The sequence below is a fragment of the Pleurodeles waltl genome, chromosome 5 (assembly GCF_031143425.1).
Source record: "Pleurodeles waltl isolate 20211129_DDA chromosome 5, aPleWal1.hap1.20221129, whole genome shotgun sequence".
Taxonomy (NCBI): domain Eukaryota; kingdom Metazoa; phylum Chordata; class Amphibia; order Caudata; family Salamandridae; genus Pleurodeles; species Pleurodeles waltl.
This window is the reverse complement of record NC_090444.1, coordinates 451,552,677-451,624,765: the sequence shown is the minus strand read 5'-3', so window position 1 is coordinate 451,624,765 and position 72,089 is coordinate 451,552,677.

The following is a 72,089-nucleotide window of genomic DNA, read 5'->3' as shown; positions in this document are numbered from 1 at the left end:
CTATGGAAAGATGAGTCAAGGCTTCTTCAGGAGCTAAACCAGTTTTGAAGTAAATGTTAAAATATAAAATATATCTGGTGTGATCGGAGATGCACTGAAAGATACTTCCTTTTAACACTTAGCATGATTCTAAATGTGAGGAGGGATTTTTAATAAAAATGAACAACCACTATATCTTTGTTCCGCAGACATTTATTTAAAGTCAAATCTTGGGCAATAAGATTTAGGGGGTATAAGCTTCAGATTTCCCAACAATCAAGCTGGCAGAAAAGCCTAAGAAATCATTATATGAGAAGCCAGACAGGAGAGGGACTTGGGCAGTAGAAAAACAGAGACGTGTAGATTGTTAGGGGTACTTAAAGCACAATAGTTTTCAAACTAACACGTTTTATATCAGAGACAAGAGCTAGTGTGTGTGTGTGTTTTGTCAGTGTAGGCATGTCCAACAGACACCTTTCCATATCTGACTGAAAGCACCTGCACTCAACTATTTACTACAGAATACAATATGTGGAGGGTATAATAAAGCAAACCCCTCCTCCCCGAAGCTACGCCCTTGAAGAACATGGGGCCTCATGTACAAAGCATTTTCCAGTCAAAAATGGCCCTTCGGGTCATTTGCAACCGTAAAAGTGCTTGTTCCAAAGCACAAAAGGTCAAATGCATTTTATTGAATCACGTTTTACAACTCGGTATTTGGAAGGGGCGTTTTTAGAGAATCCTTTTCAAATACCGAATCGGTTACTGTGTTTTAATGTCTTGTGACCAAATTCCGGTCGTAAAACAGTAATACTTTACCACCAGTTTCAAACTGGTGGTAACCCATTCACAAAGGGGAAGGGGTCCCTAGGGGACCCATTCACATTCAAGAATGTAAATAATAACATTTGTATGAGCAGGGAGTGGTCCTAGGGACCAATCCCTGCGCTTAAAAAATGAAACTGGAAAGTTTCATTTGTTTCTTTTTAAACACCTCATGTTTTCGTCTAAGGAAAATGGGCTGCATTAAAAAAAAAGATTGCTTTATTAAAAAGCAATCACAGACGTGGTGGTCTACTGAACCCGGCAGGCCAACATCCCGGTGATGGCTGCGATACCTAATGGGTCACAAATTGCAACCTAGCTCGTTAATATGCATGAATTAGGTCTATTTGCAACCCACTAAGAATCATTATTGAAACTCGAAGGAGTTTCATGCATTAGGAATACTGATTTTTTAATTGCAATTCAGAGAGAATCACAATTAGGAAATTGGTATTCCTAATGTTAGTACATCTAGCTGATTATTCTTAAGTAGGATAACAGAGGCAAAAAAGTGTGTGTCCATTGAGTAAAATTGAAAGCATATAACTGAGTTACCTTTTGAGTCCTCCCCTTGAAAATGTATGAGAAATGGGAGAGCATGAAAGAATGACAATGAAATGGCACCACAAAAAGTATATTTGACAACTGAAACACAAAATGGCTGGATCTTCACTCTGATGGCAAGGTCTGTGTTCCTAACCGACTTGACAAATATGTCATAGTCCTCAGAAAACTAGTACGTTATGAACTTTTCTTGCTATTGTGTGTGAAATACAAGTTTAAGAAATAAACAGCCTGGCACCCTTCTCCCCTAAGGCCCACAGACACATCTGTGGAGTGCCTCAGGTTCATCGTTCAGCCCCTCCCTTTTTGATGCATACATGATTCCTCTGGCAAACATAATCCGCGCACAAGCCATCAACATCCTCTCCAATGCTTAGGATACACAGCTCATAGTCTCCCTTTGGAAAAAACCCAAACAAAAAAAAATTAATCCATCGCACGACAGATGCCACTGACTGGATGAAAGCCAACCTTCTCCAGATCAATGCTAACAAGGTAGAAGTAGTGTTCTTTGGAAAGAACATTTCACAATGGAACTTCAACTCATGGCCAGCCAAACTCAGACCCACACCCAGCACGGAAGCCTGAAACCTCAGAATAGTCATCAACAGCAAATTGGACATGACAGAACAAGTCAATGCCATCAACTCATCCTGCTTCTAAACCCTGAAGATGCTGAGGAAGATCTTTGAATCACTCCCAAGCAACACTAGTAAAACCATCACTCATGCCATGGTCACCAGCAGGATGGACTACAGTAACACCTTCTATGCCAAGATGTCCAACAACTCACTAGAAGACTACAAACCATCCAGAACTTAGCTGCCAGACTAATCCTCAGCCCCTCACACAGAATTCACATCACACCACACCTCAGGAAGCTACACTGGCTTCTGTCACACAAATACACTTATTACAAACACATCACACACAATTCAAGGCAATGCACAACTTAGGCCTCAGCTACGTGAACAGTTGCATCTCCTTCCACCACGACTCATACACCTCTCCTATTCGCACACATCCTGGCATACACAGACCCCGATCAGGAAGATGAGTGTGCTTTTAAAATACCCTCATAAAAGCATTCTCCTCTCTTCTTGATTTCTGCAAGAATATGAAGACCTGTCTTTTCAGTTAACCAACGTACCATCATCAGCAGGGCTAGACACACACCTGCCCAGCACCAGAATCAAAACACAGGTGATAATGCGCTATACAAGTACATGTTACAAGTTAGCATGGTATGTGGAAGCTGAAGTCAACTTTGTAAATTCATACTGAAAAAGGCACATTGTTGGCCTGATTCACAAGAATTCAAAAATGTGTTACTTACAGTTATTTACCCCTATTGATAGAGACAAGTTTTGACTGTTAAGAAATTCAAAAACATATCCAATGACACCTATTTTGCACGTGTAGGACTGGCAACAATGTGAAACTTCACTGAAAAAAAAATAAAGAACAGTTATTCACATCTATAGAGACTACTTTGCCTTGCAATTTCACCATGTTGACTTAACCTTAGGCCCTATTCCAGCCACACACTTTTTGCAACATCAAGCAAGCATGGTTTGATCAGATGAGATTTCTTTCATCACCACCTTACTTAATGGCAGGAGTGCCAGCTCCTGTTGTTTAACCCGTCTCCCCTCTGGCCACTGTAACATCATTGTTGTCCGACTACCTTCCCAAGGGTTGGAATTTACGTTTTTGCAAGTCTTGCCTTCTCTGAGTGAAATTGTGATATGCATAAGACCTCAGTCATCCCAAACTGCTTGGCAGAAGAATTCACACAACTCCAGACCCACACTGAGCTTTACTGATCCCATAGAGAGCGGATGCTAACAAGCAATTTCTGATCGTCTGTCTGTTTTGGAATAGTGACAAAACAGATTTGTATATGGTTGACCCCAGTCCATAGGTGCACAGTCATCAAAAAATAATACAACGTGATGTGGCCCACGGCACAGGAGTTCAAATGAATATATGCCTGTCAAAAACTGGGATACACACAAGAGATCAGCATCACCTTCACAGGCACAATAATTCATTCAGCTGCTGCACTATCTGATGCAGAGTAATGCGAGCCAGTCACAACGTGATGCTTTTTGGTGTTAATAAATAAAACGCTAGAATTTTGAATGTAAACACCTCTAGCTTAATTTTTAAAATGTAGCATTTGTAACTCAAACACTAAGGTATACTACGAAAGCTTCAAGTAGATACCCTTTTGACAGAGTCTGTCTTTCCTTGGTTACCATTGACTTTGCTAACAATATCAATAGCATTGATAATGCTGACATTTAGGTGAGTGACAACTATTGTAGACATCACATAGATGACTAATGTTTTTATTATATAAAGTGTGCACATTTTTACAGTTTTTAATGTATTAAATTGGATGTCTCTGACTTAATCATCGTTTTCACTAAACATTTGCAGATAGTAAAACATGCTCTCTCGGGGTGCCCAGAGTGTGACCTCAGATATACTGATGTAAACAACAGGATGCAAAAAAGTTAACATTTACAAATTAGTAGATTTCCTTTACACTTTCGCCTCTCTGAGGACTTTAAAAAACAAAATACTGTGAATAATTGTTAAACGGCTATTGATCGTATTGCTTGGGGCAAACATTTTAATCAAACTATGATGAAGGTGCATAACTTAATGGTCTCTTGTGAATGTACATGATATGGTATAAACATATATGTGAAATCTTTTTTTAGTTTCAATAGTAACTTGCTATTGGACAATAATGTGATGGACGTGTGCAGTGTCTGGAAAAATACTTGACATAGAACAAAGCATAGTCTAAGGTTTTGATGGAAGGCATATCATATTTCGCCGCAATAATAACGTCGAATAATTTCTTTCCATTTGAAGATTGCAGATGTTTTTCGAATAATCGTTTAGTAAGGTTACAAAGTAATACCGGTAAAGGCAAACATGAATCCATTACATTTTAAAAATAATTTAACTCTTGAAAAAGATTTGTAAAATTAATGGTTTTAAGAAAGAGTAAAGCTATTCCCTGGTTATGGATTGAAGGATTTTTTTTTTTATTCTCACAATGTTGATATTGTGAAAGGAAAATGGTGCAAAAGGAAAACGAGTTCCTTACAGGAAAGCAAGTTTGGTTAAGAGACAATTGGTGTGACTCATCTAATGTAAGATCATTAAAAGAGAAAAATGTATGGAAAGTATCATAATAACATAGGCACTCGGGTTTCCCTAATCTGGTTCCGCCTCCCTTAACAAATATAAGTACCTGATATCCCTACCTCATTCTAGTCTGAATATAAATGTATTAAGTGAACACCGGCAAAAAAACTCAGCATTCTGATCATGCACAGTACATACGCACGATACATTATCAGAGTAATATGTGATGACACTAAACGTCAAAACGGCATGGCAAGTGTGGAAGCAATAAAGAAAGCAGAGCGTAAATGCATTTTCCCTGAATAAAACACGCTGCATTAGGCAAGCTTTGCAAAGCATAAGCATAGTTTGCAGTAGCCTTATGTAACCATGATTTCTCAAAATGGCTTCTATCTACATGCTACCCTTAGTAATGAAATCATATTTGCAGCTCAGAAGTGACAATTAAATTGAAACCTAATTCTCAAACCCCCAAAAGCAAGCTAAACAGAAGCAAACGTAATAACTTCCTTATTTATTTCTCTGCTTTCATTGCCCTGCTACTGAGTCTAATGAAGTTTCTATTTATGTGACAGGTAAATCATTTTTTACAATTGGGTTTTCTGACTAAATATGAATACTACTAGCAGGAGAGTAGGAAGAAAGAAGGCGCTATCCACCATAGACATATATAAAATAATAAATCTGAATTATGCTATAAGATGCTGGTGCTTATATGCAACTACTAAATTTAATAGGAATTCTGCCTGTATATGATCCTAGTGCTGCAGCATCACGAGGAACGTAACCAATCTCCCCTGCCTATTTGAAAATATTTAGCTTGAGTGACACGAAGATTTGAACAGATCTGTGAAAGGATCAAAGACTATAAATTATTTAACAGTGGTTCTACTTTTGTGGAATTATTTAAAGTATCATAATTGCAGCTCGGCTTCCCAGCCTTAATTTTCGAGTCTGGAATTCTGTTGGGACCGATCACAATCACCGACGGGTATAATGTTTCAAGAAGGGTATAAAAATATCTTTCTAATGACTAGCAAATTAGCAAAATGTCTTGACCTGAATCGAAACCAAACAGGAGGCGGTGTTTTCACTAACCGGGAAAAAAGAACCAAATTGTCACCACATTGTTACAGGCTGTGGATTTTCCTCCTGCTTATAAATGTCACTTGATTAGATACAATTTACTACTATGTGAATTATTATAAGCCTTAAAGGGTGGTTCTCCATACCTGGGTCCAATGCATGTTTTTGTGTTAATCTCAACGAACTCTAAATGCACAAGAATAAGATGTTTGATGCTGCCTATAGAAAAGAAAATGCCACTTCTGTCCATTCAGAAACTCCAGTTGTAAGCTACTCTGTTAATTCTAGGATGCACACATCCAAACTAACAGTTATTTCACTATTAGTTGGCGAACATTTTTCATTTTGTGTGGAGGTATAATGCGTCCCTATAAACATTTTATCAGGGTCACTGTCAACATATCAAGCAAGAATTTATCTGTTGTCCAGTACACATGATTTTTTTTGTAATAAAGAGCCTGAGATAATATTATTCTGCTTGCAAAAATTGGTCATATTTTACACCTTGAATTTTTAAGCATGGAATACTATTTAGCAAATCAGCCTATGTACTAATGGGTCGGCTCACACAATTCTGACTTGCAGGTGGTTGCAGAACGATCTGCATAATTAATATTCATTAGGCAAGTCGTAATTTGCAATACTCTTTGATACGCTGTAGTCACAGCGATGGTGGCCTGAATGGGACAACAGGCTCCATCCCTGTGATTGCATTCCAGAACCAATGCTGCTTTAAAAATATAGTTTCCAGTTTTGTAAAACTTCAGGTGGAGCAGGAAGTGATCGCCTGGAACCATGTACATTTTACCCAAGACTGCCAGCACAATTCCCAAAGGGAAAGGTGTGCCAAGGGGACCCCGTCCCTTTTCTGAATCAGTTACCACTCCAGCTCAGTGATCAGTAAATTATCAGTGGTTTGTCATCACAATTGCGGTTGTAAACCATTGATACATCTCATAGTAGGGTAATGCCCTTTTCATGCCCCCTCCTATTTGCGATTTGGAAAGGATCACAAAAGTCCTTTAAACATTAAAAATAATTTCCCTGCTCTTGAAAGGACTTTTGTACACAAAGAAAAGCCCTTTTTGCAGTTGTACACCATGTGATTTTTCAATTCACAAAGCTTGCACTAGTAAAGGGCTTTGTACAACAGGCCCTAAATTAGGTAATCCAATTAGTATTCATTAATAACTTGCTACTGCCATGTTCACTGCAAATGATATGTCGGTTTTTATACTGCAATTTTTACCACATAGTGTTATTCTTAGTAGGTGTTGCTATTACTGAACATAACAATAATCACGTTTTGTCCTAAAAAAGATGAAATTGTGAATCAAGCTTACCAGGACACAAACTGGTACCTTACAGATTTCGTACACCAGTCAGCCATGGGTTTTTAATACGCTGAGCTGTAAGTACTTCTCGTTTTTAAATAACCTTCAGAGTGCTCTATTTGTAGGGGTTTCTGAAAGATGAATCCGCATAAAAGACATAAATAGAGATTTCCAAATATGCCTCATGCCGTTTTGGTTTTAGTAGCGTGAAGCAGTTGCCTTTGAAGATCAACGGCAACAGCAATACTGAACAATATTTAATATTATTGCCAGATACATTAACAAACCTGCAAACTTTAGGGGTGATTAGGAGTATGGCAGTCTATAGACCATCACCCTTGTGGTGGAGGTTTTAGATCGCCGCCAATGCGGCGGTCTGACCAACACATTACAACTCTGACAGTCTGACCACCAGGGAAATGACAGCTCCACCAGGATCTTTCATACTGGTGGTCTGGAGGTAGTGGCAAGCAGCACTGCCTTGGGGATTACGACCCCCTTCTCTGCCAGGGTTTTGAAAAGGCTGGCAGAGAACAGGTGCAGTGGGCCCCAGGTGGAGCCCGCACTGCCCATGCCAGCACCATTGCAGTGTTCACTGTCTGCTGGTTCGATTATGAGCTGTTGACAATGCTGTAGCCTGTTTCCTGCTAGGCCAGCAAGCAGAAATGTAGGTTTCAGACTGCTGTTCTAGCGGGAAACCCATAAAAGCTCTGACAGGGAGGTCACCGCATTGGTGACAGCCACCCTGTCGGAGTTTGGCAGATGCAATTCCCCGTCTGCCAAATTCAAAATGACCCCCTTAGTGTTTAATACGCCATTTGCATACAAATTATAAAATCGGACACCTTGGATATATAACCAGGGTGTTCTAGTCAGACACGTTATAGGTGCTGTTGTACTATTTAAAATGAATAATAAAAATTAACTTAAGGGTTTGAGCTGTAGGCTATTAGATATTTCTACTCAGCTAGCTTTTACATTTTGAGCAACGATAAAAAACTTCATTCAAACGGACAAATCAGAGAGAGGCCCATCTGCAAAATTATCAGAAAGTTCGACAGGCTAGAACATAACGGAAGACAAAGCAAAATGATTTGAACTAATTTAAAAATAAACGATGGAAAAGACAGGGAAAGGCCGTGTAGCACAATATGCAAATGAGGTAAACACAGAAATAAGAACAAACTGAAAGGAGATGAAAACAAGTGCCCTCCAAAGTTTTCAATTTGAACAAGAAACACACTCACGCACAAACACATGCACTACATAAATCAAGTTACTCTTAGTCAGAATGTGTACCATTTGAGTGACAGATACAACCGTGAAAATACAAAGCCTGCAAAGAAAATTTTTACTACATTACACCTTTATGCACATTAAATTCCAGCAAACACAGGTCTTGCCACACAAAATGAACATGTGAATCCTATTCATATAAAAAGGAATTGTGAAGATATATGACAAAGGTGGGGTTAACAGAAATTGTGCAGCTACAAATCGCACAGACAAGGTAACAGTAAAACAAATCACAAAAATAAATTACAAAAAACGTAATAAAAACGGGCACATGCTACAATCAACACAACAGTATACATACCCAACTGTGAGCTCTCTTTTTGTGTAAGTTTACTATCTTTTTGGTATTCATATACTACAAATTACATTTTAATAACAGTAATTTTATGACGGAGGAGACTCTGAAGATAGGTTGTAGAGCACAGCACATGAAAAGATAGAACAGGTTTATCTCTGTATGTGCAAAGTCTCTGTCACAAGTGTAGAGTCTGCATTCATAAAATTACTATTACTAAAGTTAAACTCGTAGTGTGTGAATACCAAATAAAGTAAACTTACACAACAGTGCAAGTTAACTTTCATGAATTAGGCCCCATAGGTTATATTTTCATGAACTACACAGTGCACATCTGGTGGATGCGAGAGTTTAAAGAAGAGATGATTATATCTTCTGAAAATCATACAAACATGCAAAAGGGCTGAAAGTCACAGAACATATTTACATTTATTGTACTTGTATGGGGGTATTGCGTGGCATCCATGTATGAAAACTATTTTAAAATGTGATTCTAGGACTATCAAACAGGGCCCCTAATATTTAACAAATAATGTAACAAATTATTATCCAGTGTGTTTTATAGTATGTCCAGAATTATGAGCATTTTGTAACACTGCAGGGATCAGCAAATCCTCCAGGATTATGGAAATCCCACCTTTGCCCACATGCATGAAGGGTTCCTGGCCAATTAAGCAATCCCAATAAAAAGATCTCTATCAGTTTTGTGCGGGTAGTTTTGACAAAAACAATGCCAGCCAGCAGCCAATTCATGGTGACTGGTTGGGGAAACAAGCCCCTAAATGGCGATACAGGGGGTCATTACTATCTCGGTGGGGAAACCCACAGGGATCGGCACTGACGGTCAACAGAAGACGGTCAGTGCACAGAACCCCCTGCCGGTCACATGAAAAACATCCAACTGGGCCGGCGGGTGGAATCAGTGTCTCCGCCAGCCGGCCCAGCTGGATGCAGGGCCTGAACATTGACGCCGGCTCCAAATGGAGCCAGCGGCAATGTAGCAGTGCGGCTGGTGCAGCAGCACCCGTCGCGCATTTCATTGCCCGTAAATCTTCTACAAAATGGATTGATCCCGTATGACGCTATGGACACATCTAAATTGGGCACCACATGCACTAAAATCGAATAAATTGACATTGGAGCTAATAAACGAGAGTGCTATGTTTAGAACATATTTGACCGCTACACAAAAAACATGGCTTAAAAAGAAGCCACCTATACTCTGTAGGTATAGAAGAATAAGCAAATGCCTCATTCTCTTTAGCAGAAGACTCATATATCACATGGCTCCCATATAGAGTAGTCTCTCTGTCTATCACCACCTTTCACTTTCATGATTGTCAGCAGTATAAGTCCTTAGAAAGACAATAAAAAATGCACAAAACATTCCTTTGTCACATATGAGGGTTACCTTTGAATTTTTGTGCTACACCCACGACAATCCTGCATTCATCTATACAGCTGGATGTTCCAATCCTCTAGGTCACAAGCATTGATGTGATTCCATCACTCTGCAAGGAGCATTGTAATCTTCTGAATCCTTGTTTAAGCTGTGAAGTATTAGTCACACCTGTTTTTATCTATTCCAGCAACTACACGCTCCTGAATAATAGTTCCTATTTGTTAATCACAAATAAAACATGCTGTGAGATGGCTAGTGGCTAACCATATTTGTTAACTGTGTCAGAAACTCTAACATGTTATGAGATAACCTTATATCCACCCCTGCAGAAGAAAACATTCCTTGGGCCAAAATAGATATGAATAATACACTCCTTGATAATTTAAATAAGGTTGTTGTGATATTAATGCCAAAAGAGGTCCTCTTATCCTCAGTGCCAAAAACCTTTGACTTACATACAACTCGCCATGCACCAGCGATTCAAAAATGACTGCAAATTCAGCACCCTACTCATTTTGCAGATTTTACACACTGTGCCTTCTATTCGTAAAACATAACTACCATAGGGCACTTCTTCAAAAGTATTGGGCCTGACATATTGACTGATTTAAACATGTTTGATTGTTTCCATAATCTAAAATGCATCAGGTATGCTGACAAACACAACCATTTCATCTCATGTGACATCCATTGAGGTAGGCTGCTTGGATGCTTTGGGTAACCACAATACACCACACTTCTATGTGCCAGACAGAGGCTGCTGCTGGTGCTTACGCTAAGGGCCACAGAGATGATTCTCCTGACAACAACCTCTTCTTCATATGAATCACCTACTTCTATCAGTTCAGGGTCTTTCATCTTTAGTGCCTCAATCATTTTAGATGCTCTTCTCATATGATTTGATGTAGAGTTAGTGCACCAACTGACCCTGATATCAATATGTCCTCCTCACCTCCCACAGCACACCGTTTGTAGTAAACTGTGCAGTCTGTAGTGTATTTCCGATTCACCCAAAATGAAGGAAAGAACCAGATCCTGAGGATAACTTCCTTATGAAGCCAAGACCATAGGAACCTTTTATGGACCTAGGTTGTCTTTGAATTCGCTTATACCAGGCTGAGACTATGGTGAGAGTTATTGGTGCTTATTTTGGGGATTTTGAGAAGATAGGAGCCTATCGTGGTGGCACAGGGTCAGGCAGAATAGGAAAGTTTTCACTTCCTCTGTACCACTCTTGATGTTAACAATGAATGATTCATCTTCCTCATTGCCATTTATGTTTTCAGTAACCTTCTTTTTGCACTGTTTTCCATGGCAGGGTTCGGGGTTCTGCTTCATGTCCTCTTCATCTGAAGTGCGCTTGGAGAAGGTAGGGGAGTTTCCCTTCTTTTTCTCATAGGAGATAATCATGAATCCAATGTATCTGGTGTCAAAAGAGGCAACAATCTTGCTGTGTTGTTAACTTTATTTTGGGCTCCTACCTCAATAGGACAATGATTAACTGATTCTTGTTTCAGTTTGGTTTGCTGGGACAATTCCATTTTAGACTCACTGATCTTAGCCATGACTGCTTCATGGCAGCACTAAAAAGCATATGGTGCAGGTTTTACAGTGATGGCACTGTTGTTGTTTTACTGGTGTCTCATACCCAGAAGAGGGTAAAGTAGGTATACCACTTTTAAAAACTTTGTGGAAAAAGGAAGAGGACATGATCCCAGTGCTCTCTCCAACAGTGGTGACAGACTTATTCACCAATTGCCTCTTCTTGTGTGGGAAGCTGTATCTTTAGGTCATCTTCTTCAGTTCTCATTGGTTTGCAATAGCATTTAACAGACGGGTTTCTGGACGGATGCATCAGCTAATGTTTTCTGTCTCAGTTCTTGCACACCTGCTGACCATTAAAAATTAGAAGGAAGACAGTCTTTGCCATGCTAGAGAATGCAACATAGGTCACCAAAACATATAACAATAACACATATGTGTGTACCAACTGTTACAAAGGACTGTAATTAGACAACAATTACAGAAAAAAATACAGAAATATTAAAAACATTTTTAAAATTTTAAAAGCTGATTCAGTACTGCAAGTTGTTACAATTTAATTCAAGTGGGTTTTTCTGTAGTGCACGGCTACCCTACTGGGCCTCTCAGCAGTTATTGACAGCCCCTCCAAACTGCCAGAATTGACTCCAAACAAAATCAGGCTTCAAACAGATGAGTTTTAAGAAGTTTTCAGACTGCTGATTTCTGATGGAGGTGGGGAGGGTGTTCCATAGCCCGGGGTCCAAGAATGCAGAGGACCGGCCACTGCTTCTTGCTTTTTTGACCTTGTGCACTGACAAAAGCCACTGATTGCTCGACGGAATGGGCCTTCCTGAGACATAGGAGGTCAGTAGGTTCTGAAAGATAATCGGAGCTTTCCCATGAATGGCCTGGTGAGCAATACACATGGCTTTGAAATAGATTCTGTTTTCCACTGGGAGTCAATGAAGGACTCATTGGGAATGTCAAGTTGAATGGTGCTTTGGTATTTTGTAAAGGGTTCTAGCTTTGGACTACTTGGGGGTGATTTGACAAATATATTGGGCTCCCCAGATCAAAGGAGTTTCTGTAGTCCAGGCAAGAGTTTCTGCACCACGATTTTTCTATTAGGGTGTGGTAACATATGTAGAAACTTTCTAAGGATTCTACAGACCTGAAAGCAAGATCCCACAAACTTTTTAGATTGCATTTCCACAGCTTGTTTCTCATCAATCCAAAACCCTAGACTCTTGACTGTCGGATTGAGTGATTGTCCTAATTGTTTAGGCCATCCCAGTTCCCACCATCCAGATTTGCTGTTCACGATCACCAATACCTCAGTTTTGTCACCATTGAGTTTTAGACAACTCCTAGACATCCATTCTGTATCCTCCTGAGGCAAGAATCCAGGTGCAGGGATGTGCGACTGGTCCCTGGGGTCAAAGCCAAAAAAATTTGAGGGGCATCTGCATATGACACTAAGGCCATGAGATTGTACAATCTCTGCTAAAAGCCGTGCATGCAAATGAAAAATATTTGAGGTCTGCGATGAGCACTGAGGGACCCCATGATGTAGAAGATAAGTGGAAGAGTAACATGAACCTTCACACATCTGGGAGCTCCTGTTCCCAATAAAGGTTTTCAGCAACATAATCGTGCCCCCTGAGATTCCTACTTCCTGCATTCTCTGGTTGAGAAGCGAGTTTGACACCACCTCACAGGCAGTGGTAAGATCCAGCATTATCATAGCTTCCAATTCTTCGATCTAGCACAGCACACATTTCCTCTATTTCAACCAGTAAGGCTCTCTCTGTGATGCTGCCCATTCTAAAGCCTGTCTGTGTAGGGTGAAGAATACCATGACTTCCTAGGAAGCTAGACAGGTGTTTAAACTTTTTAATAATCTTGCTATCTGGTGAGAGCAAGGAAATAGTTATCTGCCAAGCAAGGGTTTGCTGTAGGCTTTTTTAACAGTGGCTTTATTATCACGTTTCGAAGCTTGAGAAATACAGCCAGTTATCAGAGAATGATTGAGAATTTCCATGAGGCTGGCTAGATGTATTTTCCCACCTTTCCCTCTCAAGAGATCTGGTGGGGCAGGATCCAACCGGATCATGATTTGATTGATTTTATTATTGCTTCCATCTCTTCTATGATCAGCAATGGAAATGCAGATAGTGTTGAACCCTGCCATTACTTTCATGGGGCCATACTTTTCTGGGGGCCAATGATGGGTGCTGGCATAATATTTTGTTGACTTTATTAATGAAAAATGGGGCCATCCAGTCACACCATTCCACTGACTAAGTGGAGCCAGAAGAGCACGAGGGGAGGTTCTTCAGTTCATTGACTATTTTAAGTAGTTCCCAGAGGTGTTCAGGCCTTCTCTGTCTTTTCCTCAAAATCTGCAATTCTTGCTGCCTTTATCACTCTTTTATGGTTTTCAGGGGTATTCTATAGCTATTTTTGCTATGAAACTGACATACCACAATCACAGAGAATTTCTTAAAGAGAAATAAATAACACATATCTGGTGCTGCTTCCGAGCTCCCAGGACCCCAATAAGAGCAAAGCTGAAGCTGGAAAAAATCAATTAAATTATTTGCCAATAATAATTGTAGTCCAGCAGGATCAATCACGACAGCAGTGTTGAAACAAGTTCTAAAATTAATAGGTGCACCACCAGTGGGAGTCCATAGGGCCCATACAAAAGCTAGACAGTGGATGAGAAAGATCGAATTAATTAATTAAAACTAATAACCATTGACTATGCATTCTACAACCAGCCCATCAGTACAACAATGAGCACACGGACCACTATCAAATAACAGTGAACCAGGGGAAAAATCTGAATCCCAAAGGATAGAATGTGTCACAAAGCAATGTAATGTTCAAGAATGTACAAGAAAGAAGTAACTCAAACAAATGGACTCACCAAAGAACAAATGGATATTGCCACTGCAACATTTTGGCTTCGGCATTCCTCTGATAGTACAAAACTGTTTGCTCAGTGACTTCACCTGACACTGCTGTATTTTCAAAAGCATCATAAGTTAAGATTCCATTTTGAATGGGGAATTAATGCAGGACTGAGATCTTGTGATATATGTAGTGCTTTTAGACCCTTAAAAATGCATTCTGCCTCAAATTATTTAACAATCACATCTCCCCACACGTTTTAACTCTCTGTTTCATGGCTGTACGAAGATCTCAATACTCATTTACTTCAGAAATGAAAGGCTTTTAATCCAACAGCTCCTCTTCCATGAAAATACTGCTCATGAAGGCCGCTCTTTTGTCTCAAATAGATGTGGGCATAGCTTGTATATTTTGCTATAGTGTAATTATGCACAATTACGGCAAAATTATGTGAGTTTTGAGGAATTGTGCGAGGAGTGTGACCCAGCATTTAGTGCTATTTTCTTAGTGCAAAATGTACATTTGCAAGCAAAATGGACCCAAGGATGAAATTTGTGCTAAGGAAATAGTGCTACATGCAACACAGTACTAACAGAAGCAGCTAGCAACATGTTTGACCTCAGTTCTTGTGCTCTTGAATAATGCATTTGTGCCCCAAATTATGCAAGTGGGGATAATCACGTAATTTTTAATAGTTTCATGTGACAAGAGTAATGCAGAATTACCTAAATCACTGATTGTTCTTCTGTCATTAAAATTCCACCAAGGCCTAGTCATAAAGACAAAATATTACTGCTCAAGCTGTTCATTAGAACTCTGTGTTGATGCCACAACTGAATACTCAGGAGTTACCTTGCAGGCTGCTGCTGGCGATTGAAGTACATGTTGACTCTGCATGACATAGGGCCTCATTATGACCCTGGCGGTAAAGAACCGCCAGGGCCAACGGGGGCGGGAGCACCGCCGACAGGCCGGCGGTGCTCCCTTGGGCATTCTGACCGCGGCGCTTTGGCCGCGGTCAGAACGGGAAAACCGGCGGTCTCCCGCCGGTTTTCCACTGCCCGTAAGAATCCTCCAAGGCGGCGCAGCTCGCTGCGCCGCCGAGGGGATTCTGACAATCCCTACCGCCATCCTGTTCCTGGCGGCTCGCCCGCCAGGAACAGGATGGCGGTAGGGATTGTCGTGGGGCCCCTGGGGGCCCCTGCAGTGCCCATGCCAATGGCATGGGCACTGCAGGGGCCCCCGTAAGAGGGCCCCGCTAGTATTTCACTGTCTGCATAGCAGACAGTGAAATACGCGACGGGTGCAGTAGCACCCGTCGCACCTTCCCACTCCGCCGGCTCGATTACGAGCCGGCATCCTCGTGGGAAGGGAGTTTTTCCCTGGGCTGGCGGGCGGTCTTTTGGAGACCGCCCGCCAGCCCAGGGAAAAACTCATAATACCCTCCGCGGTCTTCTGACCGCGGAGCGGTATTATGGAGGGCGGCATCCTGGCGGGCGGCCTCCGCCGCCCGCCAGGGTCATAATGAGGCCCATAATGTTTTACTGAAATAGACAAAGAAGATATTTGAGAACTCATTTAAACTGTAGCCTAATTTGAGTTTTCTGGAGAATCACCTATAATTTTCATAACAAAGGAAACTCCCTCATTTAGTTTAATTTCAATGACTAAACTAATCCCCACATTTGTTTCATTTGCTGCAGTATGCTCCCAGAAAATGCTTTTAGTTTTGCAGCTTCCATTTCATCAATATGGCATTCAAGTGTGACACATTTTTGTCATAGATATAGAATGGTAGCACTCTAGTTGCACTTTAAAAATGTGTAGTAAAGCTGCAATTTATCACAAGGGAGTTATCTGACAGACTGCTTCTGGAAGTGTTGGAAATACTTGTTTGACTGTGCATGTCAGAATGTTTTAGTGAAATCGATGAGGAAGATATTTGAGAACTCATAGAAAATTTTACCTCATTTTAGCTTTCTAGAGCACCACACATAATTTATATGACAAAGAGAACCAGCCCATGTTTTGATTTGTGAAGAAAATGCTTTAGGTTTACACTTTTAATTCCATTAAGAAGGCTTCAGCTGCGCCATACCTTTGTCATAAGTACAGAATGTTAACGATCTAGTTGCACATTGTTACACTAAGGAAAACTGTAATAGATCACCAGAGAATCACCTGACAAGCTGTTGCAAGCAAATGTTTTATTCAGAATATCAGAATTTGTTCTCACATGGCTGAGGAAAACATTCTAGATTTAGAGAAAATATACTCTTATTCTATCTTCTTGGCTCCCTCTGTCACCTCTTTTAGAAAATCAGGAGAGAAATGTTTTGGGAAGAGGTGTACTGGAGGACCCTCTCCAAAGTCTTACCTGCCCCCAGTTCCCCCATCTTCCCAGGGGCACCAATGTTTAAAGGGGGTCCTGGGACCCCACCCCTGGTCTCCTGAGGCACATATAAATATATTTGGGGAAGATGCTTGTGTGGAGCCCCCTCCCTCAAGTCTTTCCTCTCTTCAGGAGCCCCCATCTTCCTGGTGCAGTGATCCCATTCCCAGAACCCCGAAACACATAGACGAAAAGGGCCCATCTTCACAAACCCCACATTGTGGTATGCCTCTCCCACTTCCCATAGCCTGGGAAGCAGGGCACATATCAAACTCACTCTACCCACATTGAGCAAACAGATAGCAGGAAGCTGCCTGCCCCTACCACCAGCAATTTAGGTGCTAGCAGGTGGGGAGCCAACTTGGCAGCTTAGCAGCATGGGATTGAGCTCCCAGTGCTGTATTTAGTTAAAATAAACAAAGAAAACTCTGGGTACCCCAGGCCCTGCGACCAAACCCATATTGCGCATGAGCTAAAGCTATGCTTAGCATGGGTGTTAGTTGATTATGATAAAAAAAAGTCCATGGAAATTGACTGAAAAAAATAAAGGTTGAAGTGACATTTTAATTAGGCATCTTAAGAAAATATGACGTTATGTTATAAAAAAATCAGAAATCCCTGAAAAAAACAGAGGTTAAAATGAAGTTATTGTTAGGTAAGTGTAGGAGGCTGGCCTGGCTTGTAGTGGGTACCAGAGGTACTTACACCTTGTGCCAGGTCCAGTTATCCCTGATTAGTGTAGAAGAGGTGTGTCTAGCAGCTTAGGCTGATAGAGGGTAGCTTTGGCAAAGCAGCTTAGGCTGAACTAGGAGACATGTAAAGCTCCTGCTATACCATTGGTGTAATATGCACAATATCATAAGAAAACACAATACACAGAAGTACTAAAAATAAAGGTACTTTATTTTTATGACAATATGCCAAAAGTATCTCAGTGAGTACCCTCAGTATGAGAATAAGATATATACACTAGATATATGTACACAAACCAAAATTATGCAGGTAATAGCAAGAAAAGTAATGCAAGCAGTGTAAAGTTACAGTAGATTGCAATAGGATCACATAGGTATAGGGGCAACACAAACCATATACTCCAAAAATGGAATGCGAACCACGAATGGACCCCAAACCTATGTGAGCTTATAGAGGGTCACTGGGACTGTAAGAAAACAGTGAGGGTTAGAAAAATAGCCCACCCCAAGACCCTGAAAGGTAGGTGTAAAGTGCACCTACTACCCCCAGAGAGCACAGAAGTCGTGATAGGGGGATTCTGCAGGAAGAACAAACACCAGCAATGCAACAACACTGGATTTCTGGACCTGAGTACCTGTAAGACAAGGGGACCAAGTCCAATAGTCGCGACAGTGTTGAGAGTGGGCAGGAGCCCAGGAAATGCCAGCTGAGGGTGCAAGGAAGCTGTCACTTGTTGGAAGAAGCTTAAAGTTCTACAAGAAAGAAGAGAGCTAGGAACTTCTTCTTTGGAGGATGGATGTCCCACATCGCGATGAAGCTTGCAGAGGTGTTCCCACACAGAAAGACCGCAAACAAGCCTTGCTAGCTGCAAGGGTTGTGGTAGAGGTTTTTGGGTGCTGCTGTGGCCAAGGAGGGATCAGGATGTCGCTACTTGGAGGAGGAGACAGAAGGGGGCACCCAGCAAGTCAGGGTACCCTCACAGAAGCAGGCAGCACCCGCAGAAGTACCTGAACAGGCACTTGGAAGAAAAGTGAACCTGAGTCCACGCGAAGTCACAAAAGGGAGTCCCACGACACTGGAGGATAACTCTGAAGGTTGTGCACTGCAGGTTAGAGTGTCGGGGACCCAGGCTTGGCTGTGCATGAAGGAAATCCTGGAAGAGTGCACAGAAGCCGGAGCATCTGCAAATCATGCGGTACCCAGCAATGCAGTCTAGCGTGCGGAGGCAAGGACTTATCTCCACCAAACTTGGACTGAAGAGTCACTGGACTGTGGGAGTCACTTGGACAGAGTTTCTGAGTTCCAGGGACCATGCTCGTCGTGCTGAGAGTGTAGTGTGGTCAGTTTTACGTATTCATTGCGCTTTAGCTTCAGGCTTTAGGCCTTTATGCACTTTGCCCTGAATATATTTTATTCATTTGCTGACAGCTTAGAGCCTCTGTGCACTTTGCTCTACATGCTTTTTATTAGGCTTCGTTCTTTTATTTTTCGAATAGCCAGTTCTACGGTGTTGTTTTGTTATTCATATCACGCTGTTTTGCCTACTTCAGCACTGGAGTTCTCCATAACATTTACTCTGTGCTTCAGTCAAGGATACAGTCTGGTACATTGCCGATAGACGTGGTAGGAGTTTAGACTTGGCATTCCTGCTTAATCAGGAGCGGGAACTTCCGAGAATAATAGCGGAAACATATTCTAGTATTGGTCGAGATAGCCTAGGTGCTAGACCACAGAAACCCCAGTTACAGGGTAAAAATAATAAAGAGAATGCTAAACAGCAACAACCTGAGGGTTCAAAAAAGCTCTGGGACAAGAAACAGCAGACACCTAAAAAAGATGGTGGGCAGTCTCCACAACCGGAGACCCCACAGAATAAGTATAATCTCCGGAATAGGGATACTTTGAAGACGCCTGATAGATATCAATATACTGATACACGCCAATCTCGTTCCTTTCAGGACTCCTCGGAAAAGAGAAGTGAGAGAGGTGGGCGGTCAGAGCGGAGGACGGAGTACGTGAAACCGAGACAGGATTCACAACGCTCGACGGATGTTTCTATTAAACAAGAAGAGAAACCGCTGCAAAAAAAACAGCAATTTAAAAAAAAGAAAGTGGCAGCAGTCTCAGTTAGACATGCCGCTCAAGAAGAGAGTTCTCTTGACAAACAAGACATGGGCGTTAGCACTGTTAGACAGCGCGGCAGAGGTCACAATAGTTCGCCGGAATCTTCTAGAGCATCTGGAGGTGAAAGCAACTGATGACTTCATACACGTCGAGACGGCGGATATGCGGGTCTCTGATCCTGATAGAGTATATGAAGTGACTCTGCGATTGGAAGGGGACATTGACCGTATTATAAACGCCATTTTTTGGGACCATGTGGTAAAATCATATGATGTTCTGCTGGCTGAACAGGATTGGCCACCTGACTTTGTTCGCGACTGTCCGGTGGGGGAGGAGGTTATTACACCTTCCTTCTCACCACTTGTTCCGAGAGAACTAGCGGAGTCCTATAGTAAATCATGGGCTCTAGCACAGGCTCCCGCCCTATATAGAAATAACGTGGGGTGGGACAGACAATCACCTTATCATGTAAACCCAATAAATTCTTACACAATTGGAGTACCAGGGTGTAATTGAGCCCTGTGTCTCGCCGATGAATAATCCCTTATTTCCGGTTGCTAAACCGGACCATTCATATAGGATAGTGGTGGATTATAGACATTTGAATAGTCATACACGCACATATGCAATACAGAATTCACACAGCGCAGCGCTTATGAATAATATAGTGCGTAAAAAATACAAAACTACATTAGATATCTCGAATGGATTTTTCTGCCAGAATATAGCGCCCGAAAGCTGGGACTATACCAGTTTCAGTGCGTTTGGCTCTCAGAATTTTTTTTGTCGTTTGCCTCAGGGGTATAAGAATAGCCCAGGACTGTTTTTGGCTCGTGTAACTGAAATGCTGCACGAGTTAGACCCTGAAGCGTTATCATATGTTGATGATATATATCTGACAGACGATGAGATTCTGCAACATCTAAAGCGTGTATCGCGCATTGTTGTGGGGTTTGCTGATATTGGCTATAAGTTTAATTTTAAGAAATCAAAGATTGCCTTCCTCAGCGTCATTTTCCTGGGATATGAGTTGTCAAGTGAGGGCAAGAGCTTAGCGCCACATTTTTTGGAGAAATGTGCTTTATTGCAGCCTCCTAATACGGTTCGGAAGCTCCAGTCATTGTTGGGGTTTCTGAATTTTGGCAGAACTTACATTCCTGATTATGCTACGCGTATAAAACCCTTATACGAATTGATTCGCCTGAATTTTTCAAGTAAATTTTGGACGATTGAACATACACACATACTACGAGAGTTACAGACTGATCTCTTGGCAGTTAAACACTTACACACACGGGACAATAAGACACATTTAGTCATCACGGTGATACCTGGGGCTGTTGGGTTTACGTATGTCACCTTTAATGAGGGTGAGACAGTCCCGATTGCATACAAGTCCCACTTGTATTCTGCTGCAGAACAACGATTTGCACAGACTGAGAAAATACTCACTGCAGTACAGATGGCTGTGATTAAAGAAAGACCGCTTGCCCAGGGCCAACGCATTATTGTCGTTTCCCCGATTCCGGCCTTAGAGGCTGTTACAAAAGCGAGTGTTCCTAATTCGAAAGCTTTACACCCGCGATGGATACAATGGGCTACGTCTTTAACAGCCACTGATGTAGATTATGTATTTGACCCCAAACTGCAGACTCAAGAATTTCTTCAATATGAGATGGAATATCCTGTTCCTGCTGGTACGTTGCCTATTGACCAATATCAAGTGGTCATGTATACCGATGGCTCTGCGCAACCAGCGGTTGGGACTAAACAACAGTATTCTGCTGCATGTGCGGTGGTGAGCGGCACTATGGAGGGGGAAGTGTTCTGCCCCCGACATACTTATACTAAAACCTTGGGAGATTGCACGGCACAGTTGGCTGAGCTCAAAGCTCTATTGTTAGCGCTGGAGCACGCGGATCCGGCGATTTTAACCTTGCTGGTCTGTGACTCCTACTACTGTGTACAGTCTTTCAATGAATATTTGCACTATTGGAAGATGAAAGTTTGGGGGAAGATGAATGGGTTCAGAGATTCTAAAGGCAACACCATTAAACATAAACTGTTGTGGGGTAAGGTTGCGGATCTGAAGGAAACGCTTCCTAACGTCCATGTTGTGCATACACTTGGACACCAGCGCGTTGGGATACACGTTGCTGGGAATACTTTGGCTGATGAAGCTGCGAAATCGGCAGTGGCTGTCGCCACTGTGGCCGCAGTGACTCGTTCGAGTTCCAAACCAGACACAGAAATTTTGGCTGCCATAAAGGCTACGGCTGATGGCACGCCCTTTCCTAAAGGATTTCCTTCTAAATATAGTTACTGCTTGAATGGTGTGCTGAATGCTACTGTTACAATTACAGGCATTGGTGTACGTGAAATTCCCAATAAAATTGAGAGACCTCGATTAATTTCTGCAGCACATGAGGAGGTGGTTTCTGCTCATGCTGGGGTGGCTGCCACGATTTCACTTTTACAGGCTCGTTACTGGTGGCCTGGTCTCTATAAAGAGACGAAGCAGTATGTCCTTTGTTGTGACATCTGTCAACAATTAAAGCATCGTCGGCTAGACGCCCGCAGCAGACGCCCCTTCTGATTTCAAATAAACCTTTACAGTGTGTGTACTTGGATCATTGTGGTCCGCTGACACCAGATAGTGCATACAAATATATGTTGGTTGCTGTAGATTCGTGCTCCAGATTTGTGTGGGTATGGCCACAACGCTCGGCTGACGCTCGAACTGTTTGCGCATCTTTGTCGATACATTTGCAGTTGCGGCTTTTCATTCGGACCAGGGCCCTGCTTTTGCCTCTAAGGCATTCAGGGACACCATGGCTTCGTTGGGGGTCCAACTCCAATTCTCGTCTCCATTTCATCCCGAGGGAAATTCTGTTGTGGAGCGCTTAAATCGTGATTTAAAGCAATCCTTAACAGCCAGGGTTATAGGTACGGGTCATGGTTGGCTAGCCCACCTATATGGAGTACAGAGAGCACTTAATAACTTGCCTAGAAGGTCACTGGGGGGTCGTACTTCATATAAGTGCCTGTTTGGAACACAAATGTATGCTTCTGATCTAGATGGTCCTGGTGTGGAGGCGGCAGATACGCCCTTTGACATAAATGATCGTGTCACTGTTTTGCAGGATTTACAACAGTTCTGTGAAGGTAACTCTTCTGCCTGGGCTGCCTCCTCAGGAATTAAGGATGAGCCAGTAACACCTACTGGCTGGATACCCAGGATTGGGGATCTAGTGCGTGAAAAGGTTGCAGTTAAAAAATAATTTGGTCCTTCTTATCGAGCACCTGTCCCTGTGTTGGGAGTTAGCGGCACAAGAACTGTGATTTTACCGCCACTGCGAGGGGCCAAAGGAAATCGCTTTGTTTCCATTGATAATGTCAAGTTACAACATGTGGCCGATTCTGCACAGCAGACCAAGAGGGACACCCAGTAGTTCCGGAATCCCTCTCACTACTGGGGAAGAAGTCCCGCTGCAGGTGATTTACACCGAAACTGTTTCCTCTCCGAGCTTGGGGAGGGTGGATGATGATCTTGCGATTGTTCCACCGACGACGATTAATATGGAATCTTTTGATCAACTTGCTGTACGTTCTACTGACGTTTCTGAACATGTGGTCTATAGCGTGCCACGGCGAGAGCCTCCATCTGCTTCTATGTTCACAGTTGCGCCTTTTGCTAGAACTGCCTCTGGCTGCTTCAACAACGCTGATGCTGATGTGTCCGGCTCCTCGTCCTCGATGTCTTCTATCCACGGTCCACGTCGGATGCTGGATTGGCTTAAACGCACATATTTTGTTTTTCCTTGGAACTATTTGTGGCTGTTTTTGGCCGTGATGACTCTTTTATTGTAGTTGGGATTTGTGGTTACTTTTTTTCTGATAATACATGGTCATTTTCTTCCTGATCGATCTGACATTGAGCACGTGGAGACTGTGTTAAAACCGCATTTTTCGTCTCATATGGTTGGAAGAGACTTGTCCACAGTAAACATTTCTGCTATACCAATTCCGGATGGGATTGTGTGGGATAAAGTAATGTTTGATATATATGGTCCCACTGAATTGATTCAAATACCGTATGTCCTCAAATTATCAATGAATGATATTGTTATACCTGGCATTGTTTCTAAAGATTGGGATGTGATGACAGTAGATTCTATGCTAATGGATTTGCAATATTATACTGTCTATGACGATGAAGATGCTTACCAATTTAGAGATAATCATGGTGACATGTTTTGCTACAACTATTATGGACACCACTTTATTCATAAAGCTAGTAGCCCTAAGTCCATATTTAATTATGTGCAATGGGAACATTGCTCAACTCCTCCACAAGGGAGTTCGAAAACGTATTATGATAAATTTGCATATTTTTCTGGGCATGATCAACGAAATGCTAAGTCTTACTATTTTAAAGTTGCACCGTATTCCAATAAGCAAATGTTATTGACCGATACTAAATTACTGTATTCAAATTTGTTTGTATCTAAACTTTCGGTCGAGGAGTATGAATACTGGTTTAAAACTGTTGATTTGAAAAGTGTTTGGGGTTCGAAAAATTGGCAAATTCGAGGCAGGGACACGTTATTTAGAGCATGTATTATCCCTGTGCAGATGATTTTCCTCAATGACACAGTACAACAGACTAGCTGTTTGGGCTTAGCGACAATTAGAGAGTTGACTTTGCCTAGTATCCCTGTCCCTTCTAAATTGAGAGATTGGCAACATTATGTGAATGCTACCTTTAGTGAATTTACACATTGGGTCCAGAATGGTACGCTTAACATTTCATCGTTACATCCAGGCGGGTGGTTATTATGGCCTGTAGACACTAATGTGTGTCATCAATGTTTTGTCACCTCTTCAGGGGGGTTCAGGACTAGTAGGGCAGACCCTCGTTACATTTCACCAGAACATGCTGATATTATAACTACATACAGTGTGGGGAAGCTTTGACAGCAATGGTTGAAGTCATCCACGCTGGATGCAGTTAAGTCAAATCTCACGTTACTGTCTAATGATACTGATTTACAAGATTTTTTGTCGGGTCCCAAAGTACCACGGAAGAAAAGGTTCTTATACGAAGTTTATAATGAGATTTGGAAGCTTTCACAACAAGAGGCTGCAGCCCGGTTGAGGCAGATTGATCAGGAAAACCTGATGCAGACTTTGTCTGTTGTTGATAATGGCATGCATATCCTTTCTGACCGTGTTTACACAATTGACAGCATTGTTTCCTCTGCCATTGACATTATTAAATCGGACATGTCTTCTTTATATCATGGGCAGAGTCAGACGCGGTCCATCATGCAGCTGGGTTGGACTCTTCAGACCTTGAATGCGGGTCGCGTTCCATGGCAGCACATTCGTGCCAGAGAGATCTTTATCTCTTTTAATTTGACTCGTCAGCAACAACTGATGGCTATAAAGGAAGCGACATATGTTATGTTGAATATTGAGAAATTAGAGAAACTGCCTTTCACGGTAGCTGAGATTCCGTCAGCTGAGTGGTTGATTCATGGGGTTATTAATTTGCCTATCTCCACTTTGCAATTTACTTCGTGTTTGAAGCACATTCCGGTGGGTAGATATGAACTATTGGGAGATAGTTACATACACGAGGTGTGGGAGCTACCCTTTCAGTACAGATGTGTTAATGGTTTGGGGGAGGTTTTTCTTAGCGGCAGCGAATGCGAAGCTTCTGTCAGCCATTCAATGGTTTGTAAACAGCTGTCCTTGCACGGGGCGTGTAACGCTTCGATTGCTAACTTAGCTTGTTATCTGAATCGAGTTCCAGTCCCAGTTATTAAAAACACTTTGCAGGTGCTTTCTAACGGCAGTTAAGTTGTTCTTAACAGCGAACGTTGCTGTGGCATGCGTGCCGGAATAGTTTACATCGTTGTTGTCAACAAGGCCGTTACGTGCTGCGGGAATGTGTTGTTTCCCTCCACTCAAATTAGGGAGGTAGCAGACATCTGGCCTCATATTGCTACTTCCAAGGTTGATTTCGACAAGTTGAGTCGGCTAAAAGCTTTATTGTTTCAAAAGCATGTGGCCCTTACATCTGCTAGCGAGACCTACGCACTTCAAGTGGCAAGGTCATCGGCGGAGATACAGTCCCTTTTGAATACTAACTTTCGAAGTCACTTCGGTGAACTTGTGGGACATATATTTAATGCATCCAGCACTGCTGGTATTGCACATTTTGTCAAAGCCGTTGGTGTTGGTTTTACTAACACCTTCTCTTCCATATTCGGTTTGATACCTTCGGCTATACATTCTATTTTCAGAAGCATTTTTGGGGGTTTCCCGATTACTTTAGCTTTATTGGCTGGAGTTTTGCTGATGTTGCTATTTTTTCGCAATGGCTGTCCCGTCACGACAAGATCCTGTATTACTGCTCCCGTCAGTGCAGCTGTGTCGTGAACGCATGATGCAGCATTTTGGAGCAACACTCCTGGGACATTTGGAGTGTGACTGGTCTCTGTCATTTAGACCGGTTTTGGATTGTGTGCAACTCGTGTTTCAATGCCTTTGGTGCTCGTTTGAACATGCACTGGCTTTCTGTCTCTCACTGCAGCGCTCTCCAATGGTCGATACTGATCTGTTGATGTTCCCGATTAGGGCTCATTCCCAGACTTGTACGCTACGGACGCGCTTGCTTCGTGAGGCAGTTTATGAGATTCCCTTCCTGGAGGAAGATGGTATTGTCTTTTTCATAGGCTCTGCACGGGGTGCCGCCCTGAATGGTTTTGGGGCTTTGGACCACACCTGCTCCATGGTACTTTGTGGCATGGATCTTTTGGTATTAACATATATCGAAGTGGAGGAACTCCTGCGTTCTGTTGCTTCTGTTTGACGATTGGATTTCTTTTTCCTTTTTACGAAATTGCCACAATATTGAATTTGGTTTTATGGTCACATGTTGCCTAAATTTATGACTTTGTTGTCTTCTCACCTTGTCGAAATATATGATTTTTATATTGTTTATTTCTGGGGCATCGTTTTATATTATTGGAACCACTTGCTACCGACAAGGGGAGGGTGTAGTGTGGTCAGTTTTACGTATTCGTTGCACTTTAGCTTCAGGCTTTAGGCCTTTATGCACTTTGCCCTGAATATATTTTATTCATTTGCTGACAGCTTAGAGCCTCTGTGCACTTTGCTCTACATGCTTTTTATTAGGCTTCGTGCTGTTATTTTTCGAATAGCCAGTTCTACGGTGTTGTTTTGTTATTCATATCACGCTGTTTTGCCTACTTCAGCACTGGAGTTCTCCATAACATTTACTCTGTGCTTCAGTCAAGGATACAGTCTGGTACATTGCCGATAGACGTGGTAGGAGTTTAGACTTGGCATTCCTGCGTAGGGACATTTTGTGATCACGATGACATGTTAGTTATAAAATCACTTCCTTGTCCCAATACACGCAAGAGGGAGATTCCGACCAGGGAACCACAACTAGACGCTGACTGCCTCGTTGCAGATACTGAACCAAGATCACAGGTCTTTGCTCAGGTATGAGGGCTGATGTCTCCACAGTGATTCTAATAGGCAAGCTAGAAGCTTAACATGCTGTGCTCTAAATAGAACAAGCAGAGGGAGAGTAGAAACTGTTAGACAATATGATAGCTTTGTTCTTATGTTTTACTCTCCTGGTGACTTTTTCAATCCTACTGTGTTGTATCGTTCTGGTTATTTTGGCTCACGCCTTAATATCTAAAATACAGTCATTTTATTAAAACATTATATAAAACTTAGACTGTCTTTGTCATTTGTATATGAGATCATATTGTAAATAAGAGAGTTGGTTTGGATCTGAGTAACCACGACTTCCCTGAGAAGTTCCAAAGATGTCATGCGCTCGGCTGCCAAATTATTCCTTCCACATGGGAGAAATAAGGCACTGCTAGTTAGCCGGAGCAAAAACTGGATTTAGGGTGACAGAGTTCTTTACACGTGGGTCAGACTCAGTCCCCCACACCGTTATCGATCCTGCTGCCTAGAAATCCAGTAGTCTCATTTAGAATAATGAGAGCCCACGCGACAAGAGGGGACCCAGAAGACCAGTGATGCAGTCTTTTGGTGCCTGCGGTTGCAGGGGGAAGATTCCGTCGACCCACGGGAGATTTCTTCAGAGCTCCTGGTGCAGAGAGGAGGCAGGCTACCCCCAGAGCATGCACCACCTGGAAACAGTTGAGAAAGCCGGCAGGATGAAGCGATACAAGGTTGCTAGTAGTCGTCTTGCTACTTTGTTGCGGTTTTGCAGGCATCCTGAGCAGTCAGCGGTCGATCCTTTGGTAGAAGGTGAAGAGGGAGATGCATAGGATCTCTGATGAGCTTGTGCATTCGTTATCTGGTGAGATCCCCAAAGCAGACACCCTAAATAGCCAGAAAAGGAGGTTTGGCTACCTAGGAAGGAGGATTGGCTACCAAGAGTGGTAAGAGCCTATCAGAAGGAGCCTCTGACATCACCTGCTGCCACTGGCCACTCAGAGCAGCCCGGTGTTCCACAGACACCTCTGTTTCCAAGATGGCAGAGGTCTGGGACACACTGGAGGAGCTCTGGGCACCTCCCCTGGGAGGTGCAGGTCAGGGGAGTGGTCACTCCCCTTTCCTTTGTCCAGTTTCGCGCCAGAGCAGGGCTGGAGGATCCCTAAACTGGTGTAGACTGGCTTATGCAGAGATGGGCACCATCTGTGCCCATCAAAGCATTTCCAGAGGCTGGGGGAGGGTACTCCTCCCCAGCCCTGACACCTATTTCCAAAGGGAGAGGGTGTTACCCCCTCTCTCAGAGGAAATCCTTTGTTCTGCCTTCCTGGGCCAGGGCTGCCTGGACCCCAGGAAGGCAGAAACCTGTCTGAGGGGTTGGCAGCAGCTGCAGTGGAGACCCCGGAAAGGCAGTTTGGCAGTACCCGGGTACTATGCTAGAGACCCGGGGATCATGGAATTGTCTCCCCAATGCCAGAATGGCATTGGGGTGACAATTCCATGATCTTAGACATGTTACATGGCCATGTTCGGAGTTACCATTGTGACGCTGTACATAGGATGTGACCTATGTACACTGCACACGTGTAATGGTGTCCCCGCACTCACAAGATCTGGGGAATTTGCCCTGAACGATGTGGGGGCACCTTGGCTAGTGCCAGGGTGCCTACACACTAAGTTACTTTGCACCCAACCTTCACCAGGTGAAGGTTAGACATATATTTGACTTATAAGTTACTTAAGTGCAGTGGTAAATGGCTGTGAAATAACGTGGACGTTATTTCATGCAGGCTGCAATGGCAGGCCTGTGTAAGAATTGTCAGAGCTCCCTATGGGTGGCAAAAGAAATGCTGCAGCCCATAGGGATCTCCTGGAACCCCAATACCCTTGGTACCTCAGTACCATATACTAGGGAATTATATGGGTGTACCAGTATGCCAATGTGAATTGGTAAATTTAGTCACTAGCCTGTTAGTGACAAATTTGGAAAGCAGAGAGAGCATAACCACTGAGGTTCTGGTTAGCAGAGCCTCAGTGAGACAGTTGAGCATCACACAGGGAACACACATAGGCCACAAACTTATGAGCACTGGGTTCCTGGCTAGCAGGTTCCCAGTGACACATAACAAACATACTGACAACATAGGATCTTCACTATGAGCACTGGGCCCTGGCTAGCAGGATCCCAGTGATACAGTGAAAACACCCTGACATATACTCACAAACATGCCAAAAGTGGGGGTAACAAGGCTAGAAAGAGGCTACTTTCTCACAGTAAGGGAATATGATTTTAGCTTATGTTTAAAGAAAAACCTGGATATTCACTGACAAAACAAAAGGTTAATGTGGCATTAATTTTAGGTCTTGTACTAATACCAAAACTAATGTTTAAAAATCACTAAATCACTAAAGTTCACCAGTTAAACTTTACAGACTAAATAAGCACTGTTCATGACCTCACACATTACATCACTCATGGCATGTTAAGTGACATCATTGACGACATCACTAAGGACATCTCACATCACATTACTGATTACTTTACCAATTACTGAAAAAGGACTCTTGTTTGCACCTCTGCATTTTATGCTCCCGGTCAGTTCCTGGGAGTCACTGGTGTTGGAACTCATCCCCTGAACTTGAGGTAATCCTGTCTATTATGCCACCAACTTCCCCAAGGGTGTCTTGGGTAAATCATGTGTGGGTTGTTTCATAGAACTGTGCCTCATGGTGTGGCTATTGCCAAGGCTTGTTAATCCAATCATTGTTTATCATGTACAGTTGTTGGGTTTGCCAAAGCTTGTTTCATCTCTTGATTTATCATATTATGGCTCTTGCCATTGCTTGTTAATTCAATATTTGTTTGTCATGTATACTTGTTGGTTTTGCCACAGCTTGGTTGATCCTTTGAGTTACTACTACCAATGCTTGTTTGGAGAGCAGTCCGTGCTTCTGCACATTTTTGGCTGGTTGCTTCCTCCTGTTGCTAGCCAACCTCCACATGGTGGTTGTGGTTCCTGACAGGCTATAAAAGCCAAGCTTCTCACCAGGCAGTGCTTGGCTTTCTTCCGATTCTTGCCTCAATGAACAGTTGTTTCCTAGGTTACATGCTCAAAGGGAATTCCTTCACCTCAGCGCCAAATTCCTTTAAGCCTCGTTTCCAAGAAAAGCCTCCAGAAGGATATCCTGGCTGTACTCCTGGCAGCTTTTTGAGTGGACAAGGCCTCCCTGGCCAACAGCTAAGTGATGCATTCACTGAGACGTGTGTGTGAGCAATGCGCTCAGAGACATGTGGTTACTCGTGAATCGTGCTCAGGGAGTCTATTTTGTGTGTTTGGAGTGTGTGCAAACACTTCCAGGAAAGAAGCTCTGACTACTGTGTGAAATGTTGTGTTTCACATAGCTGAGACCTTTTGGAAATTTGGTTTAGTACAATTTCTGCACTGTTGTATTTTGAAGCACCTTTGGCATGCTCTGGTGCTGTGAAGCAGAGCTGGCATACTCTTTTGGTTTATTATAGTTTAGTTTTTTTCCTTTTGACAGCAATCAACCTCTCATGTCATGTCTGTTGTTTTAAAAAAACAATTTTGTACTGTGTGATGAATCGCTACGAGTCGCTGTGATAAATTACTATCTTGATGGCACAAGGACGGTTTTGAAAATCTCCGAAGACACCTATGGTTTATATAGGAAATACTTATTATATCTGAAAGACAGTCCATTCCAGTGAAAAGAGAGTACATTTAAAAGTGTTGAGTGACAGGTGATTATTTAATGAATGTATGGTACATGGTGGTCACTCTGCAAGTGTTTATGCATCACTGATATCTCTTCCTTCCCCTCACAGAACAGACCCTCCCCAACGGCAATATTGATGGCACCCAACTGCACCCCTTGAGCATCGGGTGCCTGGCTGGACCTGGAGGCAGAGTCTTTCTTTCTCTCTTTTTTCCAATCCCCTTTCCCTTTTGGAACACCCGACAGAGCTCCTGAAACACACCAGCAGTGCAAAGAGGTGTCCTGGGAGGATGGGGGGGCATTCATCGCCCCCTACAGACCACCTGTTTTTCTGGTGAGTGGCTGAGCGCCAACATGAAATCAGGCCACAAAATTATAGGGCTGGCTTGGCAATGGTCTCCCTAGGAAGGTCTTTTGAGGGGTTAGAGCAGGCCCTATAGGCTCACAAGGAGTACCCCTCTTTACTTGACATTACTAGACAATAGCAGAGTTACAGTGAGAACTAGCCTCCCTTCAGCAGGAAAACCAGTCCTTGCTGTATGAGATACAAAAATATAAGCCTTGAGACAATCTAGGGAATAATGTTATACCTAAGTTCAATGTTCTGTCATGCAGCCAGCCCAGTTTGATTTTACTTCAACAAGTCAAACGACCACGTCTAGTTAAACTTCTACCACAACCACTGCCCCTCAGCCCTTGCAGCTTTCCATCACCACTCCCACTCTTGTTCCATTAGCCTTTTCAGAATGCCTTTTTGGAGTCAGCACTTATTACACTACCTTCATGATCAAATGTCAGTTGCAATTTTTGTGTCGCCCCACAGCCTTCCCAAACAATGCCACTAAGGTTGCATTCATAATTTCATATCTGTGTGGGAATGCTACCTCATAGTCCATACCTTTGGTCGAGCGCAATGACCCTCTGCTTTACAACTTTGATTAGTTTAAAGAAGTTATGCTTGCCAGGCATTTCTTTGTACAAGCCAGCGACAATGAGTTGCTCAACTTGTGTCAGGGAAACAAGGATTAGTTCATCGACAATATGTCTTTTAATCATATTGTGGCCTTTGGGATGTCCTGAAGGATGCTTTAGCCCAATTGTAGATGCACCAACTAATTGTTCAGAATATATCAACTTGGTGATTCAGTTAGACTACTGATTGGGAGAACGAAAGGGTGAGGAATCAGTAGGAAAGACATGCATAGCAGTAATGAAATCTGAAAAGAAAGACATCCCCAGTCTTCCACATGATATGACTGAACCATGCAAATAGTTGGAGTTTGGGGGCCCTTTTGCAAGGAAGGGAAGGAGCATAGGTGGAGGTTAAACCTGTGCCTGTACTGTGATAAGGCAGGGCCCTTTGCAATGTCTGCACCAATGAACTTAGCACACTCAAAAGGGCAGTAGGAACAGTGGTTGGTATTGAAACCTGCGATGCTGAGCAGATAGAAAACTGCCAGGCTCGATTAAATCAGAGGCCATTTTATCGAGCTGCTCCTCACGTATGGTCTCACACCAATTAGCCAACACTATAACCCCTGTTTCTCGACATCTTACAGTCATCATCACTTTGGTATTGTCCCCTCAAGCTTGTAAGGTTCTCCCTATCTTCTGCAATTCAGGGGCTAATTTATTGAACCTAAGCCTTGCTAGAACTTTAGGCATCACTATGCTTCAAAATATAACACCTGAACCAGTTTGATGTCCAGTCCAGAATTGTCATCTGGGCTGGACATCAGTTATCAGACATGTCCTTTGACCATGATTTGTGCAAATAGTCACACCAAACAGATTCAGTTTGACATGATTGACACACCAGTATTTGGGGCTATTTTAGGCAACTGCTGGAAACAGCTACACAATCCAAAGATAGATTGGATAGCCAGGAAGGTAACACTGAACTCCAAACACTGTTTGATGCACCTGTTATCAGGAGACCTCACCTCATTAATCCTTTTCGCTGTGCCTCCACTCATACACATACTATGACTGACGCACATCCACTTCCAGCATCTTATCATGATTTTCATTATGTTTTTAATGAGCATAAGGCCACCCAGTTGCTACGCCACAGGTCATACAATTGCTGCATAGATTTCCTTCCAGGAGCAACATTACCATGCATCAGGATCTATGCCCCATTGCAGACAGAGACCCAGCACCTCTGTGAGTACCTTGATGATCTACTAGCCAAGGGCTTCATTCACTACACCATGTGCCCGGTCTTGTCGCCTCTGTTTTTCATTCCATTAAATATACGCTTGCATTGAATACCAAATAATAAACAAGGCAACCATATAAAACCACTATCCGCTCTGTCTATCACCTGTATTGTTGGAATATGCAACTCCACCATTTATACCAAACTGGATCTGCGTGGTGCCTGTCACTTGATCCACGTGCAAGAGGGAGACAAATGGAAGACGGCCTTCTGGAATAAAATTGAACTTCACACATGTACAGTAATGCCCTTTGGTCTCTGCAATGTCTCTGGAGCTTTACAATTCTTCATCAATGAAGTACTGCATGAGTTTCTTGCCATTTGGGTAATTGTTTGCATAGATGATATCTTGATCTATTTCTCCTCCACTAAGGAACATATTGGACACATAAGAGCAGTCCTACAGAGGTTTGGTGAGCACCAACATTTTGCTAAACCTGAAAAATCTGTCTAGCATGCCCGGACAATTGACTTTCCTGACTACATCATTTTTCCTAAGGGTATTTCTATGGACCAGTCCAAGGTGCAAGCCATCCTTAACTGGGAGGCACCGAAATTGGTCAGAGAAATCCAATGGTTTCTATGATTTGCAAACTTCTATCAACAATGTATTTTCCAATTCTCCACAGTATTATACCCAATCAGACGGTTACTCCGGAAGGGAGTTTCCTTCCATTGTGACCAAAGAGCAGAAGGTGCCTTCCGGCATCTCAAAAATGCCTTCACAGAAGCCCCATCCCTTTTTCACACTGATCCATCTCAATCCTTCTTTGTGGAAACAGATGCTTCCCAGGTGGCAGTGGAAGGTGTCCTTTCCCAGTGGGATCCAGACACCGTCTGTTTCCATCCAGTAGCATACTTTTCAAAGAAGCTGCTTCCCGCAGAACAGAACTACACTGTGGCAGAAAGAGAGCTACTGACAATTAAGCTTGCCTTTCAAGAATGGTGACACCACCTTCTAGCGATTAGGCACACCATAACCATTTACACTGAACATCATGCTCTTCAATTATTTCAAGCCACCAAAGCGTTAACACCACGTCAGCTTTGTAGGTTACTTTTTTAGTGAATTTGATTTCATGATAACCTACAGACCAGGTAGCACCAAACAGAAAGTGGACACCCTATCTAGATTAGGTTTTTCCTCAGCTGACCCTGACACAGAAGAAGTATGATCTATCATATCTTCAAAGAAAATCGTAGCATTATGCTCCTTGTAACATTTCCTTGACAAATTACAAATTACACAACAGACTGATCAATGCCCCACTGATGTCACAATGAAGGACAGGCTCCTTTATCACTCAGACAGATTATGGGCCTGATTCCGACCCTGGCGGTAAAAACCGCCAGGGCCGTGGTCCGCGGGAGCACCGCCAACAGGCTGGCGGTGCTCCTTTGGGCATTCTGACCGCGGCGGTACAGCCGCGGCCAGAAACGGAAAGTTGGCGGTGTACCGCCGACTTTCCGCTGCCCAGGGGAATCCTCCATGGCGGCGCAGCTTGCTGCGCCACCATGGGGATTCTGACCCCCATACCGCCATCCTGTTCCTGGCGGTTTCGGCCGCCAGGAACAGGATGGCGGTATGGGGTGTCATGGGGCCCCTGCAGTGCCCATGCCAATGGCATGGGCACTGCAGGGGCCCCCGTAAGAGAGCCCCACTTTGAATTTCAGTGTCTGCTTAGCAGACACTCAAATTTGCGACGGGTGCTACTGCACCCGTCGCACCCCTTCCACTCCACCGGCTCCATTCGGAGCCGGCTTCCTCGTGGAAGGGTGTTTCCCGCTGGGCTGGCGGGCGGCCTTTTGGCGGTCGCCCGCCAGCCCAGCGGGAAACCCAGAATAACCGCAGCGGTCTTTTGACCGCGCAGCGGTATTCTGGCAGTTTCCGTTTGGCCGTTCGGAATCACCCCCTATATGTTCACACTTTGGACCTGCAGGATACCTTTTTACACTGGGGGCACAATTCTGTTCTGGCTGGACATGTAAGTGAAAGAAAGACATTAGAACTCTGCCAGCATTGGTTCTGGTGGCCCACACTGACACAGGACATCAAAACATATATAGAGAAATGTCCTATCTGTGTCAAAGCCACAACCCCTCATGCCCCACCTGTGGGTTTTTTGCAACCTTTTCCCATTCCACTGACTCCATGGCACACTATAAGCATTGACTTTATTGGGGACTTTTCTATTTCCGGTGGGTACTCTTTTACCTGGGTTGTAGTGGATTATTTAATTAAAATGAGTCACTTCATTCCCTTGAAGTGCCTTCCCACCGCATCTGACCTTTCTGGTTACTTCATTCAGCATATAGTGAGTCTACATGGATTGCCTTCTGCAATCGTCTCCCATCACGGGCCCGAGTTCTTATCCCGCCTCTGGTATAGCTTCTGCTCTTCAATGGGAATAGACATTTGTTTGTCCTCCGCTTGTCACCCCCAAACAGATGGCCAAATGGAAAGGACAAACCAATCATTAGAGCAGATCCCCTCATGTTCCTCGTGGATTTGTGTTGAACAATAGCATCCATACAGCCACAGGAGTATTGCCTTTCTACTGTATATCCGGTCAGATTCCCAGAATGCTTCCCATACTGAATTCCTAAACAGCCTCTAAGGTTCCTTCAGTGCAAGACCCTCATGCCAGGTTACAGACAATCCAACAAGCGCAGAAACACATATAGTAATACAAACAACAGATGAAAACCCAAGCCAACAAACATAGGCAATATGCCCCCCGTCAACCACGTAGGATTCCAAGTGTGGTTATCTACTAGGAACCTTCAACTTGCACGGTCCAGGAAACTCAATCCTCACTTTCTTGGTCCATTCACCATCACAAGAATCATTAATCCCTGTCGTAGTTGGACTCTTGTTCTAGGCAAGACTGCTGGTTTAGGGCTGACGGCACTTTTGTTAAAAGGTGACTAGGCCAATCCTACAACAAGTCGCAACTGTCGGCCCAACCCTCCTGTCTCACAAGCAGTACCTCACCAAAAACTCAAACAGTAAAAGGTGATTTGTGGCAGCCTTTATGCATGGACTCAAGAGTGTGACATCTCAGGGGAGTCATGGTTAAACGGAGATTTCCCTTTTCTCACATGAGCAACATGTCTCAGTCATACGCAGGCATTGAAGGTGATGCAGTAATGTTTTCAATAGGTTTCATTAACAAGACTGCACTCTACTGTAAATTGCATGGGCTGGAATGATTAGGATAATGAACAATGCAAGAACCAGAATTGTAAAAACAAGAGTCATGAATACAAAGACCTCCACCATCTTGCAATAACATAAGATGTAAAGTAGGTATGAAAGAAAACCTAAGACCCTAACATGATGAACCTAATCTCTAACCTAAAGAGAACAAGGTGTGTTAAACCTAATCTGCCAGTACCATGTCCATGAGAAGAGCCCCCAAACCTGTGTTAGCTTCGAATGATGTCTCTAGATCAGACACAGTTGTGACACAAAGGTTAGGTCTGCATCAAGGCGACATGTGGCATAAATAGTGTCTATGGCATCTGGTAGGAATCCCTCTGATAATCTTGCCTGTGTGAGATGTATTTATACAGATCTTGTAGGACCCCTGACAAAGGTATATTCCCAAACAATAGACAAGAAGGCATGCTTGAGATGGCAATTATATAAACTATTCCCTGAAAAGGTACATTATGTTGCTGTCACAAGAGGGAAAGTACATGATGTGAATGCCTACATATCTCATTTATCTTTGACGCTGATAGTGACAGCTTTATAGAATGGCACTGATAATGTAAAACTAAAACATCTTCCTAACTATAAACATAGCAGCATAAATGTGCTAAAGCAGAGCAAGCTAAGTAGGTTAAAAGTCACTAGGTGATGGGGGCACAGGCCTGCACGCCAGAAGGCTAAGCTAAACTCCTGATTACCATTAAACCTAAATAGGATTCAATATACCCTCCCCATTGCCGTAACAAGTATGACGCCATAATGATGACTTCAGAGAAAGTGAATGAACCCAAGATAAAATACTCTGGACTAAAACAAGCTAAAATCATATTATTAAAAATCTAACTAAAATCTAATTAAAAACGTATTCAAAAATATCTAAAACATACATAGAGACACAATGTCGACCATGACAAGCACAGCAGGCCAAAGTTAAAGGCAATGTTGACAGACTTTAAAACTTTGAAATAGGCTGATGGTCAAATGTATTCAACAGTTGTCATGATCTCGAAGAATGTCTTTGAAGACATCAAAAGGAAAGGCATTCAGGAAAGAAGCCCCATCGTCAGTTGTTAGCTCAGTGAGAGGATTGGCAGAGGGATCCATGGAGCATTAGTGTGCAGCAGTCTCAAGCGCAGGATCTCCCACAAAGGTAGCACCATCCAAAGTGCCCAAAGGAGCCAGACAGTCCACAAGGGAGGCTCGTAAGTGGCCTCGCGAATCAGCCTCAGTCTCATGGGGCATGACGGTGAATGAACCCTCATCGGGAACATCATCTTTGTCCACAGGAGGCACTGGCAGAACAGCAAGGCACATCGAAAGTAGATGTTCGAAGAGGCACCAGCTGCAGTGAAAAACTGATTGCACACACCAAAGTACTGGTCGGAATGACAGTGATCAATCATGCTCTAATTCTTCCAGCAACGGAGCTCCAAATACCTGTACAATGCGATCATGGCACAGTTGGGCTGGTGGTAGTAGCTCCATCACTCCGCTTGGCTGGAAAGGCACAACCACTGCGTATTAGGGACAACAGCAGCAGTATCCCGCCAATCAATGCCAAAGTCACAGGGAAGCTGCTAAACACACTGGAAAAGAGTCAATTGATGGCTGAAGGAAGGACTCCGAAGACAGTCTGGAAGATGGACACAAATCCAGACCCGACAGCCTTGAAGAAGTGCACAATCCCTGCAGTGCTCGAAGAGTTGAATATTCTGGATACCAGCTCTCCAAAGGGCTTCAGGAACTTGGTATGTATTACGGATTGTATCTCTGCTGATGATCTTGCTATCTGGAGAGCATACGTCTCTCTAGCCAAGGTCAATGCTACTTGTTTCTGGAACAGTAGCGCCTTTAGTCTGCTCAGCTTGTCACAATTTACATTAGTATTATCAATGTGAGGCCACATTTCTGCTACTCTGTCTCTTGTGTGGGGGGAATAAAACAAGTCCGCAACACGTTACGACCTTAGAGACTGAAATTGCGTAGGCAATTCCTGGTCTCATATAGCAACAGCTTTGTTCGTTCAGCATCACATAACTTCCATTCAAAAGTACATGAAATGCTGGATGAATAAGAGGGATGGGAGTACCCTTTAGAAAACAGGTTAAGTTCACTACCCCTGCATAGCAAAGGCCATGAAGGGACACCTGTTTGCAAATCATTGAATGATTAACAGTAGTCTCACATTCCCTTCCGCTAAGAAAAACCTCTGTTTCGCCGCTCAGACATTTAAAGGGCAACTCTTCTTTAATATAGCTATCACCTAGCCACTCGTATCTTCCCACTGCAAAATGTTTTAAACATTTCAAAAAACGAAAGGTGGAAATGGGCAGATTTATAATGCCACATACGAGCCATACTGTTGATGGACTTTCTGCAACTGTGAAAGGCAACTTCTCCCTGCTTTTTTATGTGAAGCATGGTGAAACTTGCTTTCCTTTTAGCCATTGTCTGTTGTTCCCTGGATAAATTAAAAGCAGCAAATAGGTCACTACTGTTAATGTATTTCCATAATCACTGCCATTGTAGTGTTCAACTTACTGCATGATGAAACGCAGTTGACTTTGTCCATGGTATAAAAAGTATGTCATTCTGAATGATGTCAATTGCAGATGACACTATGTTGTTAAGGGAGTATATTCTGTTGGACAGAGTGTTCATGCCATTATCGACAACAGCTAAAGCCTTTTCCAAATGTTCCTTATCTATCTGCCTTAAACGTGCAGCAGCTTCCATTCGAGAAAGCTTCCAGATCTCATTGTATATGGCATAGATTAATCTTTTAGAGCGTGGCTTTCTTGGACCTAACAAGAAGTCCTGCAAGTCTATGGGGGTCATTACAACATTGGCGGTATAAGGCGCTTACCGCTGTGCAGAAGACCGCCAATACACCGCCACGACCACGGTAGACCGCCACAGCTATTATGACACACATCAAGGAATCCGCCGAAATTCAGACACCCACACAACACCGCCACACCAAAGGTCAGCGATAAACTGGCGGTAACAAATCCTCCACCTCCACGCCAACAGAAACACGCCCATGCAATTACGACACACGAATCCACGCGGCGGTCTTTCAACCGTGGTACTCCATTGGCGGTATACACCGCCGCGCTCAAAAACACATCTCCAAAACACCGCCACATTGGACAATTCAAAATACACACACCTGATACACATACACACACCACTCCCACACACCCAATACTATATAAAACACACACCCACATCACCCACAAACCCCTACAACCAGAAATTCTGAGAGAAGGCCACAGAGACAGCACAGCTATTGACAACCCCAACACACAGAGGCACACAACACCATCACCCACACAACATCCACGCACAAAACACCACATACCACTACACTCATCCACACTCATCAACACATACACCACCCCACACATCACACATAACACCCCATGTCACGCCAAAGACACCCCCGCTTCTCCGAGGAGGAGCTCAGGGTTATGGTGGAGGAAATCCTACGGATAGAGCCACAGCTATTTGGCTCACAGGTACAGCACACATCAATAGCCAGGAAGATGGAGCTATGGCGCAGAATAGTCGACAGGGTCAATGCAGTGGGACAGCACCCAAAAAATAGGGAGGACATCAGGAAGAGGTGGAACGACCTACAGGGGAAGGTGCGTTCAACGGTCTCCAGGCACAACATCGCGGTGCAGCGGACTGGCGGCGGACCCCCACCTCCTCCCCCACAACTAACAACATGGGAGGAGCAAGTCCTGACCATCTTGCATCCTGGGGGCCTCGGAGGAGTCGGTGGAGGATGGGACACTGGTAAGTCAAATCTTAACCATCACATCCCCCACCCTACCTGCATGCTATCACACACCCTCACACCATCCCCTATCACCCCAAATCCTCACCAATCTACCCATGACACCAAGCACCCATCCCAACACCAAGCCCTGCATAACACAAATAAGCATAGGCACCCCTCACTAAAGCATGCCCACTGCACATACCCAGAACACCCCCCCAACCATCACCACAAAAGCCCCCACACAGGAATGCCTGCACAGGGGATCACGCACACCTAACCATTGCACACCATTACACACAGACATGCAATAATCATGTGCCTATACCCCTGCAGGAACCCGAAGGAACGTCACCACACCAGAGGGTCCAGACAACACCACTCCACCCCCAGAAGAGGCCCACAGTGACGACAGCAGCTCTGCCCCACTGGATCCTGATGACCAGCCCGGACCATCGTGGGCCTCAGGACAGTCGGTTCCCCTTGCCCAGCCACAGGCCAACACCGAGCTGCCACCCTCTGGTAACACCAGCACAGCCCCCACCCATCGAGCCAAAACCTCCCTACCCAGGACAGGTCAATCAGCGGTGTGTCCACCACTACAGGGCACCCAGGCTAACCCACCACCCCAACAACCACAGGGACCTGGGGGCAGTGGTAGTGGGCACACGGACCAGGGGACAGAGGCACAGGAACACCGGGGAACTGGAAGGGCTGCTGTGCGACAGATGGAGGACAGGCCAAGGGAACCAACTCTCCACGAGGCCCTATCCTCCATCATGGGAGCATACCACCACTCCCAGGAGACGATGGCCACGCTCCTGGACAAGTTGCAGGAGACCCTACATCTGCAGGACGAACTGTATTTGGGGTTCAGGGAGGAGCTCAGGACCATCAGCTCCGCCCTGGGCACCATCGTAGGGGTGCTGACGGACATTCAAAAGACCTTGAGGGACACTGTGGCACTCCAAGGGGCCCCTGACACTAGCCAGGACGACGAACTGCCCACCACCTCCGCCGGCGCTAGTGGACAGGACGCCCCGCCACAGGACCAACACACCAGCACCCCATCCCCTGCAGACGGACAACCACCACGCAAGCGGTCTCTGAGATCCAGGAACAGGACAGAGCAAGATGGCAAGACCCCTACCAGGAAATAAGACCACCCTGATTGTCCCCCCACTGTCCCACTTTGTCACCCTGTCCAGATAGGAACTGCCCCAGCTCCACTTCCAATGCCCAGATGGGCAGTGCACCTGTGAGACGAATAGACTGGACTCTGCCATGGACATTCCTCCACCATCACCCATCACCATTTTACAACCGTCCTTGATTTTCTTAGCACTTAAATAAACACCCTTGAAAGCCAAAAAAACATGAGTCAGTCTATGATTTGGAACTTTGTATTATCAATTACAGTGTCATAATGGGCTACCCATTGTAAGGCTAACATACCAATGTCACTCATCACAAGCCCTTGATGGATGCAAGCAGTTGACACGTAGGTTACCACACTTGTGAAACTGAAATGGAAGGGTACAACTCAATTAACAAATAGTGAGTGAAATGTAGGTACAGGATAGAGGTAGACGTGTGAAAGTTAATGTAATGTTAAACCTGAAAATGTTCTCACCTGTGTGTCACTGGAAATATTGCTGTATGACTGACTCCCTGTTGTCGTTTCCTTCATCCTCAGCTTCATCCTCATCACTGTCCACTGGATCCACAGGCTCGACAGCTGCCACAACACCGTCATCTGGATCAGCCTCCTGCAGAAAAGGCACCTAGCGTCGCAATGCCAAATTATGGAGCAGGGAGCAGGCGATGATGATGTCGCACACCTTCTTCGGTGAGTAGTATAGGGATCCACCTGTCATATGGAGGCACCTGAACCTGGCCTTAAGAAGGCCGAAGGTGCGTTCGATTACCCTCCTAGTCCGCCCATGGGCATCATTGTACCGTTCCTCTGCCCTGGTCCTGGGATTCCTCACTGGAGTCAATAGCCAAGAAAGGTTGCGGTAACCAGAGTCCCCCAATAGCCATACCCGGTGCCTCTGGAGTTGACCCATCATATCAGGGATGCTGCTATTCCACAGGATGTAGGCGTCATGCACAGAGCCAGGGAACATTGCATTTACCTGCGAGATGTACTGGTCTGCCAAACAGACCATCTGGACATTCATCGAATGATAACTCTTCCGGTTTCTGTACACCTGTTCACTCCTGCGGGGGGGGGGGCAGAGCTACATGGGTCCCATCAATGGCACCTATGACGTTGGGGATATGTCAAAGGGCATAGAAGTCACCTTTCACTGTAGGCAAATCCTCAACCTCAGGGAAAATGATGTATCTCCTTACGTGTTTCAGCAGGGCAGACAACACTCTGGACAGCACGTTGGAAAACATAGGCTGGGACATCCCTGATGCCATGGCCACTTTTGTCTGAAATGATCCACTTGCAAGGAAATGGAGCACTGACAGCACCTGCACGTCAGGGGGGATTCCAATCGGATGGCGGATTGGTGACATCAGGTCTGGCTCCAACTGGGTACATAGTTCCTGGATTGTGGCATGGTCAAACCGGTAGGTGACGATGATATGTCTTTCTTCCATTGTCAACAGGTCCACCAGCGGTCGGTACACCGGAGGATTCCGCCATCTTCTCATATGTCCCAGCTGACGGTGCCTAAGAAGGACAACAGTGAAGAACCTGTCAATATTCCTCCAGGTATGTACCCACAGTTACACACAAGACTACACCAGACAAAAAAGCCTTCCTGTATGTGTGTTGAGTATAGGCCTAGCTATGCGTGACGCAGTAGTAAATGAAGGCATGTGTGCCCCTGAAATGGTGGCTGCCTGACCTCACAACTGGGACAATGGGATTGTGGGGTAACTGCGCTGGCATTGCACACCGTCGCCGTAGGCGGTCTTAGACCGCGGCGCAATGCTGCATTGGTTAACATTGGACCCTATGGGTCCCAGGAGCCAATGAACAAGTGCCCCGGCGATGATGATGCGCACCGCCGCGGACGTCACCGCCACGGACGTCATCACCATTTTCTATCTGTTCACTCACTAGATACCTGACCTTTGACAGGAGAGGACCTACAGTGCTAGTGCTGCTGTGACCTCGGTCTGGAAGCGACGATGGCTGCTGCATCTGGGGAAAGGGCCCCTGCCTTCACTGCACAGGAGTTGGAGAAACTTGTGGATGGGGTCCTCCCCCAGTACACACTACTCTACGGTCCTCCAGACCAACAGGTTAGTACACAGGGAGCACGTTGTATGGGCTAGGCCTGGGTGGAGAGGGCTGGGTGGAAGAGGGAAGGGGGCAGAGTACATAGAACACTTATGCATGGGAATGAATGGGCCACATGGCCAGAGTAGGGAGGGGGCCACTCACATTGACGGTGCAGTTGGTAATGACTGTTCCTCTTTCCTTGTGCATGTCATGTAGGTCAGCGCCCACCAGAAGAGGGACATTTGGCGTGCCATCGCCAAGGAGGTCCGGACCCTGGGGGCCCACCAGAGACGGGGCACCCACTGCCGTAAGAGATGGGAGGACATCCGCCGCTGCAGCAAGAAGACGGCGGAGGTTCAGCTGGGGATGGCCTCCCAACGTGGGAGGGGTGCCCGTCGCACCATGACCCCCCTGATGTTCCGGATCCTGGCGGTGGCCTACCCGGAGTTGGATGGGCGCTTGAGGACATCACAGCAGACACAAGGGGGTGAGTACAACCTCATTCAGCAGAGTTAGCGTGCAGTGGAGGGGTCTGGGTGGGGGAGGTGGTCTGTGGGTGTCCCTAGGCCAGGGCGAGTTAGGTAGGCAAGGCCCCTCCGTTATGTAGGCCATGTGGCACTCAACCCGACCTCAGCAGAGTGCCAAGTTGAGGTATAGTTGCCCCTGTGGCATCCATGTGCGCAGATTCCCACCATTGCCATGTAGGCCATGTCCCAGAAATTGCATGTGCAGAGGTCAGGAGAACGGCGTAATGCAGAGGGCTGCTGCGTCTGTATTGTCCGCCAACGGTAGCGGCATGCCATGCACTAAAACTCTCTTTCTTCTGTCTCCCCCCCTTTTCCTGCTCTCCCTGTCCTTTTGTACATCAGCATCATCAGGCGGAGGTACAGTGGCACCGGAGCACGAGGGAGCTGCATCCCACATGGCCATGGAGGGCCACACCACAGACTCTGAATGCACCAGTGGGACGGAGGGTGAGGGGAGCTTCACGTCGGCCACCGGATCACCAACCAGCGACACGGACTCGTCCGCCGATGGGAGCTCCCCTGTGGTGGCGGCACCACCTGTGTTCTACAGGTACAGCCGCCACCCCCCCTACCAGCACCGCCCTCCCAGCAGCCCCTCAGCCTTCGCCCCGTGCCCGCTCACCCAGGAGGGTGGGCATCACCTTCGCCCCAGGCACCTCAGGCCCTGCCCCTGTCACCCCTGCTGCCCTCAGTGAGGAGGCCATTGACCTCCTCAGGTCACTCACTGTTGGGCAGTCTACCATTGTGAATGCCATCCAGGGTGTTAAGAGGGATTTGCAACACGGTAATGCATTCCTGGAGGGCATTCATTCTGGTCAGGCTGTCCTTCAGTGAACCCTGCAATCTCTGGCCTCAGCACTGATGGCAGCCATTGTCCTTGTGTCTAGCCTCCCCCCTCCAACTTCCTCCACCCAGACCCAATCTCCTGTACCCCACCCCTTCCCAAGCACACCTACAGACCAGCATGCAGACAAGTCAACACACACAAGTAGCTCAAGCAAACATAGGCACCACACACACCACAGGCACTCACGCAAGCCTCACCCACTTACAGACACAGCAACATCCACTGTTTCCACTGTGTCCCCCTCCTCCTCATCTCCCTCCTCCCTCCCAGTCTCGTCTCCACTAACACCTGCATGCACTACATTTACAGCCACTACTTCCATCACCAGCACACCCACCACCTGTACTGCCATTTGTTAAATTTTGTTTTGACCAATGACTTTGTGTTTCACCACTGCGCATATTAGTTGCTCAATGTTCACCAGTAGCACATGGTATGTTTTGTTCAGTTGAGCCGCCTATGGGCTTTGACATTGCATTAGCCATTACATTCTGTATTCTGCCTATTGGCTTTGACATGCTGTATCCAGTCTAGCCGCCTATTGGCTTTGACATTGCATTCCTATTGACTTTGACATGCTATTAGATATTCTGCCTATTGGCTTTGACATGATATTGTATATTGCATTTTGTATTCAGCTCAGCTGCCTATTGGCTTTGACATGATATTATACATTGCATTTTGTATTCAGCTCAGCTGCCTATGGGCTTTGACATGATATAAGACATTGCATTTTGTATTCAGCTCAGCTGCCTATTGGCTTTGACATGACACTAGACATTGCATTTGATATTTAGGTTAGCTGCCTATTGCCTTTAACGTGGAGTTAGACATTGCAGTTGAGAATCCAAGCTGTATTTTTCCAAGCTGTGTTTTTGAACCAAGATGTTTTTCTCACAGTAGACTAGACCTGATAAGAGAGGGTACATGGTGTTGTTCTCTCTGCTTGAGCTTGGGAACAGGAGTAGTCTTGGAGACCTGGCCAGTCTCCAAAAGGCTTGCTCAGTTTCCCGGGTCTGAGAGGAGGGGGCACACCTTTGTAACAAATGTAACAGGCTGCAGAGAGTCAGATTCGAATCTGCTGGACCTCGTGCTGGAGCTTGGCGCCAGCTGCCAGCAATCCCGTGTGGGTAGATGAATCTCTTTCTCGCGGCTGACAGGGGTCATCAGCTTGCAGACCTTAGAAAGATGAAGCTGTAGATAGTTCCCACACGGGGAAGTATTTGTTTTGCTTTGCATTCAATATCTTATAAATATAACCTGCTGTGTATATTGCAAACTGATATATTTTGTTTGATTAACGCGGACTTGAAAGCTACTAATTCGTCATTCATAAATATTGTGGTTGGGGAAGAATTAACAACAATAAAAGTCTTCTTTGACCTCAGAAGTGCATTTCTGTTGTGTTATGTTAGTGCTTAGAAACTAGATAAGAGGAAAGCACTACACCACCACACCCCGCTTACGTGCAGTCACCACCCCCACTACCATTCACACGTCCCCTGTGTCCTCTCTGTCAGATGTTAGCCACGGCGCCTACATTGCCGATCGGGATAACATAGTCCTTTTGGACTACATATCCCATGACGCCTAGAGGGGAAGAGGTCGCTTAAAAAGCAAGCACATACAGGAAGTAATGTGCGTTATTCGTTTCCTAGAAACCAGTCGGATGGACAACGAGGGCTCTTGCTGACGGCGTTTCCGAGGTTGAGTTGTTTGCTTAGGAGGATTAATTCCTCCTCCGGTTTTCCGTGGAGCCTGGGACCTTCCCAATATCAGGGGGAGTGTTGAGCTTATTTTCCCAGGGGAACCTGCCACGAAGGAGAGGTGGTAAGCGGTGAGACGATTTGGTGCCGGAATCCCTCGCCTTTCTTTTTTCAGTTCGACAAGGACACTGGTAACTTCTGAAGCACGGCGGTCTTTTGTTTGAGTTACCAATAAAGCACGATTATCCTTGGGGCCAGAGAACATTATATGTTTGGCTACGACAAGGGGTTAATGTTTATTTTTGCGGGAATTGAACTGCCGGGACGATTTTTCTTTTCAATACGTAATGAAATAACACCGGGTTATTCCTACAAATTGCGTGACTATGACAGGGGGCTTAGTGGATTAACTGAGTCATAGAAAGGACTACGAGATATGTTCTTATCATCGTTAATTTTATTCCCTTTCTCTTCGTTTCTGTCTCCTCATTATTTCGTAACTATCTTGTATAAATGTGGGTGTTGAGCAACCCATTAGAGATCATCGGTATTTAATTGTTGGCTTGGGGCGTCCATCTATGATTCAGATGGAGCACAGATAGGTGTTGGACTAGTTCTGCCCTCATGAGTTAGGGGCAGGTACGGTCGTTGGTACTTTAGCGAGACATTGTGAGAGTAGACAGGCAATGTGATATTAACACTGTGTATTCCTCTCTTTACAGATATCCCGTCCCTGCTGTTCCTTCCCCTTCCTTCCCTCACCCGATTACTCCAATGCACCGTGGTTTATATAGGTGACTTGGTGGAGTCAGGAGGCGGACCCTTATTTGCATCGCGCCGAGTCTGAGGAGCATCTACAACGTGACAGAATAACGCACCCACGAATAACGCTCCTCCCGCTCGGTGTGATACAAAGATGGCGTCTATGGATGATGTATTACAGGCGTTAGTAGTAGTGCAACAAGAGTTGGCTAATTCTAGGGTGGAGGCAGCAGCGTTAAAGGAAAAGGTAGAAAGGCTTACTAGGAATCCCTTCGATGCTTCAGCATCCACACCACAGGTAACCGTGAATGTCTCCCCTCCTATCCCTTTGGCCAGCCCGGAACGGTATTCAGGGGACCCCAGGAAAGTTCAGGCCTTTCTAACTCAGTTGTCTCTACAATTCTCTTGTAGACCCGCGTCTTTTCCCTCTAATCTTTCCAGGGTAATGTTCGCTATTTCTTATCTCTCGGGAGACGCAGCCAATTGGGCCGTACCATTAGTCAGGAACGATGACCCCTTGTTATCGGACTGGAATGCCTTTCGGACGGCTTTCGAGAGGGTGTTTGATCATAGAACAACCACTTTTAGTGCTGACAGGGAATTACTGGAGTTGAGACAGGGGAGGTCTGATCTGGTCTCTTATCTCACGAACTTTAATAGATTGGTGGCAGAATCAGGGTGGCCAGAGGAGAAGAGAATGTCTCTCTATTATCAAGGTTTACGAGACGACATGAAGGATATACTCGCTCAAATAGACCCGCAGCCTTCCACTTGTACAGATCTTGTGAATCTTACCCTGAGACTGAATCACAGATTAGCAGAAAGAAGGGGAGAGCGTAGAGCGGGGGATAGGCGACCAGGCATTCCAGAAAGGGAAGTGCGATCTGTTTCTACTCCCAATGATATAGGTGGGGAGCCTATGGACGTGGGAGCCGTTAGGGCACCCTTGTCGAAGTCCGAGAAGGAGAGTAGGAGGGTACAGGGGTTGTGCATGTATTGCAGCAGGAAGGGTCATTATGTAAGAGAGTGTCCCCAGAAACCACGTAAGAGATTCTCCTACTCCCCCACTCAAAAGGCAGCGGTTACGGCAGGAAAAACATCGGAGAAAGAGGAATTGCCCGTTATAGAACCCCAACCGGTGTTACGGTTAACTTCCTTAGCCCTTTTTCCACAGGAGCAAAAGGCGTCCCACCTTTTGTTAGCAGTGGAGCTGGTGTCCAAAGAACGAAAGTTTCCAGTATGGGCGATGATAGACTCCGGAGCCACGGGAAATTTCATAGATGCAGGGGTGGTTAGGAGATTGGGACTTCCTAGCATTCCGAGAAAGGACCCCGAAATAGTGTTGGCGGTTGATGGTACACCGCTGAAATCTGGGCCCCTTACAGAACATACTGAGGACGTTGGGTTGATCTTCAATGGGGTATCTCCGGAACATAAAGAAAGAATTAGACTGGATATAATAGAGGCTCCTCAGTATGAAATTATTTTAGGAATGCCCTGGTTAAGAAAACACAATCCTGTTATAGATTGGCAAACCAAGACGGTTAGTTTTCAGTCCTCGAGGTGTGAGAATAACTGCTTCTTGTATGACGAATCCCCCATGTTAGCATTGGCTCAAGGGTTACAGTTGGCCACAGTGATGGAGAAAACAGTGATATTGCCCTCTGTTTATGCCGAGTTCAAGGATGTGTTCGACGAAGGTCAGGCTGAGACATTGCCACCCCATCGTGTATATGATTGCAAGATAGATCTGATTCCTGGAGCTCTCCTTCCTTCCTGTAGGGTATATGCTCTATCAGACCCAGAAACCAAGCATTTGAGAAAATACTTGGATCACTTCCTGGAGATCGGGTTCATTAGACCATCTTGTTCTCCGGCAGCCTCTCCACTCTTTTTCATAGCTAAAGCTAATAAAGAGTTGAGAACCTGCATCGATTATCGAATGCTGAACAAGAATACAGTGAGGAATAGATACCCTCTTCCTCTCATTCCTGTGTTATTGGAACAGGTGAAAGAGGCGGTAATCTATACAAGGTTGGACCTGAAGGGAGCTTACCATCTGGTCAGAATCCGCGAAGGGGACGAGTGGAAAACGGCGTTCAAAACCCGTTATGGTCTGTTTGAGTACTTGGTAATGCCGTTCGGGTTGTGTAACGCCCCGGCGGCATTCCAGTATTTTCTGAACGATGTTCTCAAGGAATACGTAGACCGTTTCGTGATTGTTTATATAGATGACATTCTGGTGTATTCCACATCCCTGGAGCGCCACTCTGACCATGTTTCCTTAGTACTCCTAGCATTGCGACAGCATAGTCTTTTTTGCAAACTGAGCAAATGCGAGTTCCATGTCCGGAAGGTTGAGTTCTTGGGGGTGGATTTAAGCCCTGAAGGGTTTTGCATGTCGACAAGAAAAATACAGGCTGTTCAGGAGTGGCCAGTACCCACTAGTGTGAGAGACGTGCAATGCTTCCTTGGGTTTTCCAATTACTATAGAAGATTCATCTTTCATTTTTCTCACATTGTGTCACCTATAACAAGGTTACTAAGAAAGGGGGTGTCTTTTGTTTGGTCAGAGGAAGCAGAGGAGGCCTTTTGCTTTTTGAAACAGGCCTTCTGCTCCGCACCTATACTTCAACATCCACAGCCGGATGCCCCTTTTATCGTCGAAGCGGATGCCTCGGATATAGCGATAGGGGCCGTGTTATCACAAAGAAACAAAACCACCGGACAGCTTCATCCTGTTGCGTTTTTATCTAGGAAACTATCGGCTGCGGAACTTAACTATACGGTGGCAGAAAAGGAATTGTTAGCCATCAAAAAGGCATTCCAGGAATGGCGACACTACCTATGGGGAGCTCAACACCCGGTCACGGTATATACTGATCACCGAAATCTGCAGTATATGAAGGAGGCAAGACAACTTACCCAGCGGCAAATGAGGTGGATGCTGTTTTTTTCAGAATACGAGTTTGTGGTGACCTTCCGTCCTGGGGTTGACAATCGCAAGGCAGATTCACTGTCTCGACAAGAGGACGTGAGAACCATCGCTTCAAGACCTGAGGAAGCAATCATCAAACCTGAAAGAGTGCTTTGTGCCCTTCATATCTCCCATTTCTTAGAAAAGGTTTCTAAGCATAAGTCTGCTGCTCAGTGGAAGAAATGGGCGGAGTTAAGTCAGGACCGTACCCTTAAGCATGGAATACCGTTGCAAGGTAATCGTTTGTATTTGCCAACACGTGAACTCCGAGTGCAAGCCTTTAATTGGTGTCATGATGCGGTAACGGCTGGTCATCCTGGTTACACCAAAACGGCGCAAATAGTTCGACGACATTTCAGGTGGGAAGGTTGGGCTAAAGACGTTGCGGCCTGGGTGGCTCGGTGTGAGATATGTGCACGGGCCAAGGGAGAAAACTCGAAGAGCCAGGGCAGACTGATACCTTTGCCCACTCCGGATAAACCATGGCAAACCATTAGCGTGGATTTTGTGGTAGGATTACCAATGGATCAGGGGTACAACGCTATCATGGTGGTAATCGATAGCCTTACCAAGATGGGTCATTTTCTCCCTTGTAGAAATCTGCCTACAGCCAGTCAAACCGCCCATCTAATTTTGTCTCAAGTGGTGCGGTTACATGGTCTACCGAGAACCATTATTTCGGACAGAGGCCCCCAGTTTGTTGCTAGGTTTTGGCGTATGTGGTGCAAGGTACTGCGCATTGAATCCGCACTGTCCACCAGTTTCCACCCACAAACCGATGGCCAGACGGAGCGCCTCAATCAAACCCTGAAAAAATATCTGAGGTGCTATGCAAAGGACGCTCACGAATCCTGGGTTTCGTTGCTATGGCTGGCAGAACTATCATACAACAATGCTTGGCATAGCTCGATACGAGAATCTCCTTTTCGTGCTAACACGGGGTTCCACGCGGAAATGTTGCCCATAAACATACCTAGGGAAGTCACGGATCAACCTACGGTTCATGCCATGATTAAGAATCTCCAATCCGTGCAAAAGAAGATACGACTCAATCTGGAGAAGGCCAAAGAACAGTATAAAAAGTGGGGTGATGAACATCAGCGTGAGGGGCCGGCATATCAGCCAGGCGATAGAGTGTGGCTTTCCACCAAGTATATACGCTTCAAGATGCGTAGCGTCTTTCATCCTCGTTACATTGGTCCCTATGAGGTGTTACGCCAGATAAACCCTGTGGCTTACCGTCTCAACTTACCTGCTTCCTTAAGGATCCATCCGGTATTTCATTGCAGCCTTTTGAAACTGGCTCTTTCAGCGACCCGGCAGGCGGTGCCTCCGGTGGTCAGAGATGGGCAGCTGGAGTACGAGGTGCGCAGAGTGTTGGATTCCAAACGACGGGGGGGTAAGCTGTGGTACTTGGTTTCATGGAAGGGGTACAATGCTGAGGACGATTCATGGGAGCCAGAAAGCAATGTCCATGCCCCTAGGGCAGTACGGCTGTTTCATGCCCGTCATCCCTCTAAACCTGGTCCTAAGAGGCGCTTTGGAGGCGGGCGTACTGTCAGGTGTTAGCCACGGCGCCTACATTGCCGATCGGGATAACATAGTCCTTTTGGACTACATATCCCATGACGCCTAGAGGGGAAGAGGTCGCTTAAAAAGCAAGCACATACAGGAAGTAATGTGCGTTATTCGTTTCCTAGAAACCAGTCGGATGGACAACGAGGGCTCTTGCTGACGGCGTTTCCGAGGTTGAGTTGTTTGCTTAGGAGGTTTAATTCCTCCTCCGGTTTTCCGTGGAGCCTGGGACCTTCCCAATATCAGGGGGAGTGTCGAGCTTATTTTCCCAGGGGAACCTGCCACGAAGGAGAGGTGGTAAGCGGTGAGACGATTTGGTGCCGGAATCCCTCGCCTTTCTTTTTTCAGTTCGACAAGGACACTGGTAACTTCTGAAGCACGGCGGTCTTTTGTTTGAGTTACCAATAAAGCACGATTATCCTTGGGGCCAGAGAACATTATATGTTTGGCTACGACAAGGGGTTAATGTTTATTTTTGCGGGAATTGAACTGCCAGGACGATTTTTCTTTTCAATACGTAATGAAATAACACCGGGTTATTCCTACAAATTGCGTGACTATGACAGGGGGCTTAGTGGATTAACTGAGTCATAGAAAGGACTACGAGATATGTTCTTATCATCGTTAATTTTATTCCCTTTCTCTTCGTTTCTGTCTCCTCATTATTTCGTAACTATCTTGTATAAATGTGGGTGTTGAGCAACCCATTAGAGATCATCGGTATTTAATTGTTGGCTTGGGGCGTCCATCTATGATTCAGATGGAGCACAGATAGGTGTTGGACTAGTTCTGCCCTCATGAGTTAGGGGCAGGTACGGTCGTTGGTACTTTAGCGAGACATTGTGAGAGTAGACAGGCAATGTGATATTAACACTGTGTATTCCTCTCTTTACAGATATCCCGTCCCTGCTGTTCCTTCCCCTTCCTTCCCTCACCCGATTACTCCAATGCACCGTGGTTTATATAGGTGACTTGGTGGAGTCAGGAGGCGGACCCTTATTTGCATCGCGCCGAGTCTGAGGAGCATCTACAACGTGACACTCTCACAGTGTGTCTGTGATGCAACCTCCCAAGATACACAAATGCAGCCACACACCCACCCAACAGCCATCCCCCTCACGACAGCCTCCAGCGCATGCACCTTCACCCAAAGTCACCAAACGAACACCTCCTACAACCACAACCTCTTTCTCCACTCCCAAACCCCCTCGAGCTACTCGTCCCAGTATCCCCAAAAAACTTTTCCTGTTCAGCCTTGACCTCTTTCACTCACCCCCCTTACCCCATCAGTCTCCTAGGGCCCGACTCTCCAGGTCCCAACCTAGCACCTCAGCCACAACATCTCCGGGACCAGTGGTGCCTGTAGTCACCGGAATCTGAAGTGCACCGGGCAGCAGGGCAGCCAGTGTGGCATGGAGCCACAGCACGGACAGTCCCCCACCTGTCAAGCATCAAAAGTTGGCCAGTGCCTGGCGGGAGAGGGGGAAGACTCCAGCCACCAAAGCCGCTCCCAGGGGTACAGGTGGGAGTATGGATTCAGCTGCAACACCTTACAAGGTTGGGAAGGGGCACAAGAAACTCAGCAAGTCTGGGAAGAGCAGCACGGTGGAGAAGAGCGCCATCATCTCCGCTGCCCAGGAGGACACCGGCAACACCAGCCCTGCTGCCCAGGAGGCTACCGCCATCATCCCTGCTGCCCAAGCGGCCACTGCCATCATCCCCCCTACCCAGGAGGCCACCGCCATCATCCCCGCTGCCCAGGAGGCCACCGCCATGTTCCCTGCTGCCTAGGACAGGACCGCGAGTACCAGGACAGGACCGCCAGCACCAGCCCAGCTGCTTAGGACAGGACTGCCAGCACCAGCCCTGCTGCCCAGGACAGGACCGCCAGTACCAGCCCAGCTGCCCAGGACAGGACCCCCAGCACCAGCCCTGCTGCCCAGGACAGGACTGCTAGCACCAGCCCAGCTGCCCAGGACAGGACCGCCAGCACCAGCCCTGCTGGGCCATAAAGGACCGCCAGCACCGGCCCCGCTGGGCCATAAAGGACCGCCAGCAGCTGAGTCACTGCCAAGGACACTGCCGCCACAAGCACCGCTGAACAGGACACTGCCGCCACAAGCACCGCTGAAAAGGACACTGCCGCCACAAGCACCGCTGCCAAGGACACCGCCGCAACAAGCACCGCTGAACAGGACACTGCCGCCACAGGCACCGCTGCCAAGGACACTGCCGCCACAAGCACAGCTGAACAGGACACCGCCGCAACAAGCACCGCTGAACAGGACACTGCCGCCACAAGCACTGCTGCCAAGGACACCGCCGCAACAAGCACCGCTGGCCCATGAGCGCCAAGGGCACTGACGCTACTGAGTCCGTCACGAGCAGGATGAAGCACTCTGGGCACAAAGCCCCCTCCAGAACCAGTGGAGAAAGGCATCCACTACCTCAGTCATTGGCAGGATGAAGCACTCTGGGCACAAAGCCCCCTCCAGAACCAGTGGAGAAAGGCATCCACTACCTCAGTCCTTGGCAGGATGAAGCACTCAGGGCACAAAGCCCCCCCCAGAACCAGTGGAGACTGTTATCCACTTGAGAGACTGTGGCTTTGCACTCCCCAGGATTGAACAGTGGGCAAACCACCCACTGTAGAGACTTGAGAGACTGTGGCTTTGCACTCCCCAGGATTGAACGGTGGGCAAACCACCCACTGTAGAGACTTGAGAGACTGTGGCTTTACACTCCCCAGGATTGAACGGTGGGCAAACCATCCCCTGTAGAGACTTAAGAGACAGTGGCTTTGCACTCCCCAGGATTGAACGGTGGGAAACCACCCACTGTAGAGACTTGAGAGACTGTTGCTTTGCACTCCCCAGGATTGAACAGTGGGCATGTGGCCCCCTCGTGGATTTGGCGTCGTGCACTCAACAGGATGAGGTGTCCCCCCCCTTTCCCTTCCCCCTGAGGTGCCTGTTTTATTGCTATCTGATGCCCCTGCAGTGTTCTCTCCGTCATGTTCGGGGATTGAGTGTGGACCTCGCCCATACCGTGTGGGCCCAGTGTTCCACGGACTTCAATGGAGCACTGCCTGGACTACTGATCTTGGTGTACATATTTGTTTATAGTGTATATATATTTTTGCGTACTGGATTTTAATATATTACAATGGTTACACTCATTTCCTTTTGTCCTTGCATTCTTCCAGGGGGATTGGGGGGTGTAACTGTAATGTATCATGCTGTATTAGTGTGTGAGATGTCGTGGGTGAGGGTGGGGTGGGGGTGTTGCGTGTTGCATGTGTGTGTCACTGTTTTTTCCCTCCCCCCTGTCGTAGATGCAGTACTCACCATGGGCTTCGCCGCCGGCGTTTGTGCTCCTGGTAGAGGAGCAAGAAGATAAGGGCTGGCAGGATCTCGAGCTCGGGTTCCATGGTGTCCGGTTTCCTCGTGGGGTGTGTTGAGGTGAGCGTTTTCCCTTCCAAGTCCTGTTTCCACCGTGTTTTTGTTCGCGGTGAATCCGCCCGGAAAAGGTGGCGGATTGGCCTCTCATGATACTGTGGGCGGTACATTGTCCTCCGCCTGTCTGTTGGCGATCCCGCCGCGCTGTTTGTTTGTACCGCCGTGGTGGTCGGAGTGTTAAAGTGGCTGTCTTTGTTGGCGGTTTCTGCCATGCTCATGATTCAATTTTTTTTCCCGCTGCCAGTGGTGGCGGTAGGCTCCAGCTCGTCTCCTGCAGCCTCTGACGGCTGCCCACTGGGGCTGCTGGTGCTGGTAGTGGTCCTACTGTTAGCAGTGCAGGTGGCAGTGCTTGCGGCGGTGCTTGCGGCGGGTATGCTGGCGGTGCTGGCCGTGGTGCAGGTGCTGTGCTGCCAGTGGTGGAGGGAGGCTCCAGCCCTTCTCCTGCAGCCTCAGACGGCTGCCACACTGGGGATGCTGCTGCTGACAGAAGTGGTGGCAGTGGTGGTGCAGGTTGTGGTGCAGGTGGTGGTGCAGGTGGCGGTGCTGCTGGCGGTGCTGCACGCGGTGGGCAACAGGGCTTCACCTGTATCCTCTGTTGGCTGAAGTGCTTGCCATCGATTTTCTTCCCCTTCCTCACTTTGGCAGATGCTGTGGTGCCCTTGGCTCTGTCAGCTGGAGGTTTGGAGGAGGCCTTGCTGGGTGGGTCGTGCTCCTTGCCCTTGCTGCATGCTGGCCCCTTCTTCACCTTGGCAGGTGGTGGAATGGTTTGATCCTTTGCAGGGGTTGGTGGTACACTGGCTTTCCTGACGGATACCCCCTTTGAGCTTCTGAGAGTTGCAGGTTCCAAATTGGATGGCGACTTGCTGGCTGAGGTGCTGGGCTGGGTTCTGGACACCCTGGTCCGAGGGATAGGACGGGGAGAGGGGTAGGGAACAGGCCAATGTTTGCCAGGAAAAGTTTTTTAGACATACTGGGGTGGGAAGATGGAGAGGGTTTGGGAGTGGAGGAAGAGAGAGTGGTTGTTGGAGGTGTTTTTCTGCTGAGTTTGGGTGAGGGTGCATGGGCTGGATGCTGTTGTGAGGTGGCTGACTGTTGGGTGGGTGGGTGCTTGCGTTTGTGTACTTTGGGAGGAGGGGTCACAGACACACTGGGAGAGGACACAGGGGACATGTGCATGGTTGTGGGGGCGGTGACTGCCAGTGAGGGGTGTGTTGTGATGGGTGTGCTGGTGATGGAGGAAGTGGATGAGGATGTAGTGCATGTAGGTGTGAGTGGAGACGAAACTGGGAGGGAGGTGGGCGAAGAGTAGGAGGGGGACACAGTGGAGGCAGTGGATGTTGGTGTGTCTGCATGGGTATGGTGTTTGTGTGAGTGCCTGTGAGATGAAGTGTGGTGCTTATGTTTGCCTGAGCCACCTTTGAGTGGTGAGTTGGGTGAATACTGGTCTGAAGGTGTGCCTGGGATAGGCTGGGGTTGAGGGGATTGGGTCTGGGTATAGGAAGTTGGAGGGAGGAGACTAGACACAGGGACAATGGCTGTCATCACTGCTGAGGCTAGAGCCTGAAATGCTCTCTGTTGGGCTGTCACGCCAGAGTGAATGCCCTCCAGGTATGCATTTGTTTGTTGCAAATGCCTCTCGACACCCTGGATGGCATTCAGAATGGTTGACTGCCCGATAGTGAGGGATCTGAGGAGGTCAATAGCCTCCTCACAGACGGCAGCAGGACTGAGTGGGGCAGGGCCTGAGGTGCCTGGGGCGAAGGAGATGCCCACCCTCCTGGGTTACAGGGCACGGGAAACACGCTGAGGGGCTGCTGGGAGGGCGGTGCTGGTAGGGGGGGTGGCGGCTGTACCTGTTGTTGGGGTGGGCACAGAGGTGTCCGCCACCACCAGGGAGCTTCCAGCAGAGGAGGAATTGCTGTCTGTCGTCTCCCCTGCTGTCCCCGTCGTGGTTCTCCCCTCACCCTCCGTCCCACTGGTGCCCTCACCCTCAGTGGATTCAGCCTCCAGGCCCATGTACGATGCAGCTCCCTCCTTCGCCGGTGCCTCTGCTCCTCCGCCAGATGATGCTAATGCACACAAGGAAAGGGTGAGAAAACAATAAGGGGGGGAAGAGACAGAGGATAGACTTGGTCAATGCCAGCAACACTACCTTTGGCGTACACAACACACAGGGAGCAGCCCTATGCACTAGGCCATGCAGTACCAGTTACTAAGACAGTCCCCAGCCCATGGGGTTCAATGCCTAACGCCATTAGCTGTACACCTGAAACCCACAGGTCCCTGCCCAGGAGTAGATTGCTGCCAACACTATTGGGGTAGGAGTGATTCTGAGCCTGCCCAACAAGGAACCTACCCTGTCATGTTCGCCCTGGCCTACGGGCACCCACATCCCACATCTCCCACCCAGGTACCTTTTAACATGCACAAAGTCAGGGTTCAGATTCTGTACTCACCCCCTCGTGGCTGCTGTGAGGCCTTAAGGCGCCCATCCAACTCCGGATAGGCCACCGCCAGGATGCAGAATGGTGCAACAGACACCCCTTCCTCTTTGGAAGGCCAGCCTCAGCTGGGCCTCCACCATCTTCTTTACCCAGCAGGCAGGTCCTCCCACCTCATGCGGCAGTGGGTGCTCCGTCTGTCAAAAACCCCCAGGGTCAACACCTTCTTGGCGATGACACGCCAAATACCCTTTTTCTGGTGGGTGCTGACCTGAAGGGAAAAGACAGCAGAAAAGGGAATCAGTCACCCGTCTGGACTGTCATACACATTGCCCACCAGATCCTTTCCATCCCCTGACGCACATACATTGACCACCTTACATGCTGCACTCTGGCCAGGACCCCTCTGCCCCCTACATGTGGCTTACACACACAGCACTCCATACATTTATGGCCCACGCATCATGCTCACAGTGTACTCACCTGTTTGTCTGGAGGACCGTAGAGTAATGTGTACTGGGGTAGGATCCCATCCACCAGTTTCTCCAACTCCTCCACAGTAAAGGCAGGTGCCCTTTCCCTAGACAAATGAGCCATTGTTGCTTCCAGACACAGGTCACAGCAGCACTTGCAGTGTAAGTCCTCTCCTGTTGAAGGCCAGGTGGCAAGTGAGTGAATAGATAGAAAATGGCGGTGACGTCCACGGCGGTGCGTACCATCACCGTCGGTGTACATCGCCATTGGCTCCAGGAACCCATGGGGCCCAATGAAAACCAATGCAAATTTGCACGACGGTCATCGACTGTCTACCGCAACGGCGCACAACGCCAGCGCAATTACCTCATTTCGACTTGTCCCTCCTCACAGGTCAGACAGCCGCCATTTCATGGGGGCTCAGGGCATGGCACCTAACTGCGTCACAGCAGACATTGGCACATCCACGGACTCTCAAGTTCACATACTGTTTCTGTTAAGTAAACAAATCATCATTAGTGCTAAATAAGTGTGAATATGACCCTCTGCTCACCGTTCTTTTCCATAGGCTTCAACCACTGAGGCAGAATATGAGATGGCGACATCCTCCAGTGTACAGACCCCTGGTGGACCTAGCGACAATGGAGGACAGACACTTTATCATTACCTACAGTCTTGATCATGCCACAATCCAAGAACTGTGGGCCATATGTACAAACACATTTTCCAATTGACACAAAATGGGAAAAACCCTTTGCTACATCTGGCCCTGTGTGCCTAATTGGAGACAGACCTGGGGGGTCATTCCGACTCCGGCGGGCGGCAGGCGCCGCCCGGCGGGTGGAGACCACCAGAAGACCGCCGCGGCGGTCATTCTGACTTTCTCGCTGGGCGGGCGACCGCCAAAAGGCCGCCCGCCCGCCCAGCGGGAAAGCCCCAGCAACGATGATGCCGGCTCCGAATGGAGCCGGCGGAGTTGCTGGTGTGCGACGGGTGCAGTGGCACCCGTCGCGATTTTCAGTGTCTGCTAGGCAGACACTGAAAATCATTATGGGGCCCTGTTAGGGGGCCCCTGCACTGCCCATGCCTGTGGCATGGGCAGTGCAGGGGCCCCCAGGGGCCCCACGACACCCGTTTCCGCCATCCTGTTCCTGGCGGTTTTTACCGCCAGGACCAGGATGGCGGGAAGGGGGTCGGAATCCCCATGGCGGTGCTGCGAGCAGCGCCGCCATGGAGGAATCTTTGGGGCAGGGGTAAACTGGCGGGAAACCGCCGGTTGCCCTGTTCTGACCGCGGCTTTACCGCCGCGGTCAGAATTGCCCATGAAGCACCGCCAGCCTGTTGGCGTGCTTCCGCGGCACTCTGCCGCCAGGGTCAGAATGACCGCCCTGATGTCTGCTACCCGCCAACCCAAAGGTATCCCCCCTCTAGTGCAGGTCCTGTCAGTGCTCCATTTCCTGGCAAGTGGTTCCTTCCAAACAACAGTGGCCATGGCATCAGGGATGTCACAGCCTATGTTCTCTAACGTGTTGACCAGAGTGTTGTCTGCCCTGCTGAAACACATGCGCAGCTACATCGTGTTCCCCCAAGTGGAGGATTTGGCCACAGTGAAGGCTGACTTTTAAGCCCTGGGTCATATCCCCAACATCATTGGTGCCATTGATGGTACACATGTTGCATTCCCCCCCCTCCCCGGAGGACTGAACAAGTGTACAGGAATAGAAAAAGCTAACACTCAATGAATGTGCAGATGGTGTGTTTGGCTGACCAGTACATCTCCCATGTGAATGCCAAATATCCTGGCTCTGTGCATGATGCCCATATCTTGAGGAATAGCCGCATCCCATATGTGATGGGCCAACTCCAGAGGCACCGGGTGTGGCTAATATATGAGCCAATGATCCCCACACAGTATGAGTGGGTGTCTGTGTATGGGGTTGTCCCTAGTGGTTAGTGTGTGTCTAACAGTTGTCCCTCAATGTTTTCTGGTTACCCCAACCTCACATGGCTACTGACCCCATTGAGGAATGCCAGGACAAGGGAAGAGGAACGATACAATGAAGTACATGGGCGTACAAGGAGGATTATAGAAAGAACCTTTGGCCTCCTGAAGGCCAGGTTCCGGTGCCTCCATCTGACAGGTGGCTCCCTGTACTACTCACCCAAGAAGGTGTGCCAGATCATCGTAGCATGTTGCACAACCTGGCCTTGAGAAGCCAGGTGCCTTTTCTGCCGGAGGATATGCCTGGAGATGGTCTCGTGGCAGCGGTGGAGCCTGTGGACAGTGAGGAAGAGGAGGCAGAGGAAGATGTTGACAACAGAACCAATGTTATTCAGCAGTACTTCTAGTGACACACAGGTAAGACACTAACTTCACTTAACATTTCAGTTATCTGTTGGGCATTGTACAAGACAGCCTGTGTCTATGGTCACTGACTGTACCCTTTGGCATCTCCATTTTCAGGTCTCTGTGCCCCACTCTGGCTCCTGCTATGTGTACTGCTGCCCACCAGAGGTCATCCTAAAGTGTTATTCACTGTACTTTTGAGTTGCAATGCTTTGATTATGTTGTACTAATACATATTTGATTCATTTGACAGACTCCAGATTGGTATTTGTTCCAAGGGTGTTTATTTAAGTGCTCATAAGTAGAGGGGGTGGTGCAAGGGGCTGGGATGATGGTGGAGGAATGTCCAGTATAGAGTCCAGTCTCTTGGTATCACAGGTGCATTGTCCAATGGGGAATAGGAAGAGGAGTAATGGCAGTTCAAGGTGGACAGGGTGACAGAGTGGGACAGAAGGGTGATAATCAGGAGAGTCCTATTTCCTGGTGAGGGTCTTGGCAATGTTCTCTGACTTCTGCCTGGATCGCAGGGACCGTTTGCGGGGTGGTTCTCCTTCTGCAGGGGGTAGGGTGCTGGTGGCCTGTTATGCCTGTGGTGGTGCCTCCTGTCCACTAGCGCTAGTGAAGGTGGAAGGCTGTTCCTCTGTGTGGCTTGTGCCACTGCCTCCCTCATGGTCTTGCCCATGTCTGCCAGCACCCCTGCAATGGTGACCAGGGTGGTGTATATTTTTGTTACGTTATCCCTGATCCCCAGGTACTGTCCCTCCTGCAGCCGTTGGGTCTCCTGAAGCTTGGCCAGTATCTGGCCCATCATCTCCTGGGAATGATGGTATGCTCCCAGGATGTTGGAGAGTGCCTCATGGAGAGTGGGTTTCCTGAGCCTGCCCTCCCCCTGTCGCACAGCAGTCCCCCCAGCTCCCCTGTTGTCCTGTGCCTCTGTCCCCTGAACCGTGTGCCCACTGCCACTGACCCCAGGTCCCTGATCATCCTGTGTTTGTGGGGTTGCCTGGGTTCCCTGTAGTGGTGGACACACTGCTGATTGACGTGTCCTGGGGACAGTGGCATGGGCCCGCTAGGTGGGTGCTGTGTTGGTGTTTCCTGAGAGGGGAGGCTCTGTGGTGGGTTGGGACTGTGGCAGGGGAACCAACTGTCCAGATGTCCCTGAGGGGCCAGGTGGGTCATCATGATCCGGGTGTGCAGAGCTGCTGTCATCACTGTGGGCCTCTTCTGTGGGGTGACTGGATGTAGCTGGCATCACCTCTCCGGTGACGTTGAGTAGGGGTCCTGTGGGGATGCAAATGCAGTGTGATTGTATCTGCGTGGGCCATATTGTGCATGGGTGTGTTTCCCTCTATGATTGAGATTTCCCTGTCAGCTTGGCCTTGTGTGAGTGATGATTTACAGGACATGCTGTGGTGATGGGTGTCCATGCAGATCTGTGATTGTGGTCCATGCATTGCTGTTGCATGCAGGGCTTGGTATTGGGATGGGTGGGGTGTGATGGTGGGGTATATGTGAGGTGATGTAGTGATGGGAGTGTGTTAAGGGATGGGGGTATGTGATGGCATGCAGGTAGGGTGGGGGATATAATAGTAGAGATATGACTTACCAGAGTCCAGTCCTCCTGCTACTCCTGCGAGGCCCTCAGGATGCATGATCACCAAGACTTGCTCCTCCCATGTTGTTAGTTATGGGGGAGGAGGTGGGGGTCCACTGCCAGTTCTCTGTACACCTACCTGGTGTCTTGCAACCACGGAACTCACCTTCCCCCATTGGTCATTCCACCTCTTCCTGATGTCATCCCTGGTTCTTGGGTGCTGTCCCACGGCGTTGACCCTGTCCACGATCCCCCACCATTGCTCCATCTTCCTTGCAATGGACGTCTGCTGCACCTGTGATCCGAAAAGCTGTGGCTCTACCCGGATGATTTCCTGCACCATAACCCTTAGCTCCTCCTCAGAAAACCTGGGGTGTCTTTGGGGGGCCATTGATGTGGTACAAGTGATATGTGTGAGGATGTGTGGGGTGATGTGTTGGGTGATGTGTTGTGGTGTATGCTGTGATGTGCGATGTGCGATGGTGTTCTGTGCCTCTGATTGAGTGGGTGCTCCTGCCTTGTCTCTCTCTGTGTGCTATCTTTTTTTTCGTGGAAAGGGTTGTGGGTAATGTGGGTGTTTGTTTTATAGTGGTATGAGTGTGTGGGTGTGGTGTGTGTATGTGTCTCAGGTGTGTGTAGTTTGAATTGTCCAATGTGGTGTAGTTTTGTAAATATGTGTGTATTTTGAGCGCGGTGGTGTGTACCGCCAATGGTTTACCGCGGTTGAATGTCCACCGCGGTAATTCATGGGTCGTGATACTGTGGGCGTATTCCTGTTGGCATAACGGTGTGGGTTTGGATATCACCAGTTTATCACTGACCTTTGGTCTGGCGGATTTGTGTGTGTGTCTGTATAGTGGCGGATTTCTCTGTGTGGGTCATAATACCCATAGCGGAATACCACTGCTGCGGTCATCATGGCGGTAGGCAGCATTTCCCGCCAAGGTTGTAATGAGGGCCTAAGTATTTTAATACATATAACTATAACACTATTTATATTATTCATGCCTACTACTAGAAATGAGCATTTATACCTCATACTCATTATTCCTGGTACATTACATCTACATCTGTTCACTCACTTTCACAAAACATCTTTTTCGAGTACCACACTCCACTCACCACCACTCCATTCTATGCTATTATACTCAACACCACTCCACTCTACGTACTCCATTACATGTCACTCCACTCTCTGCTAATCTACTGCATGCAACTCTACTCTATGCTATTCTACTGTATGCCACTTCACTGTACCCCACTTCTGTCGGCCTTACCTGAACCCTGGCCTAGAACACTACGACTCCTTTAAGGGGAGAAGTGTGTAGCCTTGAAGGCTATATGCTGCACCACAGGAAGCTGCTTGTTGTTACCATTGTTTTCCTGCTATATCTACTTAATGTTGCACTTCCACAAACCATCATCTCTCTGTCCTCCAGGCTCCCTGGCATCCTTGTAGGTCTTCTTGAGATGTGTCTTGACTGCTCAGCTGCATCTGGTTGCATCAAATCATTTCTCGTGTTCGTCATCGCTGGAGGACTCCTCAAACTTTACTGAACTAGATGTAAAGAGACATCAAGAAAGCAACAATCGGTGACTGGGTAACGCACTATGTGCGCTATAATATTGATACAAAAAAGGACTCTTATCTGATTTTTGTTTGGTGATGTCAGATTTTCTGTTTATGGTGAATCCTGTACCAAAAGAACACAAAAGACAGTAAATATAGGAGCTATTCTCAAGGTGCCAGACAACATCCTGAACAAAACAAAACACACAGAGTCCTATTAACTAGGATTATATAAGTTGAACTGCATTTAACCTGAGCGATATGTTTATTTGAGAACTGAGGCATTGATCTACATTTAGCCAGAGTTATGTGATGCAATGTATGAATGTTTTTTTAATTAAACGAAGCATGAGGGTATGCACTGTATCTACATATATGTAAATATTTTTTTTTTGTTATTTGTCTGGTACCTGCAAGTTCAACATTTACTCTATGAAGCATGAAGTAGGAATTTTAACTCATGCACCTCGATGTACACTATATTGATCTTGGTAGCCACACTACATTAACTATAACTCATCATTATTACATGCACTGTGTTCTCACAAATCAAGTGATTTGCAATGTTATAAGTGTTATTTTAAATGCTATTATTTTAGATGATAAGCTAATATAATATAAAATGGTATAAGCAGTGCAGGTAGAAGGCAGAAGCTGTAGCTAATGTAGTGTGGCTACCAAGTTCAATAAAGAGTGTATGGAGGTGTACACATTAAAGTAATTTGAAGGTGTTTGATAATTTATAAATTAAATGTATAAGTTTAGAATGCATATTTTTGTGTAATTTAAGTTTAGTTTGTATCTAAAGAATAAATAAAATAACGTAGTAGTAATTTGAAGGTGGTGCATAAATGACAATTTAAGGGATAACTATAACTTTAGAATTTGCAATCTTTGTGTATTTTAGGTTTTATTTGTATAGAAAGAATACAAAGGAAACCTAAACTACACTTGTATACAAAGAGTGAATGAAGTGTGTGTGTGAGTATATCTATATTTTTGGAAGGTGGGTCATTTAGTTGTGTGGCTTGCACAAGTAATGGGTCCGCACTCGACCACCACTGGGAACCACACACACCAGTGTAACACCTGACTCTCATAGGGTAGCATTGCAGAGTAGTCCAAGCCTTACTCAAGGGAGGTGGTTTGGGCTAGTAATCGCCAATCATGAGTACACAAAAATAACACCATATAAGTGATTGTCCAGTCTGTACTTTTGCCTTTGGTAAAGTAAAAGTACATTTATCATGCACGTACTAGTCAATACTATGCAAGAATTTACAAATATACACAAGTTGATGGAATTACTTTTGGATGACATGGCATAATCATTCTAGTCTCCCCTGAGGGGAAATATAATCAAACAACTCACATGGCAAAACAATTACTTGTATCCCAATGCAATATTTGATTGAAACTTGTGGTGAGAGCACCTAAATCTTGCGATACAGCACATCTACATTAATATGTGGTGGCTGTCAGTCTGATCACTCAAATAAGCATGAACAAACACATGTAGAGTCATGTAGGAATGATTTGGCTGTTATGATTACTCTTGGATTACTCTCAGATTACTTTTAGATTATTCTTGACAAACATGGGGTACCACCATCCTGCACCCCTAGAGGATGCCTTGTCTTATGACCTTTCTCAAGTCATACCATTGGCCCCAATACTGGTACACATTTACAAAATACATTTGGCATAACATGCTACCATTTGCACCATTGCTATAAAAAACACTTGCAAATTCAGCCCCAAATGAAGAACAAAAGTTTCAACAGGGTTTTGCTTAAAACATGCATTGGAACCTTTAGGGAGGTATACTTTCATCCCACCCAACCCAGGGTGGGGACACGAAACTTTGGCCCTCAGTGACCGCTAGCCTCACCGTGGCAGTCTTTCTGCCACGGAGCCAGCAGTAAGGACTGCCACATCACAAGATGTGGGGGGTGGAAGATGCCAAGCCTCCACAACTCCACCTGGCCCGCCGGTGCGGTCACACCGCCACAGCTAGCGGTGAGCACCTCCATCCCAGCGTCAGGCCTCAGCCCGCCTGCCGGATTACAAGGCTGCAAACCGCAGGCTTTCCATGGTGGTCATCCCGTTTCAAAAGCCTTGGCGGTCATGCACCCAGCGACAGGAATCTCCATTCCTGTCACCAGCACACACATGCACACATCCCCCCACCCGTCCTCACACTCACAAACATCCCCCCACCTCTTCATGCATGCATGCATTCACATACACACCCATTCAGCATACGCATACATCCACACAGACACCCCCACTCACTCGCATTCATCCCCATATGCTCGCACAGACACTCAGACACACATTCACTCGCACACACGCACACATTCACCACCCTGCTCCCCCTCCGCAGACAAGCACACACGCACCCAAACACACAAACACCCGTCCCTTTGGACGCCCACTTACCTTCTCCGTCGAGGAGGGCATCCGCGAGATGATGGGTCCTGGCGATCTTCCATCGCCAGCACTACCACGCCAGCAGTACTCTGCCAAGCCGTATTAAGGCTTGTAATACGGTGGGTGTAGTCCTGCTGCTGCGGTGGTGCTGGCAATGCACCCACCACTTCAGAGTCAGACTTCCGGCTAGAAATGGGCAGAAGTACTCCAAGTACTCCTAATATGGTGGGCAAAAGACCACCAGCACTGGTGATCTTTTACCTGCAGTGGTTTCGGCGGTCCTAGAAAAGGACCGTCAAAGTCGTAATGAGGCTCTTTGTGTTGGGGGCGGCTTGGCTGCTCCTGCATCTCCCCCTATCCATTTACTTTCCGTTGGTGGTGACCTCATCTTCCTGGGGTCACCACAAGTTGACGAGGAGCCAATCCCGTAAGGCATTGTGGGGCGGGGTGCATACGAGATGAGCAGCTTCCCTGCTGCACTAGGGAGAACTGCAATGCTGCAACCCCCAGTTGTTCTGTAACTCCTGGGGGTGCCCGTTCACCCCGAATACATGGTAAGTGGTCCCTCATTGGGGAGCAATGCAGGGAGACCACTCCCAGCTACTCCCACCAGCTCCCTGCATGGTCAGCACCTCCAGGTGCTGCTGCTTGAGACAGCCCTATCGTTGGTGTCTGCCCGCTCCTGTGGGCAAATAGATGGAGCTGCAGCAGCCAGGCAGGCCACCTGGGAGACTGAGACGGCATGCTATGCTCCTCATCAGCACCATCGGGGCACCGCAATGTGGTCCTGGGCCACTCCTCACCTTCACAGGGAAGGCAATGGCATTCCCCAACTTCCTCCTATTCACAGGGCTCTGGGATGGGGCCTGGGCCCCTCTGGCCATTTCCAAAGGGGGTGTGATGGCGCCACCGACTTCACTTCTGGAGGGCCCGGGGACAATCTTCATCAGGAACACAACGGTGTTTCGTGGCTTCATCATCGGTCGCTGGCCCCTCTTACAGCTGGTGTCCATCTTTGTGGGGAGGCATGATGACACCCCCAGCCATCATTCTTGGCGGGCCCTGGGATGGGGTCCGGGGCCCACTTCCTGCATTTTCACAGGTAGAGCTCCCAGACTTTGTTTCAGAGCAGCTGCCATGCCCCTCTCGTCACAAGCTTGTTTTTGACCACATGAGGGCACAGAATGGATCCAGGGCCCCCTCACCATTGCAGCAAGGGGGGTACATGGCAGTGCCACTCCCCTTGTCCACAAGTGGGTTCGTCTCGACAGTGCCCCGGGATGGGGTCAGGAGTACCCTCCTTGGCAACAGGGGGAGTGCGGCAGTACTCACCCAGCTCCTCTCTTCTTGGCGGCAGCCCCGGGACCTGGCCCACCCTGGGAGCACGGTTTCGAGCAGCGGCCAAGTCCCATGTGCTCAGGAAAAAGGCAAAGGTTGTGGAACTGCTTCTCCTCATATCTTGGGCCCCCAAGGGCCGTTTTCATCGATCTTGGTGCCTAGAAGGTTCCTAGATTATAGGGAGCCAGTCCCACTGAGCCTTTACTTTTGGTCCCTTCCTTTTCTTGTCAGCAGCGCGCCCTCCTCGTGCCAGCCCTGTCTTTCCCCCAACTGGTCCTCATGGAGAGTAAGGGGGCCAGCTTACCTGGCCCTGGCATGTGTCCCCCCTAGTCTGGAGTCATTCAGGGACAGAGTCCCTGCCTCAGTGGGCATTTGGGGGATTCTTCTTTCCTGTCGTCCATGAGGCCCGTCTTCAGTCCCAGTGTCCTGCACAGCCAAGAGAGAGAGTCCTCCCCTGTGCAAGACCTTTTAAGTGGGGATGGAAGTGACCAGCAGGGCTGCACCTCTGGCCTATCCAGAAGTGACATATAATTTCCTTGTCCTGTCCCCTCCTTCCTGCACAGTCTTCTGGAATAGCTCAAAATGGCATCATCCAGGAGTTAATTGCCACATCTGCTCTGGAAGTCTCTGCCCCACCTCCCTGACATTCCTTCTAGTGCCTCCCCAGCAAGTTCCAGGCACAGGATGATAGCTGGCTGATGGATGCAAGGCCCTGCTCAGGTAGCTGGACAGAGAAGTAATTGGCTCTAATCCTCACCTGAGTCAGAGAAAAATGTCATTCCTGGATGACCCATAAATTGTACAACTATGCTTTTGTAACCTATTGCATTATGCTTTTCATACTGGTTACAGTGTATATTGGTGTGACTCTTAACTTGGTGGACCTAAGGGGACTGGAGTTGCACCCTGGACCATCCTTTCCATTGACATTCAATAGAGTGTCCCCATGATGAAAAAACAGTAAACACACTGACGTTGACATTTACTGGAGTGTCCTTACAGTGAAAAGGCAGTAAGCACACTGACTAGCCCTCACATGTGTACACTCACACTGCTAGTTCCTTCTACACCAGGCTACCTAAGCACAGTTCTTGGGTTGGGCATGCCTTCCTGCGCAGCCCTCACACAGGTGCACAAGTGTGTGCACAATTGATCATGTGTTACTAGCCCTGAGCCTTCTACTCTTAGTGCATCACAGCAGTCTTTCCTTAGCAAGGCGGCACTGGCAGTAAACGTGCACAGTGCCTTTTGCTTTGAGTTTAATGTGGGAGACTCCCCAAATATGAGGCTCCCTCACAATGAAAGGTCCAAAACCAGGGGATCCAATAGCAAAAAATCAGGGCAGACCAGATAGTCGGAATCGTCCTATCTCGTATATATATATATATATATATATATATATATATATATATATATATATATATATACTACGCTTGTATAGAAAGAACTAATAAAGTATGTGTGTATTTCTATATATCTTCATATCTATCTCTCTCTCTCTCTATCTATATATATATATATATATATATTTATGTGCGTGTGTGTGTGTGTGCATATAGAATGCCCTTGCAGAAGACTTTACAAAGTGTCAGGATATGGTGGGGTTTACAATCAACCACACATTGGTTTCTCATAATAGTAGACAATGTGGACAAGCCAAGGAATGCATGGAGGAATGGAGAACAAAGACAAAACTGGTTCCTATTAGATACACAATGGTTTCACATAATGGTAGAAGCGCACATTGCTTGGAAATTAGGAAAGCTAGGAGACCAAAGACAAAACAATTTTCTGTTCTGGAAGATCTTTCTTTCCCCACCTGCAATAAAGACAGGTATCATTTCAAGGTAAGGATGGCATAGATATGTACGAAAATGTGCCTATGGCCATCCAAAGGTCCAAATGCTACCAATAAAAGCAAAGAGAATCTAGAATTGCAATTCATCCAGGCATTGGAGGGTAGTAGTTGTTTCCACCATAAAAGGTTTTAATATTTTAAGCTGATCCACTAAATCCTACATGGTGATTGGGAGATGAGATTTCCTGGAGGATGCTGGGTCCTTCTTCAGTCTTTCGTTTTCCTCGCCAGACTCTTCTTTGAGGGAACCAGATGTAGCATTAGTGGGGGAGCAATTCTTCAAGGGTAAACATCCCCTTTTGCCATATTTGAAGTAAAATTACTGATATGTTGAAAATACAACAGTGGTTGGGATGGAAGAAAGAACCAAGACTGAGTCCAACACAACAGTGAGAGAAATTGCCAGACAGATGTAATATAATTGAATAAAGTAATGTCACAATGACATTTTGACTAAGGCCAACCCAATTGGATTGTACTACGGTGTCATAACACTAAATTCAGGAGATAAATCCACTATTGAATAGCTAAATCATGCCTGGGATGTCATTCTGCATTCACTCTCAAACAGATGTGGCCTTCATTAGGAATTTCAATTTCTTCTTCTACTCTGCTCTTGCATTCTATAGAGCTTTCTTTCTCTCATTTTTCCGTTCTTCAATTTTCTCTTATTACTCATAGGCCCAGGGCCATGACATCTCCATTACTTAACCACTGCAGACATCTTGCCAAGATCTTTATATCTCAGGCTTATACATCTTCTCAGCTCCTATTAATACCTACCACCTGGCACAACCCTAAAATTACCATAGCCAATAAAGTACTCAAAGAATCTTTCTGGTTGGTCAATGGTGTTACAAACATTTCTTAGGTCATTTCTGAAAATCAGTGTATTTCTTTTGAGGAATTGTGCTCTTGCTTCTGCATGCCCATCTCAGTCCAACCCAAATATAAGCTCCTACTGGATGTTCTTATACAAATTTTTTTTAGATCCTTCCTCATCTTCTTCACAGCCTCATAGTGATTCTGTATCACCCAAAGAGTTTTCCAATGATGTCATAGCCTTCTTTTTATACAAACAACTTACGACTTCAGGTGCAGACAGAGCTAAGACTACAACTGAAGTCTTGGGAACAGGACTTACAGTCCACATTTTCCATTAAGCTACACCTTACTTCCCTTCGGCAAGCACCACTCAGACCATGTTTTTCTTTTATAATAGGTTGTTTCTAACTCCCAACTCCTTATTCAAAATGAAGATGTTGGATAACAATAAATGCTGGATGTGCAACACCTCAAAATGTACTTTCTTCGTAAGTTTTTTCTCTGTCCAAAGGTCTCTTCATTTTGGAAACAGGTTTTGTGGAAAATCTCATTTTTTTTTCTTTCAGCTTCTTATAATATCATTCATCTATTTCTTGGGGGATGTTCCGATATTTGGTCTGGAGATAAGGTTAAAAGCATGTTTATAGATTTTCTCCTGGTGGTGGCCTTTCAGAATATTGGGGGTCATTACAACATTGGCGGTAAAAGCTGCTTACCACCGTGCAGAAGACCGCCAACACACCGCCGCGGCCGTGGAATTCCGCACCAGCTATTATGACCCACATCTCGAAATCCGACAAAATTCAGACACCCACACAAGTCCGCCACACCAAAGGTCAGTGATAAACTGGCGAAAGCAAAACCTCCACCGTCACGCCAACAGAAACACACCCATGCTATCATGACCCATGAATGCAGGCGGTGGTCTTTCAACCGCGGTATTCCATTGGCAGTACACACCGCTGCGCTCAAAATACACACATATCTCCAAAACACTGCCACATTGGACAATTCGAAATACACACACCTGATACACATACACACACCACTCCCACACAATCAATACTAGATAAAACACACACCCACATCACCCACAAGCCCCTACGAAAAAAATTGAGAAAGAAGGCCAGAGAGACAGCACAGCATAGACAACCCCACCATACAGAGGCACACAACACCATCACCCACACTACTTCCACGCACAAAACACCACACACCAATACATATCACCACACTCATCACCACATACACCACCCCACACATCACCTACACCACACCATGGCACGGCAAAGACACCCCAGGTTTCCAGAAGAGTAGCTCAGGGTCATGGTGGAGGAAATCGTATGGGTAGAGCCACAGCTATTTGGAGCACAGGTGCAGCACACCTCCATAGCTAGGAAGATTGAGCTATGGTGAAGAATAGTCGACAGGGTCAACGCAGTGGGACAGCACCCAAGAAATCGGGAGGACATCAGGAAGTGGTGGAACGACCTACGGGGGAAGGCGCGTTCCGTGGTCTCCAGGCATAACATCGCGATACAGCGGACTGGCGGCGGACCCCCACCTCCTCCCCCACAACTAACAACATGGGAGGAGCAGGTCTTGACTATTATGCATCCTAAGGGCCTCGCAGGAGTCGGTGGAGGAATGGACTCTGGTAAGTCAAATCTTAACTATCATATCCCCCACCCTACCTGCATGCTATCACAGACCCCCACACTCATCCCCTCCCCTATCACTCCAACTCCTCACTAATGTACTACTAACACAAACCACACATCCCAACCCCAAGCCCTGCATGACACAACAAAGCATGGACACCGCTCACTAAAGCATGCCCACTGCACATACCCAAAACAACCCCTAAACCATCCTCACACAAGCCCCCACACAGGAATGCAAGCACTGGGGTACATGGTCATCCACCCATTGCACACCATGACACACACAGATGCAATAACCATGCTTTTATACCCCTGTAGGACCACTACCCAACGTCACCGGACAGGAGGGTCCAGACATCTCTACCCCACCCACAGA